Source organism: Talpa europaea (genome assembly GCF_964194135.1).
Source record: "Talpa europaea genome assembly, chromosome: 1".
Taxonomy (NCBI): domain Eukaryota; kingdom Metazoa; phylum Chordata; class Mammalia; order Eulipotyphla; family Talpidae; genus Talpa; species Talpa europaea.
The window spans coordinates 11,353,534-11,417,641 of record NC_140073.1 but is presented as its reverse complement, the minus strand read 5'-3'; the positions used below and the strand labels follow the sequence as shown (position 1 = coordinate 11,417,641).

At 39.0% G+C, this 64,108-nt stretch overlaps 4 protein-coding genes across 4 annotated transcripts; 3 read left to right on the top strand and 1 right to left on the bottom strand.

Annotated features, from left to right (window-relative positions):
* Positions 1–22,495: 22,495 nt before the first annotated feature.
* LOC311170866 (olfactory receptor 4C15-like) lies at positions 22,496–32,153 on the top strand (the record flags this gene model as incomplete). Its single annotated transcript, XM_084233341.1, has 2 exons — positions 22,496–22,668; positions 31,364–32,153. The coding sequence occupies 2 exons, from the start codon at positions 22,496–22,498 to the stop codon at positions 32,151–32,153; spliced, it is 963 nt and encodes a 320-aa protein (XP_084089467.1).
* Positions 32,154–36,967: 4,814 nt separating this feature from the next.
* LOC311171763 (olfactory receptor 4C11-like) lies at positions 36,968–37,927 on the top strand (the record flags this gene model as incomplete). Its single annotated transcript, XM_084234822.1, has 1 exon — positions 36,968–37,927. The coding sequence occupies exon 1, from the start codon at positions 37,013–37,015 to the stop codon at positions 37,925–37,927; it is 915 nt and encodes a 304-aa protein (XP_084090948.1). The 5' UTR covers positions 36,968–37,012.
* Positions 37,928–43,814: 5,887 nt separating this feature from the next.
* LOC311171625 (olfactory receptor 4C11-like) lies at positions 43,815–44,723 on the top strand (the record flags this gene model as incomplete). The annotated part of the gene is made up of 1 exon (XM_084234613.1): positions 43,815–44,723. The coding sequence occupies one exon, from the start codon at positions 43,815–43,817 to the stop codon at positions 44,721–44,723; it is 909 nt and encodes a 302-aa protein (XP_084090739.1).
* Positions 44,724–49,083: 4,360 nt separating this feature from the next.
* On the bottom strand, positions 49,084–50,013 carry LOC311171382 (olfactory receptor 4C6-like; the record flags this gene model as incomplete). The annotated part of the gene is made up of 1 exon (XM_084234159.1): positions 49,084–50,013. The coding sequence occupies one exon, from the start codon at positions 50,011–50,013 to the stop codon at positions 49,084–49,086; it is 930 nt and encodes a 309-aa protein (XP_084090285.1).
* Between the last annotated feature and the right edge of the window lie 14,095 nt (positions 50,014–64,108).

The following is a 64,108-nucleotide window of genomic DNA, read 5'->3' as shown; positions in this document are numbered from 1 at the left end:
CTGGAATTTTCATTGACACTGTTTTTGGAGAAGACCTGGGCTACTTGCCTTCATTTAAGTTTCAATTTCCAGACGGCCGCGGTGGGACCGGCGGGCGGGCGTGGGCGGCGAGAGCTGTGGGTCCCGCCCCATCCCCAACCTGCTGCACCTGCACGTCCCTCTGACCGCGCAGGCGCTGCCCGCCCAGCCCGCTGGCGTCTAGGGGTTGCAGCGGCGGCGGTGCTGGTGGGGAACCTGTGCCTCTGGGGCCCGGGGTAGAGCTGTTGTCTGCGCTTGGACCTGGGGAGCGTCTCGGCCCGGGAGAGGCGCCCCGAGGAGCAGCCGCGGTGAGGACATCCCGGGGGGCGGCGGGCTGCGCGGGACTCCCGTCGGAGGGCCCGGTGGGGGGAGGGCTGGGCGTGGGAAACTGGGGGGCCTTTGTGGGTTCATTGTTGGGCCTGGAGGAACAAAGGGGTCCGGGCTCCTGTCTGAGCGTGACCCCAGCATGCCCCGTCTCCCCCGCCCCAAGAGCGCGTCCTGTGCGCTCCTGCGCTGGGGGCTGCCGGGCTCTGCGCGTGTGTGTCGCGGGGCGTTTAGAACAGTTTGGGAACACGGTGAAGTTTTCTGGGGCTGCCATCTCCCAGCCCCCCGCGAATCTTCACTCTTTCTGGGCTCTCCGGCGGTCTCCCCTCCTGCTCTCCTGGTTCCCTCTGCTCTTTCTCTTCGCTGGCGTCCCCTTGGCGCCGCCCTTATTAACCCAGGTGTGCCCACCTGTGCCTGCCCGCACCTTGTGCAGGTGTCGGCCCTCAGGCTGCGTGTAGCTCCACAGGGATCAGCACTAATGCAGAGCGCGGGGTGGGGGGGGGGGCGGGAAAGCCTGCTCGTGTCTCCCCACAGCGCCCCAGGTCGAGCCGGCGGGAGGGCGAAGCCACCGCCCAGAGGCCAGGTCAGAGCTGCTCCTCCCTGTCTCCCCGGGATCTGGGGCCCGTCTCCACCCGCGGCTGACCTTGGAGGCTGATAGAGAATTAGCTGCGGGCGCTCGGCCTCTGCATGTCCGCAGGGCGTGCTTTAAAAAGGCTGGGGTGGAAAGGGCTTTGCCTTCCTCCGGCACCAGCCTGTGTCTGGGGGGGGGGGACTCAGGGGGGCAGAGGCCCCTCCCGTCCGCAATAACCACGTTCTTCCTGTCGGTGACTCTTCCTAGCCCTGAAACCCGACTCAGACTCTTGGTTTCTGAAATAAGATTTGTCAGGCTGCTCCTGGGTTCAAATGCCCACTTTAATTTTAATCTCATAATCTTTGTTGGACTTTAGTTGAGACTTTGTGTCCCATGAAAAGTTTGAAGTCAGGGAGCAACATGCCTCCAACTTCACTCTCGAGTTTCTGCCTCCTCCAGGTCCTCTGTGCTCCCCCCACGTTTCAGGATGGTTGGTTCTGTTTCTGTGGAAAATGCCAGTGGACTTTACTTTGGGAAGTCTGCACCTTTCAATAATATCAATTATTCCAATCACGAGCACAGAATAGCCACTTATTTGTATTTTCAACTTCTTTAAACATTATTTTATAGTTTTTTTTTATTGTGCAGGTGTTTTGTCCTCCTTCAAATGTTTTCTTAGATATTTTGTCATTGTTAAAGAACTCCCTCCTCAGAGAGACCCCATTAGTCAGGCTAACTATATATTAGCTCCCCTCTGTAACCTAATCTGTTTTCCAGACCTTGCTGCATATACATATTAGTCCCTGACCTGTTCTCCTTGGGCCCTTTCTCTCCCCCACTTCCCTCTTCACCTCAGAAACCTCACTGGTTTCTTGGAGTCCAGTCGTTTTCTACAAGTATTTTACTTCGTTTTCTCACCTGCCATGTAAACACCCAACATTTGTCTTTGTCATCCTGACTTGCTGTGCTACAGAGGAGCCCCTCACATTCCTTCCATTTTGTTGTAAGTGGTCATTTTTTGTCTTTCCTTATGGCTGGCCAGTGTTCCATTGTGTGGACAGGCCACATCTTCTGGATGGAGGCCTCTGTGGTGGGCACACAGGTTGCTGCCTTTGCTTGGGGGTGACTTGGTGCTCGGTCTGCGGGGGAGGGGAGCTGGGCATCGTCACTCTCCAGGGCCTTTTCATCTTCCCCCTGAAAGTCCACTAAGCACCAACTCTCCAGCCCTCTCCCCCTGGCAACCACATTCTAGGCTCCGTTTCTGAGTTTGACCACTCTGGACACTCACCTAAGTGGGATTTCTCTACATGTGTCCTTGTTGGCTGGGTGGTTTATTGCACTTATTATAATGACTCTAACTTTCCAGAAGTTGCAGCCTGTATCTGAATTTCCTTGCTTGTTTGAGAGTGGATGTGAATTGTGTAAATGCCACATTTTTTGCTTCTAGAGATTGATAGATTGTGAATGATGCAGCTGTGAGCATGGGGGTACAGATGGCTGTTTGAGTCGCTCCTTTCAATTCTCTAGGGCGTAGCCCCGCACTGGAATGGCTGTTTACATGTTGGTTTTTAAGGGAATGACCATACTGCTTTCCACAGCAGCTGCACCAGTTTACTTTCTTCCTTAAATGGCAAAGTAATATTGAAGTTTCTGGGCCTACCCCGTGTTGTCTATGCCTCACCCACTGTGGACATTGGCACTGTTTCTACCTTTGGCTATTATGAACAGTGTTGCTTATAAATGTGTACAAAATTTAGCTTGCACACCTGTTTTCAATTCTTTGGGGTATATATCTAGGTGTGGAATGCTGAAGCATATGGTGATAGTATTTTTAACATTTTGGGTACATGCCAAATGACTTTAAGCACAGACTGCTTCATTTTATGTTTCTACAAGTGTAACTTACAATATTTTTAAAAATTTCTTTGCTTTAACCATGGTAGTGTGTGTGAAGGGGAATCTATTGTTTTAATTTGTATTTTGATTTGTATTTCCATAATGACTAGTGATGTTGCAAGTCTTTTTAGGGGCTGGTTGATCATTTGTATGTGTGCTTTGGAGAGAGTCTGCTCAAGTCCTGTGCTCATTTTTAAAGTGGGTTTTTTTTTCCTTACTCGCTTCCTTTGTGTATTCTGATCAACAGATTTTTATCAGAACTAGTTAATGGTACTGAAGCCGGTGTGTGTTGTTACCGTGATTATTGCTGCTGTTGCTGCTGTTGTTTTTCACCCTGCTAACCCTTAAACCACCCCAAGGGTCTTGTCCCACGTAGCCATAAAAAGCAATTCTTAGCAAACCTTCAGATAAATAAGTGGAGAGAAGCAAAGCTTTATTTAGAGAGTAAAGAAAAGTTTATTTAGGGGAGAAAGAGCAAAAGCAAAGGCTCAGAGAAAGCAATGCCAGGAAGGGGCAAAAGACCCCTCGTGGGCCTGTGTCCCTTTGTTGCAGTCCAGCCCCGCTGCTCTTGCAAGATCCCAGAAGCGGAAGTAGGAAGGACCACTCTGACCATCCCCATTTCAATAGTGTGCATATAATTTCCTTTCATTCTGTGCCCTTTTGTCTTTCTGAAACACCTCGTCTTACACTACATGTTGTGGCGTTTTCTTCCCATTACTGGAATGAGTGTGGTTGGGAGAGAAGAAAGGAGAGTATTTTCCTGGTAAAACACCGTTGCCCATCCTCTTATTGAGGTGGCCGAAAGCAGGGCAACTGAGGCCCAAAAACTTGCCATAAATAAGACCCATTTTGATGGGGCGCCACAGGAAGGGGGGTGGCATGGGGCCCGGGAAGTCTGGGAAGAAAGGAGCAAAACCAGAGTAGCCCTGCCCTTCTTTTCCTCACCCCCAGATACTGTCCTGGGTGTGTAGATGTAGAGCGCTCCATCGCCTTGGTTGTCATGAATATGTGTGGCTACACAGCCCTGTGGTCTTGCTTCTTAATGATATAAAAAGTGCACGGGGGTCTGTGAGAGGGACTAGGCAGGGGAGGGGTGGGCAGGTATGGGTAAGGTGGGTGAGAACTGAGCCTTTGCCCTGCCCTGTTAGGCGGTCAGAGCAGAGCAGGTAAGCCCCAGGGAAAAGCTGCATTATTGTGCTCTTTTGGAAAATCCTTTGAAAATGGCCAACAATGCAGACACACCCACAGGGAATAGCCTGAGGATCACCCTGATCCCAAAAGAGCTTTTGTAAAACAGAGATCTTACCTGACAGGAAGGGGAAGAAAACATTAAAGACAGGAAGACATTATTGAGGAGTGGAGCTGTGATAGGTTCCTGCCTTGTGTCCTAACTAACCAGGGCCTGTTTCTCTCCCGAGGCTGGGCTGCTAGGCGTCAAGGTGGGTCACTCGCTTTCTATTCAGGACTGTGGCGGTGAGTGCCAGTCATCTCTCCCTCTCGCTTATTTGACTTAATTTTTGTTTTAGCATCTCAGTAGCTTCCCTGACCTCCCTCCACAAGCTGCCTTGTTTCTAACCACTGTAGATTCAACTGCTTTACCGCTTTCGTGGCCTGACACCATCTTACATCCTTATACCAAATGGATTTTCATTTTCAATGCAGTGATCTTACTAATGGAGACATTGAGAGGGATCCGGATGGTGACCCTCTAGGAGCAGGAGCTAAGGCTCCATCTACTCTTCTTTTCAATGATAGTGTCTTAGTTTTCACCATTATCGTGCTCACCCTATTTTCTAAGTGATTTCTGGAACACTGCACGAAAGAATGGAATTATACATGCTAACTGAACCATTTCCTTGTAGGAAAATGCTTACTGGATGGGATGATTAATTTGCTTTCAGCTCATACTGCTTTTTTTGCTTATTGGGAAGCCCTGGACATTCATGCGGCCTTTCCTTTCCTTCATTTCCACTCCCCATGTGTAGCTCCCCAATCCGCCAACCCTTCCCTCCAGTCAGTTATCATTTATGCTTTCTTTTTTGTACCATAATTTATTTTACTGGTTTCCATAATATTTTCAATTTAAAAGAAAATCTGCAAAGCTGAAAAAATGGCCAGTGTCCTTTGGCAATGGTGATACTTCCCCCCCCCCCCCAGCCGGGGCTGCCTCCAGGCTGCACATTAGGACACCACACCTCCTCTCCTCTCTGGGATGCTTCTGCCCCTTTAGCCTCATCCCAGCTGTGTTAGCCACTTTTCCCTGCCGTCCGGTCGGTCTTCTTGTGAAAATCAAAGTCAGCACCTTAGAATACTTCTCCTTGTGTCCCAGAGCAGTGACTCCTTTCTCTGATTTCAGAATTTCTCTGTGGCAAGAAAAATCCTCACCATGAATCAGTGATCTTCACTTTTGAAAATATTCCCTCTGTGATAGAATACCTGCCAGAGGCAAGGCGTCGATGTCTGCGAATCCCCTGGGGGTGGGGGTGTCTCCGTAAGAGTGGGAAGGGGAAGGTGTAGCTTTTAGGTTGACACCAGGTCACTGCAACAGGACCAGGGATGCACAGGCAAGCAGGGGGCGCTAACGCCCCAGCAAAATTTAGAAAACTCAGAAATTAGGAGTGAGGTGCTAGGCATTCCACTAGGGACTTACTATGTAAATGTATTAGTAGAGATTATAGAACATGGGGGAAATATGTGCATTGAAATCTGTGTAATACTGATGTTTATTCATGCTGAGCTTTGGACTAAGATTTATTCATTTTTGCCAGCGATACCGCAGGAAGGATTGTACTTCTGTGTTTTTCAGGCACAGGGTATCAGTTTGCCCCATTACATTTACGTCAGCTCCCTTCACCTGGTTCAGGGCTTCTCTGCCAGTTCCCCCCCACCAAGTTAATGATTTTCTACTTATCATCACCCTTATTAAGGGTGATGGAGAGATTTACCAAGGGATGTACATAATCCATTGTGTTTAATCTGAAAAAAATCTCTTTAGAGTTCTGTTTCTTCTTTGGTTTGAAAAATGAAGGGACTCACCTGTGGAGATGTTGGCTTTTGCAAATGGAAATTATCAGGCCTGTCTTGTATGTTTCCATTACATGATGCACCACAGGCATTTTTAAACACACTTACCCTTTATCCTGTCAGAAAAGAAAAATAATCTATGTCAGCATGTTAAACAAAAACTACCAGAGAAATGAAAACCTCAGCAGCAATCCCTCTCATTTAATTGACAGGACTGTGTTTGTGCCCCTGGTGTGCTTAGGGAAAACAAACATTCACAAATAGAATTATCAGTTTCACAATTAACGTGATTTTATTGATAACAAAATTATGTACTTTATCACTTTTAATGTGTGTGGCCCCGTATCTGCGAGTGTCTGCGTGCATAAGAGGCTAACATCATTGACCTCATTCTGTGTTCTTAACTGTTCCCATATCCTCCTTTACAGGACACGCCGTGAACAGTGTAGAATTTCCAAAAGCATTTGGTTCTAGTCTAAACTCATCACTCAGCCATTCAGAAATGCTAAGATTTTCTCCTTTAGCTGCTCACAGAAAGCGTTTGCCTCTAGTCTCTAGGCTCTCAGAGGGCGAGTAGAGAACATTTAAGTGAATCAAATATTTCTTCCTTTATGTCTTTCTCATTTGATTCATGGGGAAGGAGCTATTTTTTTCTAGATGAAAGAAGCTGTAAATAAGCTTGAAATTATTCTGCTGCAGAATATGGCTCCAGCCTGGAGGAGGATGTGGTGGGGCCACTTCAGAGCACAACCAGAGGACGTTGGTCATTCTCCTATGGGTATTGGGTGAGGACTATTTACGGTTGGATTTAAAACTCTGAAGCCTGACTGGGCTAAATATGGTTAAGTAAATTCACTTAAAATTCTTTGAATCATTTCTGATATTTGCTGGATCCTGGCTGTGTGCTGCCTGAGTTTGGTTGTCTTTTGGCATACCCCACCTTAAACTCTTAGTAGCTAACTCATAGGTGGTTTTTTTTTTTTAAATATCACTGTATTTGAATTTCAGATCAACAGGAACAGATTGTATTTGCATAGTGCTGTGTGATAAAGTGAAATCTGGTAGCATTGTTATTATCTTTTATAAAAACATGTCCTCCCTAAGAGGAAAAGCTTTATGAACTTTCAGATGGAGCCATTTTTCCTTTTGTATGAAAATGCTCCTGTCACTCAGTCCTCTGACACATCATCTATTTTAGGCTAATAGAGACCCTGATGCTGGAGTTGATGAAGCTCACGTTGAAGAAGATGCTCAGGTAAGTGAGACTTAATGCTGGGTGGCCATGACAGCTTTTTTTGTGAATGAAAAAGGAATCCACATTAATAAAAAAAAACTATAATCAATGTTGTTACAGCATCTAAAAATCTTATTTATGGCTTATTACCACATCATGATCCATGTAAGTATAGTTTTCTTATTTTGACCTGGCAACAAAATATTTTATCCTAAAATTATAATGAAAAAATGTATATGAATAGTGAGTATCATCTAGATGTTACCTTTCTCTGGTGCTTCTGACCTTATAGGTTTGCAAGCTTGCCTGTACATAAGCCCACTTTTGAATTACCACGAAAAGTATAAATGAATATTTTAATGCCATGGTCTTTCCTGTTGCCTGTGGAGTCTGCTAAAATGAATCAGGATTTTAACTCAAGGATGAGATGAAAATGAAAGCATGCTGTTTGCCAGGACACTGGATTTACACTGCTGTGTGACAATATGATTTGGAACACAGAAATTTTATTCTATTCTGATCTTTTTTTTCTTTCTGTATAGGCAGTTAACTACTCACAGGAAGGATCTTTCAGTTATAGAAAGTTTCGTTTCATTAGATATCATGACTGCATTCATAATTTTGTCTTGTTCTCCCCATAGGCATATACAACTTCAGAACTCTTGTACTTGGAAAGCTGAACAGAGCCCAGACTTTGAAGTCTAGTCTTTTCATTTTTTTTAAACTAAAAGTATACAAAGTTGTGGATTAAATAGGACAAACTTCTTAATTTAAAAATGAGCAAAAAAAGGCAAAACATGTTTATTTGGATTTGACACCTAGCAGGATCATAGGTTCAGGCTAGAAATCCAAATCCCCTCACTAAAATAAAATGAGGTGACCTTGACATTAACACTCCCAATGCTCCTGCTCTGCCCACACCTGCTTGACTAGGGGGAAGCACTTATTTTCTTTAGTAGTTTTTCTATAACCACAATGGATTTCTGAAGGCTTAAAAAAATTGATTAGTTTTCACCTGCCAGGGACCAGGGAGGTAATTTCAGCAACAATTTTTTGGTTAGCATTGGTTGACTGGCTCTGCTAATAAAATGGGGATATGTCCATTATAGAAAAACTGAAAAGTAGTAACTATAATGAACTAAAAAAATAAATGCTTTTATGAGTTAGAGAGTACTTTCTTCCTAGTGTTTCCCAATATTTTTAACTGAAATATTACTCATGTGTATACGGGCAGGTAGCATTGATGTAGGGTTTGAGAATTACAAAGTGAACTCCCAATAACCAGGTCAAGAAATAGGAAATCACATCACATAATCTATAAGCATGCACCAATATGACTTTCATCTAAATTATTTCCCCTGCTCATTATATCATATAAGTATGTATCACTAAATGTATAATTAAAACAATTTTAATTTTGCTGAGTATTTAAAATTTAATGAAATTTTACATTTATTATCTTGAATCTTTCAACAATATGTAGGTCAGATTAATCCACATTGATAATTATTTTCACTGCTACATAATGCTAATATTTCCCTTCTATGTAAAGGTTATAAAGTATATTTCATTAATATTTTCCTTTTTTTTTAAATTTTTTTTTTATTATTTTATAGAGGCATGTTTATTTATTTTATTTATTTGTTTGGTTTACACATGCACTGGGTACAGCCAGAAGCACGGGAGGGTGAGAGAATTCACCAGAGCCAGAGCGGGGAGCAGAGCAGGCAGAAGGACCGAAGTACACTGCTGAGGGGAGCAGCGGGCGGCAGGAGAGGTCTGCGCGCCATGTGGGATCCTCCTCTGGTGGCCGGGGAGCAGCCGGGGATCGAACTGGCGCCGCAGAGGCCGCGGGCAGCTTCGCAACCCAGCGCTCAACCGCTGCGCCACCGGGGAGGCCCCAATATTTTCCTTTTTTTGTAGTGAAATTATACTAGGATTTTATATTCTACTTTCATAATTTAACATTGTAAAATAAACATTTTCCACATCATTATAAGCTATTCAGAATTATTGTGTCTAATTGCTACAATTAATTTCTATGATTGAATTTTCATAGATCCTCTCACCTCCCCTCCCCCTCCCCTCCCGGCAGAGCTGGGCAGGGGCCTCAGACCACTCATTTCCCAGCGCCATTGCTGTCGCTCCCTCGCGCCACCAGGTGGCGCCCGCCGCCGTTTTCCTGCACTTGGCCCCTAAGGCCCTTTCCGCCCTCAGCCACTTCTCCAAGCATCACCAGCGACCGGGCTCTTCATGACGCTGCACTCGGTCCCTTCACTGGCTCCCCTTACCCGCCGCAGTTCCTTTTCTGTGCGCTCCATCGCGACCACTTCCCTCGCCCACTCTACGGGTTTCCTTGCGCAAGCTCTCCGGTCCACAAGGCGGCGCGCTCCGTTGCGCGCTTCCCCCTTTTGCCCTAGGAGCCCCTCCTTCCTCCGGTCACTTCCAGTCCCACTCGGCTGCACGGGACGCGATTTTCCCACGTTACCACCCCAGTCCACAAGGCGGCGTTCTCTGTAATTTTAACACTTCCTTTGGCCCAGGATCCTCTCCCTCATCGCTAAGGAAAGGCACCCAGTGATGACGTAATGAGTAGGGGACAAAGCAAAATGGCTGCGGACTGAAAGACGCCTACTCATTACGTCATCACTGGGTGCCTTTCCTTAGGGATGAGGAAGGAGGGGCTTCTGGGCCAAAGGAAGTGCTAAAATTACAGAGAGCGCCGCCTTGTGGACTGGGGTGGTAAACGTGGGAAAATCGAGTCCCGCGCAGCCGAGTGGGACAGGAAGTGACCGGAGGAAGGAGGGGCTTCTAGGGCAAAAGGGGGAAGCGCGCAACGGAGCGCGCCGCCTTGTGGACCGGAGGGTTGGTGCAAGGAAACCCGTAGAGCGACAACAGCGTGGATGGGCGAGGGAAGTGGTCGCGAAGGGGCACACAGAACAGGAACTGCGGCGGGAAAGGGGACGCGGAGCTAGTGAAGGGCCCGAGTGCAGCGTCATGAAGAGCCCGGTCGCTGGTTGCTGGTGAAGCTTGGAGAAGTGGCTGAGGGCGAAACGGGCGGAACGGAAAGGGCCTTAGGGGCCAAGTGCAGAAAAATGGTGGCGGGCGCCACCTGGTGGCGCTAGGGAGCGACAGCAACGGTGCTGGGAAATGAGTGGTCTGAGGCCCCCTGGCCAGCTCCGCCTGGTGGCAAAATAAGCCGAAATGCAGGGGGAGGGGAGGGGAGGGGGGAGAGGGGGAGGGGGGAGGGGGGAGAGGGGGAGGGGGGGAGGGGGGAGGGGGAGGGGGAGGGGGTGGGGGGAGGGGGAGGGGGGAGGGGGGAGGGGAGGGGAGAGGAGGGGAGGGGAGGGCAAGCTTGAGGTGTTGGGAGATAGGGGCAGTGCTGGCAGGGCTGTGGGAAGATGTCCTCACATGTCTCTGAGGAAGGCGCTTCTCACAGCCCCTCTACAGGCCCCTGGAGTTTAAAATATTTTTATTTTAAATAGAGTAAATGTATTGTGGGAAAATGACCTAAAGAAATGCTCTGAAATGCAGGCAAAAATCTTTTTGTGTAAAAATGTTCACCAAAATTTTTGGTATTTCCCCAAAATGTTAAAAATACTATCACCATATGCTTCAGCATTCCACACCTATATATATACCCCAAAGAATTGAAAACAGGTGTGCAAGCTAAATTTCGTACACAAATATTTTTAGCAGCACTGCTCATAATAGCCAAAGGTAGAAACAGTGCCAATGTCCACAGTGGGTGAGGGACAGACAACATGGGGTAGGCCCAGAAACTTCAATATTACTTTGCCATTTAAGGAAGAAAGTAAACTGGTGCAGCTGCTGTGGAAAGCAGTATGGTCATTCCCTTAAAAACCAACATGTAAACAGCCATCCCACTGCAGGGCTACGCCCTAGAGAATTAAAGCAGCGACTCAAACAGCCATCTATACCCCCATGCTCACAGCTGCATCATTCACAATCTATCAATCTCTAGAAGCAAAAAATGTGGCATTTACACAATTCAGATTCACTGTCAAACAAGCAAGGAAATTCTGATACAGGCTGCAACTTCTGGAAAGTTAGAGTCATTATAATAAGTGCAATAAGCCACCCAGCCAACAAGGACACATGTAGAGAAATCCCACTTAGGTGAGTGTCCAGAGTGGTCAAACTCAGAAACGGAGCCTAGAATGTGGTTGCCAGGGGGAGAGGGCTGGAGAGTTGGTGCTTAGTGGACTTTCAGGGGGAAGATGAAAAGGCCCTGGAGAGTGACGATGCCCAGCTCCCCTCCCCCGCAGACCGAGCACCAAGTCACCCCCAAGCAAAGGCAGCAACCTGTGTGCCCACCACAGAGGCCTCCATCCAGAAGATGTGGCCTGTCCACACAATGGAACACTGGCCAGCCATAAGGAAAGACAAAAAATGACCACTTACAACAAAATGGAAGGAATGTGAGGGGCTCCTCTGTAGCACAGCAAGTCAGGATGACAAAGACAAATGTTGGGTGTTTACATGGCAGGTGAGAAAACAAAATAAAATACTCGTAGAGAACGACTGGACTCTAAGAAACCAGTGAGGTTTCTGAGGTGAAGAGGGGAGAGAAAGGGCCCAAGGGGAACAGGTCAGGGACTAACAGGTACTATGCAGCAAGGTCCGGAAAACAGATTCAGGTTGCCGAGGGAGGGGAACTAATACAGAGTGATCTAATGGAGTCTCTCTGAGCACGGGGTTATCTGACATTGGCCTGAGTGAGGTGATACGGTGGGCACTTCTAGCAGAGAGACCTCAAGTGCAAAAGGTCTGACGTTGAAAATGTGTCATATTTTTAGCAGTGTTTATATAAAAAGTGGAAAAAAAGAATTAAGGCTAAAATACTGGCCTATTTTTGTATGGTTATATTATAATCCCCTTTGGTTTAATATCACCAATGAGATCAGCTCTAAGTCTGAGGAAATAAACTGTTAAGCACCCGTGCAGGTAAATGGACTACAGAGGTGGCCCCCCCCAAATGCATGAACATGAAAACCTAAGAGATCAAACAGAAAATACCATACAGATTTTAGGCATACACACACATTAAATTCATCAAAGTTGTGAAAATGAGGAACAGTCAGTCTCAGGAACATTTTCGAAAGAGAAAAGTGGATCAGCAGGGAAGATGACACTCTCAGGTTGGGCAGGTGGGTGGGTAAAGCTGAAATGGGCCAGGGGCCTGGATTAAAGTACGAAAACCAAGATGATTTCTCATTGGGGGCTAGATAGTGGATGCCTGGAATATTTTGGTTAAATACAAAACGGAATATTGTCATGAAAACACAAAAGGATGTTCCATGTTAAGTCAAATATGTGGCAAAGTAGGAATCTGATGTAAGAGAGAGCATTTTGTACTGCTATTAACGTTTCCTGTGCATTTGAAATAATGGAAAGTAAATTACTTCTCACAGGCCTCCCTAGAGGAACAGAAGACACTAAAACTCATGGAGCACAAGCCTTATTAAGAGACAGCGTGGCAAGATTCTAGTAGTAGACATTATGTCTTGGGTGTTGCAGATGACCCATGATGTGGTAGAAATATTAAGAGTTTTAAGCACCAAATTTCTACATTAATCCACCAAAAAAAAAAAAAACACAACAAACTCTTAGAAAGGATGAATTCAGACCTCCCTGGGGACCTTGGGGGTTGTCTCAGCACTATAACCGCTTTGGCCTGAGTTTGGTCCCCGGCCAGGGAACTACCTACCCCACATGGCACAGAATTCTCCTGTCTTGCCTGCTGCTCCCTTCAGCAGTGTATTTCAGTAGATCCACCTGTTGCAGAAATAAATAAATTCTAGCCTTTCACCCAGGCAAGGGAAGAACAAGCGGTATTTCAGGAATGGTGAGGTCAGGAGAAGCTTTATTACTCATGCCTGAGGTCTCAGATCTGGGCAGTCCCATAAGGTCTGAGCACCCGTCTAGAGACAAAGGGTTTCTTATATACATAACCATCTTACATTGATAACATTTACAGCAAGCACAACTATTTGCTGTAAATCTCCTAGACAAAGGGGGAAAGATGGACATTTGGGGATGTCCTTTGAGAGAGAAATCAGCTTGGCTGCTGTCTGGCTGGCTGACCTTGTTAAAAAGTAACCTCGTTTAGATAAGCTAAAACTTAGAATGAAAGCTCTCTAAGGCAAGGTTTATGAAGTAAGCAAACTTGTTATTTACAATTGCATTGGATTATTTACTGCACCAGGCCTAAGACCCTTTAGCAGGAATGATTTATTTGCTTAGCAATTCCTTTTCACACCTGTTCTGCTCCCCACTCTGTCTCCACGAATCCTCTCACCCCACTGCACCTCTCGCCTACACTCCCGTTCTTCTACACAAAAAATAAATAGATGAATTCAGTATAGTTACTGAACACAAAATCAATATACAAAACTCAGTTGTGTTCTATACCTTAATAATAACCCATCAGAGTCACCGGGAAAACAATGCCATTTACAATTGCATCAAAAAGAACAAAATACCTGGGAAATAATGGAGAAGAAAATCCTGTACAATAAAAACTATAAAATACTGTTAAATAAATGGCTATTCTGTGCTCATGATTGGAATAATTGATATTATTGAAAGGTGCAGACTTCCCAAAGTAAAGTCCACTGGCATTTTCCACAGAAACAGAACCAACCATCCTGAAACGTGGGGGGAGCACAGAGGACCTGGAGGAGGCAGAAACTCGAGAGTGAAGTTGGAGGCATGTTGCTCCCTGACTTCAAACTTTTCATGGGACACAAAGTCTCAACTAAAGTCCAACAAAGATTATGAGATTAAAATTAAAGTGGGCATTTGAACCCAGGAGCAGCCTGACAAATCTTATTTCAGAAACCAAGAGTCTGAGTCGGGTTTCAGGGCTAGGAAGAGTCACCGACAGGAAGAACGTGGTTATTGCGGAAGGGAGGGGCCTCTGCCCCCCTGAGTCCCCCCCCCAGACACAGGCTGGTGCCGGAGGAAGGCAAAGCCCTTTCCACCCCAGCCTTTTTAAAGCACGCCCTGCGGACATGCAGAGGCCGAGCGCCCGCAGCTAATTCTCTATCAGCCTCCAAGGTCAGCCGCGGGTGGAGACGGGCCCCAGATCCCGGGGAGACAGGGAGGAGCAGCTCTGACCTGGCCTCTGGCGGTGGCTTCTTCGCCTTCCCGCCCGCTCGACCTGGGCGCTGTGGGGAGACGCGAGCAGGCTCCCCCCCCCCCTCTGCATTAGTGATGATCCCTTGGAGCTACACCCAGCCTGAGGGCCGACACCTGCACTGGGTGCGGGCAGGCTCAGGTGGGCACACCTGGGCTAATAAGGGCGGCGCCAGGGGGACGCCAGCGAAGAGAAAGAGCAGAGGGAACCAGGAGAGCAGAAGGGGAGACCGCCGGAGAGCCCAGAAAGAGTGAAGATTCGCGGGGGGCTGGGGGGAGGGCGGAGCTGTCCCAGCCCTGAGCCCCCCGCCTTGTAAAAAGCTTAATAAAAGCCTGAAAAGCCACCGAGGGCTCCAGACTCTCCTTTAGGCGCCTGCCGGGACTAGAGAGACCCAGCTCTGTGCCTTTCTGACACGACAGGAGGGGAGGGGGTGGCAGCCCCAGGAAACTCTACGCCGTGTTCCCAAACTGTATTCTAAACGCCCCGCGACACACCCGCGCAGAGCAGCGCCCGAGGACCCGCGAGCCCGGCAGCCCCGGGCGCAGGAGCGCACAGGACGCGCTCTTGGGGCGGGGGAGACGGGGCATGCTGGGGTCACGCTCAGACAGGAGCCCGGACCCCTTTGTTCCTCCAGGCCCAACAATGAACCCATAAAGGCCCCCCAGTTTCCCACGCCCAGCCCTCCCCGCACCGGGCCCTCCGACAGGAGCCCCGCGCAGCCCGCCGCCCCCCGGGATGTCCTCACCGCGGCTGCTCCTCGGGGCGCCTCTCCCGGGCCGAGAAGCTCCCCAGGTCCAAGCGCAGACAAGGGACCCAGCGTCCTCACGGGTCCAAAAGAGAGGAAGTTCGCCGCCGCACCCCGGGGAGCCGGCGGGCTGGGCGCCGCAGCGCAGGAGTCCGGGCGCGCGCGCGCTCGGGAGGTGGTGCCGGCGCAGCAGGTGCCCAGGTTGGGGGCGCGGGGGCGGGGCGCACCTGAACGCGCTCTCGCGGCCGCGCCCACCCGCTGTCCCGCGGCCGCCTGCCAGTTTGGAAATTCACACTCATTGCATGCGGGCAGATAGCCCGTGTCTGCTCCAAAATAGTGTCAACGAAAATTCTGGAAAGCCACTACAGTGGCAAAGTGGTTCTACTTGGATATAAAAACTTGCTCAGGATTATTAAGCAGTGACCGCAGGTGACTCAACAAACTGGCCCCTGATCTGGGATAATGACAGCAAGGGTGTGCGGATTCTCCGGGCTCTGCGCTTAGCCCAGGCCCCCAGTGTCGCCGCAGCTTTGCAGCCGTTGTTAGGCTCCAACTGTGCGCGCATTACCCATGGTCACCACCAGGCGGCAGGCTCCGCCGTTTCTCTGTCTGGTTCCTCAGGGCCCTTGCAGTCCCCCTGAACCCTCAACCATTTCTCAGCCCTTCATTCACCATAGACCCCCTAAATGCTCACTCTCTTTTTTAGGTATATACCGCAGTTTATTGAACTAAACTAGGTTTTCATTTAGAGTGTTTCTAATTATTTGTTACTATAAAGAAAGTGCTGGTGAACATTTTTACACATATTGATTTTAATCTGTATTTCAAAACATTTCCCTGCAATAGAATGACTACGTCAAGCAGCATAAATATTCTAAATTCACAGTTCTCTGTATAAGGGTGGCACAAATTTATTCTTTTCCCGGGAATGACATATTTCACCTCACCTTTGCCAATGTTCGACTGTAATATTCAAGGGTTTTGCTACAAATTTTGCACTGGAACAAAGCACACAAAAAAGCTTTATTACATGTAAGAAATATTTAACTACTTTAGACCCTCAGAAATAAGCAGCATTAGCTAGGTAGTACTAATAAATGAGAAAAAAAATAGAATATCCCTGAATCTTAAATAGATAAAATAGAAGAGTAAAGAAAAAAAAAAAAAAAAAACAAAAACACCTATAACCGAATGACCGGATGCTCTCCAAACACACATTCTCTTCAATCACACTGTGACATTACATTCCCTGGCCTTCACTGCAGCTGGGTGCATAATAGCATTCTAGACCCCTGAGTGGGATGGAGGAGAAGTATGCTAATAAAACCTCACCTGCTTTCTGCATCCTCATCCTTGGGCTGCATGCATATGACTTTATCGACACAGAGGGGGCCAAAATCACCAAATGAAGAACCTTAGTTCCTAAATGATCCCATACAATGTCACCCCACCAGAGAGACACTGAAAGGAGAGAGGAATGGATTTTACAGGATGAAGCATCTGGAATTCCAGGTTTCACATGTTATAGCAGTTGGGTTCTTTACTATGACCATTACAAATTATTAGTCGAATAATAACTATATTTAGACACCATGTGGAATGTGTTATCTTCTTTTAATCTTTACACCAATTCTATGCCATTCTTACTAATACCATGTTAAAGAACTTGATTTCCCCAACATATAAATTCTTCCCAAGCTGAGATCACTGCTCTCCATAGAGATAATTCTCAGTAACTGTCATTTGCATGTTCTTGAGGTTTTTATGAATCCTAAAACTCTAGTTGGCTCTAAATAATAACTGCAGCTCCGCTGTTACAATCACTTTTCTTAAACTAGGAGAAAGAAAAATGCCATGAACTATGGCTTCTGTAGACTGTTCAGTTTGTTTGCCACACTGTGTTCTGCTCCTTGGTAAATGCATTCATTATCTAATGAGAAAAGTATTATATTTAAAAAAAAACACCTAAATCTATTCCTTCACAGTGTAACAGTGTGATATCCATTGAAATGGAGAACTAAGAGGAGGCCTGGAGGAGGCACATGCAGCAGAGAGACGCATGAAGAATTTGTACTTGTTTCTCATCCTTGGACTTTACCCAGGGACTTGGGGTGGGGGGTGTGGAAAGAGACACTTGAAGGAGACAGAGATGTGGGTGAGGGACCCATGGGGAGGTTGACAATAGAAGACTTTTTCTTGATTTTGATTTTGCTCTTTTCCTTCCAGATTTCCCTGGCCCCTTCTGTTCCTTTTGCTTAGGGTCCCCACCAACAGGTGACTTAGATGTATGGCCTTCGGGCCTCAGTGGCCCTAGTTAGGACCAACCCTGTTTAGTAGGGCATTTACCCACAAGAGGATGGATAAATTTGGGTATTTGATTTGGAAACTATATTCTTTGCTCTTCTCTTTATTGCACACTAATTATATTATAGTTAATTTTCTATTAAAGATCTTGCACTAAGAGTATGTTTTTCTTGATACGGAACCTCTTTAGAGAAGGCAGAACCTCTTTAGAGAAGGCAGGTTTGGGGGTCCTGGGCTGCCCCTCATTCTGTCTGAACAAAAGGTCAAGAAGAAGACAAAACTTGCAAATTGACCATAGATCTGTGGCACAAAGCAAGGGAGGGGGAGAGGGACAGCAATGTAAGGAAAAAAGTCTATTTTCAGTTTTTCATCTTAAGTTAAATCCAAGTAAGTTAGAAATGCAACAAATGCATCTGTCTTAGTTCTCCACTAGTATTTCTTTATGCTTTCTAAACATTATCATTTATCATCACCTTCAAAAGCTCTTTCTGTCCTGGAGTTTTAGATTAAAAGTGGAATTATCTGATAATGTGTAAAGAATAGTAATCTAGGAGAACTATGATTCAAGTGTTGGTTATCATTCATAGAGTTATTGTAAATAATATAGCACTGTATTCCCAGAAAAGCCCTGTCAAATAGCACAGGGAAGGATATTAAGCATAAGAAAGAGGGACTTAACAGGATTTAAGTGGATCCTGGATTAACAGTGGATTTACGGCACTGAACAGAAAAGGGAATCAAGAGTGGCATTTTGATCTGTTCTTTTAATTTGCAGTCACCACATTTATTTAGAAAAAAATATATATCCATATAATTGATAGAAACCTGTATATACATATAAATACATCTGAACTTTATGGCTTGGCATATAATTACAAAACACTACTTACAGTGACCACCACTGTTTAATGTGTCATAGAGTTTTGAATGTTATATATACTTCAAAGTTGAAACAGAGTTCGTATTATTTTCAGAAACTTTGATGTTACTAGGATTAGTCTGTTGCCAAAACAAATGTGAAGGAAATTGTGGGCAATAGGGAGATTTAGGAGGCAAAATTCCCAAGGTCACAGTCGCAAGAGATGGCTCACAGCCCACAGGTCGTGGTTATGAGGGCCACGGAGCCAACTCAGGAGCAGCCCCAACATATGAAAGAGTGTTAAGAAAGGAACGAGCATGGACTCTTCTAGGAGCAGTAGGAGCAGAGGTAGTTGCCTCCTCTAAGAGTACATGAAGTTGAACTTGATGTCAAAGTAAGTACAGAGGATGGGTTGCTGGTTCCATGAAATAGTTTTTTTCTGGAAAGTTTGTGATAATTTAAAATCATTGTTCACGTTAATTCTGCCCCCCCAAATTTATTGGAATGCATAGAGAATATGCAGAATATCCTCAGACCCCACCTCCTACTTCTGAACATTTAGATGATGGAAGTTTTGTGTTATATCTTTTAAACTTTGTTTAAAATTATCAATATTGTTTTAATTACATCAAAATGCATATTGAAAAGTTTTTACATTTTCATATGTTCCTTCTAGATTTTAAAATTATATTGATATTGCACAAATTAGCAATTATTGCAATTTTTCTTGTTTTTCTCATTTAACATATAATAAAAATACTTCACTATGACCTAATATTACTCATTGGAATTTTATTCACAATATCATGAGCTGTTAATTTGTTGTAGGCTGATTTACATAAACATTTATTTACATCAACCTAAAGTCTTATTGAACATTAAACATTTTCTAAAAATTTACTATATAAATGACATAACATAATCATGTATTATAAGATTTACCCAATCTCATTTCAATTTTAAAGTAAAATTTAGGGTTGAGTTTGCAAGTATAAACAATACCAACAGGTTTATGAATTGGACTTGATTGCTAGCATATTCCAGAAAGAATTAGATGAATGAAGCATTTTTATAATTGATATAATGAAAAATATCAATATATATTTTACTCCTATTACACATTCAATTGGTTCACATTTTATGTGTAGACACTGCTATCAAAAAGATATTGCTGACATTAATATTTCACATCTTTCATTGATTTAAAAATTCTATGTACATTCAAAATACTGTCTCATTTGACTTTTGTGGTCAGGTGGCTTGAGGAGGTGCTATGTCTATTTTATGGTAGAGGATCCTGATGCTTAGCATTTTTTTAATGGTACATGTCTATTCAATGGTGAGGCTGGATTGCTAGCTTTGTGATAGCAAAAACTGAAAAATTATCATATTATTTTTAATTGACTTTCAATTTTTAAGAAATTATAGAGTAAAAGAAAAGTTGCCAAGATATTACAAAGTTTTGATATACCCCTCACATAGTTTCTCCCATTGTAATCACAGGACATAATGCAGAGTATAATTTAATTTCAGAGTATTTCAGAAAACTCTGAAATGAATATTGTTATACTGCTTTTATGCAATGCCATATTTTATTCATTTTTCACTGAATTTTTTACTGCTGTCTTTGTTCTTCACAATTCAATCCAGGACAACATATTGCTTTAAAGACTCATTACCTTTTAAATGACTTAAATGCACAATCTTTGTGATCAGAAACAACGAGGACACTGGACTCTGTATTAGTTTTAATACTAATATTAGAGAGCCTTCTTATCTGGGAAAAGAGAAGTTTGTTTATATCTAATGAACATTTTAATTCTAAAATGCTGCAGCTCTTAGAAACTCTCCAGGTAAGGGAAATGCAGAGCCTAACAGTTATGAATCTTGGTTTCCTCTTTACCTTCTCATCCATTTTCTTTCTTTTGTACAATGGACCTGTCTTAGAGAGAAGCCACATGTGTGGGTCTGAGGGCCACCATAGTTTATTTAGGGATTATTAAGACATTTAAACTGTTGCACATTTAAACAATATTATATCTGTTCTGTAACCAAAAACATATTTTGTATTTGTGAGGAAATGAAAGGATTTGTGAGGAAATAAAGATACTTATCACCTCGATCACATAAAAACAGGAGTTAGGAGTGAAAATGCTGTCATTTCTGCTCTGTATTTGGGGCTTCTTCTCCTCATTATTATCATTTGTGTCCTGTTCTGACAGCATCAATGTCATGTGTGTGTTTATGTGTACAGCCTTATCAAGTCTCACAAAGATCTTACCAATAGGCATTCATTTTCTTTTTTATTTCTTTAATATATTTTAAGAAAAGATTTATTTATTTATGCATGCAAGAGCTGGGGTACAGGCCAGAGATGCGGGGGTAGGTGGGTGGTTGAGAGGATTCACCAGAGACAGAGTGGGGACAAGAACAGTCAGACTGACTGAAAACACTGGTGAGGGGAGCAGTGGGCGAGTCAGGAGGGGTCTGCTGCACCATGCCATGTGGATTGCTCCCTGGCCAGCCGGGCATTGAACTTGTGCTACAGAGGCTGAGGGTTGCTTCATAGCGCGGTGCTTAACCTTGCGTCACCAGGGAGGCCCTAGGCATTCATTTTATACCCACTTACAGGGAGGAAACAGCTGGTTATGGATGGCATAGTGCAGACCCCCTTCAGGAATGCCTACCACCCTGAAACATAATAGAAATTGTTATTTCAAAATAAGCTCACAGATAGATATTAGCATACCTAGTATTCATTAGTTATTAACTGCTTTCTATTATTTTTTTTTTTAGTTTATTAACATGTGAGTTATTTTTGTAGTTCAAAGCAGTATCAAGAAGATTGGCTAATTTTTATACTTAGTATTATATTCTCACAGTGTACTGTTTTTAATCACCGATTTAGCAACATCTGATATAAATGTACACATGTAATTTGAATGATACATTTCTATATTATATACAGTCAAGGAAGCAACTGTTTATTGAAGCTCTTTCTACCTATGGAAAATGAAGTCAAAAGTTGGAATAACTATATGGGTGATGCATGGAAAAGTTTTCTGTGGGTAAGTTGACTGAATTTTTAAGTGAGAGAATGAGAACTGTTGGTAAGGGCATTTTCTCATAAGCAGTTTTCACATTTTCTTATTTTACATTCATCACTATCTGGGTTGATGAGCAGCTAGGCTACATATGTCAACATTCATACTTTTCAATAAAGTCAGATAAATTTGAAACTGAAATACATTAAGGGTGATACTTGATTAAACTGGGCCACATATATAAATAATAAGTAACTAACAATGCTTCAAGACTGTATATAGTCAACATACTTTTCTGTCTGTTCTATGTGGTTGTTGCCAGTTTTTCTATATCAGTAGTTGGGCCATTATCTTTGAAATCATTATCATTTTCTATGTCCTTCAGCAAGTGACTGATCATGGACAAGTGACTCAGAAGAATTTAAATTCTGCAGGTGATAAGACAGTAGAAAGACCAGTTTCTGAGTTTCTTGCTAAAAAAGAATAATCTTTGCTCCTTTCTGTCTTGGCCCAGTTGGAAGGAGTTGGTTGTTGGAACCGGTTGTTCTGTGTTAAAATATCATATCCAGCATCTGTTACTTATTTGAACTTATTTAATTTTCTGCAGGAGTATTAATCTCAGAGATCATGACAACACTCTTTACTAGGTGTCATTTTTTTATTAACCTCTGCTCTTATTTAATATGATGGATGTGGAGAAAAACTACTCGGCATCTTCAACTAGCTTTGTGTTAGTATAGAGGTGAGTATTTTTCCATAGGCCATTCTCTTGTAAAAGGAATGATTTCATTCACATTAAAGGCCATGTCATTTCAGATATTTAAAGAAATTTGGGGGGAATAGCCTTCATTTTTTAAGCACCGCTTAACCTGCATGCTGTTTCTTCTATTATTTGTCTATGAAGTAGTATCCTAATGGGGGATGCCATGCAAATTATCCTGTTGCCATCCCATGCTAAGAATCCTTCTCAACAATTTGCGCCATCAAACTGCTAAGTGATCAGAGTTGGCAGTTGAGATAAACTATTTCTCAGCCCACCACATGTGGATACTTCTACCATATTGAAGCTCTGGATTTTTTAAAAAAAATAATGATTTATTTTCACTGCATCTGTTACACTTTCCATTACCACCTTTAACAATTTTCTAGTATGGAGTTCTTCATGATGACCTAAACACAGAAGATATTTTTACTTATTGGAGCCAACTTTGTTATGACTAGGTTAATGTCATATACTAGTCTTACAGGAATTTCCCCTTCAAGTTGTGGGTTCTATAGGCTCAGTGTGGTGTCTTTCATCTTTTGCTGGAAATCATGCACAACCAAAGCTTTGTAACTGAGTTTGTCCTCCTGGGACTTTCACAGAATCCAAATATTCAGAAAATTGTCTTTGTCATATTTCTGTGTGTCTACATTGCAACTATTGGGGGCAACTTGTTCATTGTGGTGACAATTGGCAGTAGCCCTGCACTCCTGGGCTCCCCAATGTACTTCTTCTTGGCTTTCCTCTCCTTCTTGGATGCCTGCTTCACCTCAGCCATTGCCCCAAAGATGATTGTGGACTCTCTCTATGAGAAGAAAACCATCTCCTTTGAAGGCTGCATGACCCAACTCTTTGCTGAACACTTCTTTGCTGGGGTGGAGTTGATTGTCCTCACAGCCATGGCCTATGACCGCTATGTGGCCATCTGCAAACCCCTGCACTATTCCTCTATCATGAACTCGAAGCTCTGTGGGATTCTGATGGGAGTAGCATGGACAGGGGGCTTCCTGCATTCCACGATTCAAATTCTCTTCACTTTCCAGCTGCCCTTCTGTGGCCCCAATGTCATCGATCACTTCATGTGTGACTTGTTCCCATTACTGGAGCTTGCCTGCACTGATACACATGTCTTTGGACTTTTTGTTATTGCCAACAGTGGGTTTATCTGTATCTTAATCTTCTCCTTGTTGGTTGTCTCCTATGGTATCATATTGCTTTCTCTGAGAAACCACAGTTCTGAAGGGCGGAGGAAAGCTCTCTCCACCTGTGGATCTCACATTGCAGTTGTGATTCTGTTCTTTGTCCCCTGCATTTTTGAGTATGCACGTCCTCCTGCTGCTTTCTCTTTTGACAAGATGGTGGCCATCTTTTACACCATCTTAACTCCCTTTCTCAATCCTTTGATTTACACATTTAGGAATAAAGAAGTGAAAAATGCCATGAAGAAACTGTGGAGCAGATTACTGGTGTTTTCTAATGATAAATAATACATTAATGTTTCAAAATAAAGTTACTTTAAAAAGATAAATACTCTTAAGTAAAAACTATAAAAAGTGCTATATGATTGTATAAATAAAACAATAAAAACATTAACATGAGAGTCATGAAAAAATGTTTTACTGTGAGATTATTTATGAACCCTGTTTTGGCAATTCAGTATCCTCATTTGTAAAAAAGTGTTGAATTTCATGCTTCCTTAGAATCCGGTAATTAAAAAAGAATAAAAGAAATTATCTGAGTACTTTCAATTTACTATATACTTTGAAAATCCTTGTGGAGAGAAGGGAAAATAGTTGAAAATTAGGAAGAGGAACTTAAACTATGTTCCCTGCATAGATTTTATCTTCAGGACATTGGTTGATAGTTTTTCAGGTTGTTGCAAAAATTTTCTTTCAGTTGCCTCCTCAAGATGAATGTGATGGGATCTATACTCAGTGTCTTCAATATGTTCCTGAAAACCTCTCTCCCAGTGAGGAGTTATGGGGCTTTGCAGCTCAGAGCCTTCCCTGGCCTCAGCACAGAGCTATACATACCACCTCAAAAGCATCTCTGCTCACAGAGGGGGAACTACCTATACCCTGTCATTGACTTTAGCAGAAGTTTCTATATTGGGCTCACTTTCATTTGAAAAATTTTAGGCAGAGGTGATGTTTCAGAGAGCGTGTTAAAAGTCTGGAATTCCCTCTCTATACACCTTTGCCAGGTCCCACAACTGTGTCCCCTCCCACTGTCTGGTTTGGAGCAAATGATTGTGCTGTGGGTGAGGAAAAAGGATCTTAGTCAATAATGAAATTGTGGGTCAAAGAACACTTTCTCATGTTCTTTTACCTGCGTCCCTCCTCTCTGTCTTTCAGTATCTTCTCCCCCAAAGACTCCTCTTCCTCTGTTGTCTGCTCATAACTCTCCCACTCCTGCTGTGAATTCATTCAATCTCTGCACTTTCCTCCTCTTCACTCTTATTCACTTGTTTAGTTTCTACTTTGACATTTCCCTCACCAGGCAGTTTATAGGATTTGATTATGGTGCTGGGGCATGAAATTAATGTATCTATTAACATCCTTTTCTGATGGCTCAGGATTTGTCATTACTTGTGTGCCATCTACTTCATGGCTGGGATTTGATGTTTTATATGACTGGTGAAGACTCTTAGAGAGAGGACATCTACAGACTCCAAACAATTATAACCTAACTGTTTGGCAATACTTCCTTTAGCAGAGTCCAAACTTTGTACATAGAGAAGAACAATGTAAATGGTTACATCTACCTTGAAAGAAAATGTTCAGTTCAAATATTAAACATAGGTGAGGAATTGTTTAAATGATAATATTAAATAAGGAATAAGGATTACGTTATTTAATAGATATGTATAAAGCTTGTAATATAGAACACAGAAGATAGAAGTGGATGTACATTTAACTGGTGATAAAATATTTTCCATTTTAGTTAAAGAATTAAAGAGTTTAAAGGGTCTTAATGAGATACTTAGCCTTAATATTTGTAATCTGAACAATTTCTAGTGTCTAAAGTAGATCCAAAATTGTCATCTTCTATTACATAGGTAGGAGTTGTTTTAACTTTTCATACTGATAGTATATCTTTCAGCTAGATAGCACAACATTTTTTCTTATCTTTCCCAGTTTCTCTAATTAAATCATATTTTATAGCATTATCATTAAACACATAACTCTGATTTTCTTTTAAATTTCTGAAACAAACTTTATGTTACTATTTTTTTTGTAATACAAACTTCTATTAGTTGGTAAATCATAAGACTATTTATATATTAGAGTGGTAACATCCAAATGCAATCTATTATGCAAAAAATAGCAAAGAAGGAATAAAAATGTGTTTTGCTTTAAAGTATACCAGGCTAAACATCTATTACAAGCAGCGGACTTATCAGTGAGCACTAGTTGAACTTGCTTCCCATTTTATTGAGAAAACTTAAGCCATCACATTAGAACCTCCACAGACTCAAACAACCCCATCTACACTCTGCCAGCATTCTTTTCAGTTACATGCTACCTGCTTTCCTGCCACTATAAGTACATTTTCTGTGCTCCTAAACAAAAGCAACCAACCTCCTTACTGATGCCCTTACCTCATCTTGTGGAAGCTTATATGAGGACATCGTCCTAAAAATCTCTTTACATTTCTTATTTCACCCACATTTCCTTTCTACTATATCTTTTACATTTGCAAAGAAGCAATCTGTTCTCTCTTTCATCTTTAAAATAAAATCTTCCCTTGATCCTATTTCCTTTATCTTCTTTTACTGTTTTATTCCCTCTTCTTTGTAATGAAATTTAAGATATAATACCTGTTTCTGTTTATCTTCTGCCATTCTCTTTTAACCCTTTTCATCACAATTTAATACTTAGTTACTGGAAATGCTCTTTTAAAGGTAATCACTAACACTGTCACTAAATTTTATGATCATCACCAATATCTCATTTTTTAGGCTCATTAAGCTGGGATATTTCTCCCTGTCTTCCTTCATATATTCTCTTTCATGAACAGGATTCCCAAATTATTATCTAACAATTCAGATAATTAGCATTAGCTCTGACATCTTATCAGAGGTTAAGATCTGGAAATCTAAGTTCTTCATGGAAAATCTGCTTGAGTGACTATAATAGATTTATTAAACAGAGCAAATCGAGACCTGTACTCCAGATTCCACCCCCCCCATGTTTGATCCTCTGGTTACTCTTATACCATCCTGGTCCTCTTACTCGCCAGGGGTCCTTGCAGTAGGTCTCCTATGTAGTTACACTGGGAAGATTTTCTCCCTATTATCTGAACAACGAATTCACATTATATGCATAGATAGGAACGAACATTATTTCACAGTATATTACCTTTAAATATAGACAAGCAACTTTTCTGTTCTTGACCCCATACTTATAGTGTTTTCTGCGAAATTATCTAAGTAACTTTTTAGGGTCTGGGATTGGGCAGTGACTTCTGTGGGGTGCTTGAGCTGGATGAGATAGTATGGGTCTTATCACTCACTTTTTCTCCCCTTACAAGAACTTCTCAACATTATCCTTCCACTCAAACAACATGAGAAAAATAGAGACAGGGAACTGGATCTACGATGTCATAATAGATGTAAAGGCTCTGGTTGTAAATATTTTGCTACAGGCCCAATAATAAGGAATGCTGAACAACAGAAAACATTGCCACCAAACTGAGTCATCTGTCTTTGAAAAGTTAGTACAAATTTTGTAATTTAATGAATAATGAAGGTAAAAATTAAATCCATCAGGAAGAATTGACTCAAGAATAAATTCCAGAATGGCAAATTGTTACTTAACTTCTCTCCATTTCATAATTTCTTTTTGTCTCCCTCTGCCTCTGCTTCTGTCTTTTTCTTTTTTGACTTGCAAAATTTTAAAAACTTTGTATTTGTCTTTCTCCTTCCTCCCTTAATTTTCGATCCTACAGTGCATTCCAGCAGATAAACCGGCTTGCCATTCCTTCTTTTCAAAAAAAATGAGAAGAGAAAATTTGCTTTATTCTCCAGAAATTGTTTCTTGATTGTAATTACATGAGATATAAAGATCAGGGACTGAGAGAACAAGAGATTGTTCGATTAATCTTTGTGCATTTACACAAAGAATTTGTCATTCCTTAACAAGCACTATCAGTTAGTTCTCTAGTCTCACACACTACATTTCCTTGTGCCTGTTCCCTGAATTCAGAGCTTCCCTTTTGTAAGTGCATAGACATTGCATCCTAATCCTGCAAGGAGACACTATATTCTACCACAATACACACAGAAGGGAATGAAGAAAAAATGAAAACAACTTCAAATAGAAACCCAGGAGCAGTTAAAGAAAAAATACTCTAAGTAGTGAGGGACATAAAAGTCTTGCAAACACTGGAACAGATTAAACCTGCTAACTTTGTCTTAGAAAATCATACTGTTGGGACATTTCCAAGCCCCAAGGGGAGCTGAGAGGCAATGCTACAGGTTCATAACTGCTCAGGGAATCTTTTTAAGTTCCAGTTGGAAGTCACAGAGAAAAAATTCGTTTCTTCCTTTTTTATTTTTTTCTTCCCTGAGACCATGTTGAAGACTGCACTGGAGAAGCAGTGGGGAACATTCTCTACCGCTTCCACTGGAGATACTCTTCATCTCGCTCTTGAATACAGAAGTAAGACTTGGGGGCCACCTGCACATTTTGCTGAGCCACTAAATGGGCTTTTATCCACAGAGAATCAGAGGTTGTCATCACCAGAATTTTCAAGGAACTGACAAATGGTGAGATCTACACTTCATATTTTGTATTTTCAGGAAGTGTTTAAATTGTGATGAGGACTTCAGACCATGGTGGTGTGCTGGGCTGCCATGTTTAATGTAATGCGTAGGTCTGTCACTTTAACTGTGCACACTTGGACTAGTAATGTAACATTTCTGGTTCTAGATTATTTAATTTAATGGGAATTATAATGTTACCAGGCTAAAATAATTTGGAAATGTAAATAAAATAATGCATAGGGGTCAAAGAAACTGTATTTAAAACATAATAGCATTACATAAGTAGTCACTATTAGAATGCAAAGGGTTTTTTTTGGAGGGAAGACTTGGAATACCTATTACATCAAATCTAATGAACTTAGATCTATTTTCAGTTTTTCGTCTTCAGGTTAAATAAATGTTATTGGTAGAACTAAGATGCATTTGTTACATTTTAACTTATTTGGATTTATTCTTTCTAAATATTCTCATTTGTCATTCATCATCAAAAGCTCTTTCCATCCTGGTATTTTACAATAAAGGTGGAATTTTATGAGGCTGAATAGGAATTGTAATATAGGAGTACTGTGATTCAAGTGTTTACCATTCACAGTGTTATTGTAAATAATATATACTTAATATTCCCAGTAAAAGCCCTATCAAATAGCACAGGGAAGGGTATCAAATGTAAGAAAGAGAGACAAGTAACAGGGAAGAGTCTTTTGATTTTATGAAGTCTATTTAATTTTCTCTAAGTGCATTTTGATATGATAAGCAGCATTAGATTTCTGCCTCAGAATTGATAAATTGAGCAGACTTACCCAAGTAGCAGGGGCTCTGAAATGCTTTAGTGTCAGTTGTGGCCTCTCTCTCTTCAATGAACTAAATCACTATGAAAAGAAAAATAACAGATACTTCATCCATCAGGAAAGACACAGATGGAAATAACAAAAATGTTTTTTTCAAATTCCCAGGATATTGAGAGTATAAAAGAGGAGTTATTTAGATAAATCAGAGCAATATTGTGGGAAGAGAGAAACGTGTGGGCCTGAGGGCCACCATAGTTTAGTCAGGGATTATTAACACATTTAAAAGTGCACGTTTAAACAATATTATATCTGTTCTGTAATCAAAAATATATTTAGTATTTGAAAATAAATGAAAGGATGAGTAAAGATACTTATCACCATGATCACATAAAAACAGGAGTTAGGAGTGAAAATGCTGTCATTTCTGCTCTGTGTCTGGGGCTTCTTCTCCTCATTATTATCATCGTGTCCTGTTCTGACAGCATCAATGTCATGTGTGTGTTCATGTGTATCACCTTATCAAGTCTCACAAAGATCCTACCAATAGGCATTCATTTTATACCCAGTTACAGAAGAGGAAACAGTCTTCAAGGACTTTTTAAAAGAAGTATATTATTTTTTATTTTATTAACCTTTGAATTATTTTTGTTGGTTCTAAGTGATATTAAAAATAGGCTTATTTTTATACTCACAGTAAACCTCACTGTTCTTAAATCACCTGTGTAGCAACATCTGTGATATATGTACATGCATATTTAATTTGAGTGATAAATCTCTGTATTCTGTACAGTTGAGGAAACAATCATTTGTTGAAGCTCTATCTACCCATGGAAGATGAAGTCAAAAGTTGGAGTAATTATTTGCATGATTCATGGAAAAGCTTTCTGCGGGTAAGGTGCTGAATTAAAAAAAATTAAAAAAGATTTATTTATTTATGCATACAAAAATTGGGATACAGGCCACAGGTGCGGGGAGGGGGGATGAGAGGATTCACCAGAGACAGAGCAGGACACAGAACAGGCAGACTGACTGAAATACACTGCTAAAGGGAGTAGTGGGCGAGTCAGGAGAGGTCTGCTGGACCATGTGAGTCACCTTCCTGGCCAGGGATCAAACTCATGCTGCAGTGGTTGTGGAGAGCTTCATGGTGTTGCGACTTAACCACTTGTGAAGGTGGTCGAATTTTTAAGGGAGAGAATGGTAACTATTGGTAAGGACATTTTATCATGAGCAACACTTTCACATTTTACCCTAATCATTATCTTGTGAGATGAGCAGGTAGACTATATATATATATATATCTCAACATTCGTACTTTGCAATAAAGCCAGATAAATTTGAAAGAGATATATATTGGGGTGATACTTGATTAAATTGGCTCACAGGTAAATAGTTAACAAGTAACTAATAAAGCTTCAAGTACCTATGTATATATCTTTTCCTACGTGGTTGTTGCCAATGGCCCATCGGTAGTTGGGCCATTAACTTTGAAATTTATATCATTTGTCCTATGTCTTTCAGCCATTAACCTCATTTACACACAATAAAGGACTCAGAAGTCTTTAAATTCTATAGGTGATGGAGACCGTAGAAAGTCTGCCCCACTCAGAGTTTCTAGCTGAAAAGAAAAATCTTGCTCCTTTCTGTCTTGGCCCAGTTGGAAGGGCTTGGTTGTTGGAACCAGATGCTCTGTGTTAAAATATCAGATTCAACATATGTTGTTTATTTGAGTTTATTGGATTTTCTACAGGCAAAATAGGGATAATAAGTCCTAATATGGACTGTTTCCTGATCACTAAGCTTTGGAAAATTGCATTCGTTGTACTACTTAACTTAAAGGTCAAGATAACCCTCCTCAGTCGATGTTAGATTTTATAAACTTCTGTTTTTATTTAAAATTATGACTGGCGTGCAGACCTCTCCTGCCACCTGCTGCTCCCCTCAGCAGTGTACTTCGGTCCTTCTGCCTGCTCTGTTCCCCGCTCTGGCTCTGGTGAATTCTCTCACCCTCCTGCACTTCTGACTGTACCCAGTGCTTGTATAAATAAATAAATAAATCTTTAAAAAAATAAAATTGTGACTAAGGGTGGAAAACACTCAATGTAGGCAGCTTGTCATATGTTACTATAGAGGTGAGCGATTTTCCATAGCTCCTTCTCTTTTATAAGGAATGATTTTAGTTATTAAAGGCCAAATCACTTCAGACTTTAAAAAATTGGGGGGATAACTTTGATTTTTTAAGCATCTGTTAAACTGTGTGTTATTTCTTCTTTTATTTGTCAATGAGGCAGTATCCTGATCTGGGGCAAGTTATCTTGTCGCCATCCCATGCTAATGGCAGGCATGTCTAATAGATTGCAGTCATCCTTTCCTCAGAACTAGGATGTGGCTTCAGAATCCTTCTCAACAATTCACTCCATCACACTACTACTACTTAATAATCAGAGTTGGCAGCTGAGATACATTTCCATGCTCATATAATTAAAACTTTGGAGATCTTAAGCTATTTAATAATCCACATTCATTCCAATTTTTTTTGATCTTCCACTACCCCCTTTAACAAATTTCTACTTTTGAGTACTCCATGATGACAGAAGTCATAAGATAATTTTTCATATGAATACACCAAGTTGTTGATGCCTATGGTAATAAACTCTTTCTCACAATTGCAGATTCTACATGCTCACTGTGACAGTGTTTAGCATTTCCATGGAAATCATGCGCAACCAAAGCTTTGTGACTGAGTTTGTCCTCCTGGGACTTTCACAGAATCCAAATATTCAGAAAATTGTCTTTTTTGTATTTCTGTGTGTCTACATTATAACTATTGGGGGCAACTTGCTTATTGTGGCAACCATTATCAGCAGCCCGGCACTCCTGGGCTCCCCAATGTACTTCTTCTTGGCTTTCCTCTCCTTCTTGGATGCCTGCTTCTCCTCAGTCATTGCCCCAAAGCTGATTGTGGACTCTCTCTATGAGAAGAAAACCATCTCCTTTGAAGGCTGCATGACCCAGCTCTTTGCTGAACACTTCTTTGCTGGGGTGGAGGTGATTGTCCTCACAGCCATGGCCTATGACCGCTACGTGGCCATCTGCAAACCCCTGCACTATTCCTCTATCATGAACTCGAAGCTCTGTGGGATTCTGATGGGAGTAGCATGGACAGGGGGCTTCCTGCATTCCATGATTCAAATTCTCTTCACGTTCCAGCTGCCCTTCTGTGGCCCCAATGTCATTGATCACTTCATGTGTGACTTGTACCCATTACTGGAGCTTGCCTGCACTGACAGTTATATTTTTGGACTTTTTGTGATTGCCAACAGTGGGTTTATCTGTATCATCATCTTCTCTTTGTTGCTTGTCTCCTATGGTGTCATCTTGCTCACTCTGAGAAACCATAGTTCTGAAGGGCGGAGGAAAGCCCTCTCCACCTGTGGTTCTCACATCGCAGTTGTGATTCTGTTCTTTGTCCCCTGCATTTTTGAGTATGCACGTCCTCCTGCTGCTTTCTCTTTTGACAAGATGGTGGCCATCTTTTACACCATCTTAACTCCCTTTCTCAATCCTTTGATTTACACTTTCAGGAACAGGGATGTGAAAAATGCCATGAGGAAGCTGTGGAACAGATTATTGGTGGTTTCTAATGAAAAGTAAAACATTAATCTATGATTTATCATTAATCATCTAACACTCTGAGTAATAAGTCAAATTTTTAACGTAAATCTTATGTGGATGGACCTTGTAAGATAGGAGGTAATGCAATAAAAATGACATTAACGTGGATTTTATGAAAATTTTCACACTTATATCACTACCAGCTCTGATATGGAACTCAGTATCATTTTATGTAAATGAAAAAATGTTAAATAGGCTTACATAGAAACTAATAATTAAATAATTTTGAGTGAAATTACCTGGTCCATCATTTGCCACTCATTCCATGTTTTATGTAACTTTTGTGGGGGAGGACAAATACATTTAGTGACTAGGAGCAATGATCTTTTTCAAGTGAAAAGCAATTTATTGTTAGGGCATGAATATTTTTGTCTGAAGAAGAAACAATCATGACCTAGGTCTTAGGATGGACTAGAATATTTTCAGAATCTCAGTGTAGGTGTTTCTATATCATCTGGCCATGGTACAGAATTTCATGAGAGAGAAAATATGACTATAAGATAAAACAATTTGCATACTTGTCTATGGAGAAGTTATATTGGGATCTGGTGACTGCTGTATATTTTTGGCTCTTAAGCAATAAATAATATAATTCCTGTTAACATTCAGTGGATTTGCTAAAATTACTAGTTTATTTTTAATTTTTAATTTAAAATTTTTTAAAAGATTCATTTATTTATGCATACAAGAGCTAGGGTACAGGCCAGAGGTGCAGGGGATGTGAGGAGTCACCAGAGACAGAGTGGAGAACAGAACAGGCATATTGACCAAAGTACACTGCTGAGCAGAGCTGCGGGCAAGACAGGAGAGGTCTTCTGCACCACATGGGTTGCTCCCTGGCTAGCTGGGGATCAAATTCGTCCTGCAGAGGCTGCGGATTGCTTCATAGTGTGGTCCTTAACCCATTGAGCCACCAGGGAGGCCCTCCCTTGTCTTTTAAATGGAAGAACTTAATAGGAATAATGTTAAAATAAATAAGGGTGATTACCAGTTGCCTTTATAAAGAAAAACTTGGAAATGAAAGAGGTTTGGAGACATGTTAAATTCACATAGCTGAGAAGTGGTGAGGACAAGACTCATGTCTACCTGGCACATTTTATCTCTCTGACCTTTTAACTGACCTCAAAGACATTTATGACTCTAGAAGAGATGGGAGCAAGGTCTGTGCAGAAGGGAACAGAATTTTCTCACCTGAAAATCACTGTTGAGTTGAAAAGTAACTAATTGACCCCAAGGTTTGCCTTCGCCCTTAGAATTGTCTGAACAAAACTACTGTTTGAAATTCCTTTGGGACTAAGTTGGAAGAAGTTGTTTCCTTGGGGCTCTTGAAGCTAAAAAGCCTGCCTTAGACATTAGTAAACTTTTGTGAGATAAACCATAAATATCCAGTGCAGTAAAACACTTATTAACTCACATTTTTTCAAAAGAGAAACTATGGGAAGAGAGCTGATTTCACAAGCATTTCTCTCTCAGAGTCAGAAAGTTTCCTTCAAGAATCCAGTTCAGAAACTTCCCTTATTTTTCAAGACTTGTTCCCTGTTCTAATAGACCTTGTTTTGTGCTTCTGGGGAGGAACTGTGGTATGTCTACATGCAGGGTCCTCTTCCTCCATCAACTCTCTGCTCCTCCAAACCTCTCTTGATAGAAAGCAGTGATAAATCTCAATGTAGTGGAGTTTGCATGTTTTATTCAGGCTTTGTATGATTCACCACCTGAGAAAATTATAGTGGAAGATATGAAAATATAACTTGCTGGAAGTCAACTATTTGTTCACAGAAATAAGGTAAGGGTTTCAGTCTGTATGAAGCATTTTCTTCACACCACCTCCTCAAGACTGATCTGATAGAATTTATACTGTGTGTCTTCTGAAAAAGTGATGAAGGATTATGGTGAGTCAGTGTAAGCCTGGCCAGCCTCAGCACAGAGCTCACAGAGAGGTGATTAACTACACCATGACAATGAGGACAGCTTGACTTCAATTTTTTATCTGGGGTGGGGGTCTCTTTGTTTGATGAGTTTTAGGACTGGGCTGCATTTTCCAAACACCTGGGTTTTCAAGAACCTTGACATGTTTGCTTATGAACCAGACCCTCACCCATCTCTGGCTTAGGGCAGGTAGGTACAGTAGGGCAGGGAGAAAGCAGATGGACTCTATGATGCTCTGGGGTTAAGGAGCCCTCCCTTACATCTTTTACTCAGCTCTCTTCTCTGTTTTTATGATTGTATATCCTGACTCTTCTTTGGTTCTGCTCACCATCATGCGCTTCTCTTCTGCTCAGACTTTATTCAGTCTCTGCCTTAATCTACTCTCCACTGTTAATCCACTTAGAGGTATCTTTGATTTTTGCCTCACTATGTAGTTTGTATAACTGGTTTCAGTGGTCAAGCCAGGAAATGACATCCTTCTCTACTGACATCTACTGACATCCCTCTCTGATGGTTCAGACTTTCTCATTTCCAGGATGTAATGTACATGGTGGGTGAGATTTGATATTTTATAAAACACAGGAAGTGGATGCTGAAGAGAGAGGCTAACTGTTAGCACCCAATTCTCATTCTAGTCTGTTTAGCAAACTTTCTGTTATCTCAGGTCAAACTTTGAACATAGAAAAGAGTAGTACAATGACTACACATATCTTTCAAGAAAATGTGCAGATCAGATGAAAAACAAAAGTGAAAACTTGTGAAATGATAAAGTTTTGGAAAAAGAATAATAGATAATGCAGGCTTGCCTTATTCAATGAATAATATATACATGTTTGTGTTTATATAGGAATTAATGTAAATAGCATCATGGGGGATTGAGGCACAGGAGAGGAAAGGAAGACTTTTGGTAAAAAATGTAATTTGAATTGATTAAAATTTCAACCAACAAAAGTGAAGATTGAGGGTTAAGGAAAGTAGCATACTCTACTGCTGTAATGTCCTCGCCACCCCTACTCTCCACTCCTCAAATCAGAAGGGGAAGATAGTACAGGAGTGTTTAGGAAATAATGACTGAATTCAATGATAAAATGCGGAGATGATAAAACTATTGATGTTACCTAATGTCTGTCTTGTTAAATGCTTATTTTCTTTCATTGGGCTCAAGCCTTCTCTGCTTATTTAAAATAAAAGAAATAGAATCACTTAATCAGCTAATAGAAATAGCTCGGCTTTTATGCTTGTCCATTACATACCAGCAAATTTGCCTCATAACTTTTCGATTTAATGAGAGTGTAGCTTTTTATGGACATAGATCTGTGTTGGACTCTCACTTGCGAAATGTTCCTTCCCTTTAGTCTTTAACCTCTACAGAACCTAATGTATTGAAACAGGTGATAATGAATTCATTTTCTTTTCTATAGTTCTCAGAAAGAATTGAAAATTCAGAGCTTGTACTTATGACTTCTCTAGTCTATCACATTGAACTAGTAGTATTTTAGTTGTACTCTAAAGACACTTAAAAGTTTTACTTAAATGTGTAAGTTTATAAAAGGTAAGTGGACAAGTTGAATTACTAATTTTTAACTATTCTATGTAGGATAACCCAGCATAGGCTTATTGAATATTGAAAATACTCATTTTTTTGACAGTAATTCCATGGAAATTTATTTTGATAAAATCATTAAAAATAAAGAGATGTTTAGAAATGAGACAAGGATTTTTAATATTTCTATTAGGGTAAGATTTGAAATTATTTTCAAATATATAATTATTTTTATAATATAGAAATATATTTTTACATATAAATATATAAGAATCAGTGGTTAAATTTCTGTCATGAAATTTGGATATATTTACAGTTAATGATTAGATAATGTGTTGTGAAAACTCTTTACATGGGGAAAGGTTTTTATCAGTCAAAAATGAAAATAAGAAGTAACAATGATAACACAGGATGATTGAAATATATTTGTAATGAATATAGTGGAACAATAGAAATAATTTTAGGTTGAAAATTTGAAATATATTTAAAAATTTATATTTTGGAGAGATAAAAATAGGAAGAATAGAAAATGTGTAGAAAATAGTGGTGGTGAATAATGTATAAGTGAAGACGTTATTTAGATTAAGGAATATTAATTCAGATTCATAGAATGTGAAACCTAATGCCACACATCTGACATGAGTAATGGGTTATTTTGAATATGTCATAATTTTCCTCAATCGTGCCAGCCTCAGAGATTTACTCAAATGTCTCATGTCTCCTAAGTGATAATAAAAGTAAAAATTATGGCCACCATAAACATAAAATTGGAAATTACTTTTTAAAAGCATAATCAAACCAAAATACTGAAAGAGCTTAAACTCATATCGAAATCAAGAAATGTTTCTTAACAGACAATCTCCAAAATCTCCAATTTTTAAAATTAGTTAGGGGTATTATTTATTAGTCATTGAGCTGCATATATACTTACATATCATGCATTTACAAATCATGTGCATATTAATATACTCAATAATATATCTATTAGAACCTGTAATTTTTATATGGAGAAAAAGCCTTTGGAAATTAAAGTGAGTTGGTCAAGATTATATAGCATGGCCATTAGTTCTCAGACCTTCAGAGAGGATATATTCACTCCATAGCTTTTTTCCCCCCAGAACTTTGTCAGACAAAGGAAGATCTTGAATCAATACCCATAGTTAAAACATGGATATCAGCATTTAAAAAAATATTTCCATGGTGATTGCAATGCACTGGAAATTTTGAGAACCATTGAGTGACATGAGGAATTAGTACAATATTGCAAGTGAGAGTCCAAGTCCACTGCTATTGCCTAATCACCATTTTTCCAATTTTCTTTGCAGATGAACCATTTCTCTACTGTGTGTATTCTACATTCACACTAACTATGGAGCAGAATAGCAGTGTGAATGAGTTTATTTTGCTTGGTTTAACACAGGATGCTCTAAAGGGTAAAATAGTGTTCGTGGTTTTCTTGTGTCTATACCTGGCAACTTTGTTGGCAAATTTACTTATCATGATGACCATAAAATATAGCAGGACACTCGGGGGCCCCATGTATTTCTTCCTGCGTTACTTATCTTTTGCTGATGCCTGTTTGTCTACATCCACGACTCCCAGATTGATTATAGATGCCATGTCTGAGAAGAAAGTCATCTCCTACAATGAATGCATGACCCAGATCTTTGCAGTTCACTTTTTTGGATGCATGGAGACCTTGGTGCTCATACTCATGTCCTTTGATCGCTATGTGGCTATTTGTAAGCCCCTTCGATATACAACAATCATGAGTCAGCAAGTTTGTGATGTGCTGGTGATTTTGGCCTGGGTGGGGTCTTGTATCCATTCTTCAACGCAAATATTTTTGATTTTGAAATTACCGTTCTGTGGACCCAATGTTATTGATCATTATTTCTGTGACTTGCAACCCTTGCTGAAACTTGCTTGCATGGACACTTTTGTCATCAACCTACTCATAGTGTCTAACAGTGGGGTCATATGCATGGTGAGTTTCATAATCTTGCTTATCTCCTATGTTTTCATCCTACATTCCCTAAGTAAACAGAGTGCAGAGGGAAGAAGGAAAGCTCTCTCCACCTGCACCTCCCACATTATTGTTGTCACCTTGTTCTTTGTTCCTTGTATATTCATATACACTCGCCCTCCAACCACATTTCCAGGGGACAAGATGGTGGCAGTGTTTTATACTATTGGGACACCCTTGCTCAATCCTATGATTTATACTCTGAGGAATGCAGAAGTTAAAAATGCCATGAGAAAGTTGTGGAGCAACAAACTCTGACTTTAGGTGGCAAAGATCAGAAGACTTGGATAGCTATACAATCTAATCCTCACCCAGTAATATGTTTGGTGAAATAGGCACAGAGAAAAGACCATAATATTTTGAGCCAAAATAACAAAGATATCAGAAAATCAAATATAGTAATTTTTTGTGATAGGAAAAGCCTGTATTTCACCTTTGCTCTCTGCATTGCAACTTGTGAAGTAGATCCTTGAAAGCTATACCTTTCTGTCTCTCTTTATTACATTATTATGGCTTGTGCTACTCTTCTACCTGTTTCTGATCCAAGTTAACCCCTACTTTTGTCTGATTCATTTTACTGATAATTTTGTTTCAGCACTACTAAATCTGGATTTTACTTTCTCTGGCTCAAGTGACTAGCCCAAAGTAACAACAAGAAACATAAGAGGGGAGCTTACATATCAGTTAATTAAGTCCTTCTGATGATTGTTTCCCCTTTGCAACACCCTTGACAACTGGAAGTTCCTTTGCCCCTTGAACATGTGTGAGAAAGACACTTATGACCTATTCAAATAAAAACAATCCTAGTCATAACAAATATATGCATTGTATTGATCCACAATTTCTCTCTACATACTTTAATGTATTTTTTGCTTTCCTTATTGTTAGTTTACATTATTTGGTGTTATAAGAATATCTATTTTGTAATTTATATCTGAGGACACTTTCCTAATGTTCGATGACTTTATATTTGACATAAATGTCCATGTAGGCAAGTTTCAACAAATGTTTGATGAATGTACTTCTTAGAGGGAAGAGATAAGGAGGAGGAGGAACAGAAGCAAAGGCAGAGTGAGGGGAGAGAGGAGCAGGAGCCAGTGGGGCCTTTCTATGGATCTTGGGGGAAGAAGAGAAAAACTCTGAGTATTAGAGGACCCGTGGCTCCTCTAATGCAGTTTTTCCTGCGTGGGAGCTTGGGTCTACATTCTCTACAGTGCCCACTTCAACTTTTGCTATCTCTGCACTGGCTGAGCACAGTGTTTTGAGTTCAGGTGGCAATTCCTTTCAGGATAGATGCCTTTCTTTCCAGTGTTTGTCTTACTGGTATGGCAGGAAGCAGCACCCTTAAAGTATTTTCCCTATGAAGCTCCACTAGAATATGAATGTTTTTCAACAGTGTCGTATCGGTTTCTACAGTTGCCCAGAACAGGGAAAGAGGTACTGGGTTTGGAATCTGAAGCAAGTGTGCAGTGTCTGGAACAACCCACAAAGGAAGTATAACTAATTCAATATGGTGTACCCACATCCATTATGACTGGTACCCTCATCAAAGGGTGTAATGTGGACACAGAGACAGACACAAACACAAGGGACATGCCCCATGATATACAGGCAGAGAATATTGTGATACACCTATGAGCCATGAAACTCCTAAGATTGACAGCAAAATACCAGAAGCTAGAGAAGTGTCCTGAAAGAAAGTGTCCATTGTAGCCTTAGAAGGATGCTTATAACAAAACCTTAAAATAAAAAAAAATAGAAAAGAAGGCAAAGAAATAGATTATAAATATGGAAAGGACAAAAGTCAGAATCTGCTTTTTTTCCTCCAAATTATGTTTATTGAGGTAAAGTAGATTTATACCTTTGCATCTGCTTTAGGTGTTATAGGTTCAAACTTCTATAAATGTCTACTTTCATACCCTGCCCATCCCCACAATCCTATACCATGTTCTATTGGGCCCCTTCCAATGTCCACTCACACCCCACCACCATCTCTCTCTGGTTGCCTCAGTTTTACAATCAGATGTTAAGAGTTTAGTTTTGGCTTGGTTTTGACTGACCCTTTTCTATATTCCTTGTATAAGTGAGACCCTCCAGTATTTGTTTTTCTCTTTTTGGCAGTGGGATACTACTTAGCAATAAAAAAGATGCGACAACATAGAAGGGACAGGAAAGAATAATGCTAAGTGAAAATCTGTTTTGTGAAAAGGAGAATGAAATTGATAGACTCCTTCCATAAGTAGCATTTACATGGATGTTTACATCTGTCAAATATTATCTACTGTATGTTCAAAATGGTATACTATTGTATGTAAATTATACATTAAAAAGTTAATTTTCAAATAAAAATATGTAGAAAAATTTTTCCACTTTTCTATCACTCTTCTTCCTTGCCTAGTCACCTACTGACTTCAAAATAATTCAGAAATTATAAAAAATTTTCATTATAATTATTGACATATTTATTGGTATCATGAGGATTTATATTACATATTATATTTCAAAGTAACATTTTCTATAACAGGAAACTAAGAATAGTTAAGAAGCTTGCCTGATGTTATAGAAACATAAACAATGAAGCTAGAGTTCAGTTCTATCACATCTAATTAACATTTACTGGGATTCAGTTATGTCTGCCATTAGAAAACATCTGATTTAAAAGAAAGAGCTTTGGTAATTTAAATAGTCTATATACATCAATGTGATTTTGAAAACCTGCTTTTCCCTTCGATCTACATGCATGGGAGGACTCTTTGGTAACTAAATTGGGAGGTGCCCCTTAGGAGTGATGAGGTAGGAAGGAGGGGTCTGAGGACAGGATCTGCCCATCCACAATCTTTTCTGGGATTAATTGTCCCCAGTGTTCATTGTGCTCATGGATTAAGTGACCTAAGTGGTTCATTGAGCAAAGGAAAGGTAGAAAAGGAGGAGTCCTCGCTCTCTGGAGGCTGGGCATTTGCTGGCTTTTATAAAATTCCTGTATCTATGATGAAAGAAGAAGAAATGTTTAATTCATGACCTCTGCCAAGGAGTGTTTGGGCATAATAGAGTTTTCTCTTAGAGATGCTTCTGTCACAGAATAGTGGGGATATTTCCTTTTTATTCTGGAGAGTTTTACAAGTAGAAGTAAATAATTTTCTTCAGGCATTACAAGTCTACAAAAAGGCTTCCTAGTTGGGGCTGGCTCTCATGGAGTGAGACGTCTCTAGACGTTGCAACAGAAAAAACCAAGTGGATCTACCCAAAATGCACTTTACATGTTGCAAAGTCACAGCCCATGATTCAGATTTAGAGTAAATCAATTGGAAGTGGGAAAATGCTGAGCTCTCCATTATAGAGTATCTTTTTTTTTATGAGAATAAAGGTAAGTTTTAAACCCAACTGATTTATATCCTTCCTTCCTCCTTTTTGGGACGGGGCTTGGGGGCAGTGGCTATCATGCAGTCCTGTCTCCTGAGTAACCTGAAGTTGCAGGAACTCAATTCCTAGAGTGATGAGAAGACCTTGATGTTTCAGGATTCTTCTGCTCTCCCTGCTTGGTCTGTCACTCTCCAATGCCCAATTCTTACTGAAGAAGGGGCCAGTGAAGGAAGGGAGGTATAGTGTAGTATACTTGCAGATTTCTTACTTATTAAGTTCAAGGTCAGGAAAAGGTATGGATGCACACTGACAATATGCAGCCACGATGCTTTGATGCTGGTGATACTATGAATCTATGATGCCATGGCATTGATCGGTTTGATTTAATGATACTAATGTTGATTGTTAAGGATCCACTGCCACCCATCCCTGTGTACAGCCAAGATCGTTGGGGGCTAGAGTAAGGGATAGCATGAGGAGTGGAGGAGAGATAAGTAAACTCTGTAGCAAAAGCCAAGGATATATAAATTTTTATCTCTAATATCATTATTTGCTTCTCCGTGCATTGTGGGTTTTTTCTGTTTCATCCTGTGGTTTGTCTTCCTTCTCTGGCTCTTTCCCATAAAGGTTTTTTTTCCTTACATCATTTGCTAATCATGCCTCCTCCTCCTCACAATTATTTTTAAAATATACATACATAGTGCTGATGCCTTTGTTCCATCCTGAAGTTTGTACCCATTTGATAGTCAGTATGTAGGTTGAACACTTCAGTTGTTTTTTTTTTTCCTTATGTGCTTATAGTTTCTTAAATTTCTAATGGCTCCATCTGCATGGCTGGAGACTGATGCTTAGCCCAGCAGTGCGAATTTGGAGTCCTACACAAAGACTCATGGCTAAACTCTGCCTTTGATTTAATCCGAAGGGTACAAAATAGAACAATATAAACTTGCCTTACAGGATATTGTAATTTCAAATGAATAAAAGATGTTAAAGCAAAAATGATAGGAGGCTGTAATTAAGGATTGCATGATTAAAGAAACATGCATACATTTTAACAATGGAAGGCCATCAGGAAAATAGTATTTGATAGGGAAAACCCTGATGGCATTTGAACTGACTTCTCTGGGTACAGGGGATAATGGAGAGTAGGGGGTTATATTAAGGGAAGTTCATTTAGCTGCTAGGAGAACTGGAAAGTTCAGAGAATGATGACCTGTGTGTGTTTATGAGGGATGCTTGGCTGGAACAGGCACGAACAGAAGCACTGGGAGGAAAAAGTGGAAAGAAAATGATGGCACAGATTTGGAAGGCTTGAAAACCATGGTGAGTATCTCAGTCATTTCATTTGAAAACCTAGCAGCTATTTCATTATATGATTCATCATATTTTTTAAATGCTGACAAAAAGATTTAGAGGTAGAAGAGGGATTCAAGGAGGTGAAAGAGGGTGAGGTTGGAAGAGTGAGGAGAAAAGGGATATCTGATATGATAGCATGAATTTTTTTCCTTAGAAACATAGACTAGGTTTATGAGGAATCTCTTATGTAATTCTGAATTGGGTATTTTTAATAATGACATTTATAAATATTTGACCTGATTTTGTTGTATGTATGAGCAAATAAGTCTCATAATGAACATTCATATAGCTATTTCACTCAAAGTGTTAGTTTTCTTCTGCCAAGCTGCATGAGGCATTTTAGTGAGAGTTTAATGGGTATTAAATACTGTAGGAAAGACATTTTTACATTCAGTGTTTTGAGAATATAAAAACAATTCCTTTTGGGGGGGCTGTGAAAACAGTCTATTATATTATAATGATAGATACATGGCATTATTCCTTTATCTATCTTAACCCATAGAATGTTCACTATGAGGAGTGAACCTTATATAAACCATGGATTTATGTATCAATGTAAATTTCAATTACGTACCTTGCTCCTGGGGGATATTGATAATGGGGAGGATTATATATAAGGGCTAGGTAAATCTCTGTCCCTTTCTCTTAACTTTTCTATGAACTCAAAACTATTCTAAAACATAAAACATGAAATATACAACAATAAAAACAACAATAACAGTAATAAAATGATTCTGTTAAAGCTGAGAGATTTGTTTTAAGTTTACTATCAGGATTGTTTTGTTATTTATAATTTTTAGTGAAATTGATGTCTTGAACAAAAATGGCATTGACAAAAGGTTGTCAACAAAAAGCACATTGTATATTTCATCCATAATCTTGAAAGACAGGGATAATAGACACAAAAATGAATAATTTGAACTGAGAAAATTTTCTCTATGAGGGATTCTTCAACAATATTAACACTTAAATTTTTTTGGAATTTGGTTGCTCAGATATCAAAGCACACAGGGTGCATAATATATAAACTACGTGTGTGTATAAATGGATGTATAAAATCATTTTAAAATTCTTACCAAAACTCAAAATAAGGTAGGGCCAGTATTTTCATTCCATTTTTCACATGAAAGCTAAATTTCAAAATAGTTAAGTCACTGGCCCAAGTAAAGCACACATTTTTCAATTCTCAATCTTGGAAGGATTCAAAATTGTTAAAGGGAAATTAATTTTTATTCTCTGTGCAAAAGATTTTGTTCAATCTGAAGATGTACAAGGGTTCATAGTGGATTAAAGATAGTAGGAGGTAACCAGATGGTGTAGAATCAAGGGAATCAGAGTTCAGTCTACTGTCACTTCTTTTCTTCTCTCTACAGATTAAAGCTTTTTCATCTTCAGTAAACTTCAGGTGCCTTCAGTAACTAGTAAGACCATGAATAACAGTGTGACTGAATTCATCCTGTTTGGGTTGACACAGGATACAAGAAAACAAAAAGCAATATTTGGGGTCTTCTTGATTCTTTACCTTGCAACTCTGATGGGGAACTTTCTCATTGTGGTGACTATTAAAACAAGCAAGACACTTGGGAGTCCCATGTACTTCCTCCTGTTCTATCTGTCCTTTGCTGATGCCTGCTTTTCTACTACCACAGCTCCCAGATTGATTGTTGACTCCCTTTCTCAGAAGAAGACAATTTCCTATAATGAATGCATGACTCAGGTCTTTGCAGCCCACTTCTTTGGGTGTATGGAGATCTTTGTGCTCATCCTCATGGCTTTTGACCGCTATGTCGCCATTTGTAAGCCCCTGCGGTACCCAATCATCATGAGACGTCAAGTATGTGTGGTGTTGGTGGCTCTGGCTTGGGTAGGATCTTGCATCCACTCTTCAGCACAGATTTTCTTGGCATCGAAATTGCCCTTCTGTGGTCCCAATGTGATTGACCACTATTTCTGTGACTTGCAACCCTTGTTGAAACTTGCCTGCATGGACACCTATGTGATAAATTTGCTAGTTGTTTCTAATAGTGGGGTCATATGCATGGTGAGTTTCGTCATCCTTCTTGCCTCATATGTTGTCATCTTGTACTCCCTGAGAAACCACAGTGCAGAAGGAAGACGGAAAGCCCTTTCCACATGCACTTCTCATTTTATTGTGGTTGTCATATTTTTTGGTCCATGTATATTCATATACACAAGGCCACCAACCACATTTCCAATAGATAAGTTGGTGGCTGTGTTTTATACCATTGGGACACCTTTACTCAACCCTCTGATCTATACACTGAGGAATGCAGAAGTGAAGAATGCCATGAGAAAGTTATGGTGTAACAAAGTATGATTTAGTTTGATAAATAATATATGGGAATTCAAATGCATATTTCCTTAACAGCTTTACTTTTTCTTGTGGACAATAAAGATAAAATATTAAGAAATCTATAGATATAAGAAATATTTAGAGATAAAATAAAGATAAAGATGTCTCTCTCACACACACACTCTCCATAATATTCTTAATATATATGCTTAGTATCCTTATTCTTGGACAATATTGGAACATGATTATTTAAAATTTATAATCATTTTGAACAATATTTGATGACCCTTACTTAAATTCTATCAACATCTGAACATAATAACATGATAATTTAGCTTCCTGTACAATTTTTTCTTCAGAAAGAGATACACAGAGATCTTAGATACATCCTAAGACCAGGATGATGGTGTGTGCATCTGTGCATGCCAATTCTTCTTCTACTTCTGATGAATGTGATCATAAGAGCCAATCCAAATATCTGAAAATCAAAGTTGCTACCTTGCTAACCTGAGGGTTAGAGGTGATGCTTCTAGAAAATGCCACTCTGGAAACTGTGCCTGAATCTGCCTCACTGGGCAGATCTACGCTGAAGGACCTCCAACCTCTTACAAACACCTGGGAATTTCTACAAAAACCTAGTCTCTCGAAAATCTCTCAAAATTCTGTAAATTCTCTGAATGGTGAGAATGAGTGGAGTCTTATAATTGCATGTGTTAAGCAACATCAGTCAGCCAATTGCCAATCAGGATCTCACATTACACTTTACGAAGGTCAAGGAAGAGGCAGTAAAAGTTGATCTCACTCATAGCAGGAATCTAGAAAACTTAAATAAGGGACCAGGAAAATTAATAACTATAAGAAAGTGAAAATCAAAATCAACAAAAAACTATGAACCAGAGACACTCTATGGGGGGTAGGGCGCGGGGGGGGGGAGGGATTGGGGTCAAAATAAGGGGGTTGCAATGGTATGGGGAATATAAAAATAAAATTTATTAAAAAATAAAACTAAGTTATTTCAATAAAACTATTAACAAACAATACAGAAAAAAAGTTTGACAACAAGAATACACAGGAGGGAGGTAAAGGAAAGAAGGGAAGATAGAGAGCTTTGCATCATGAAGGATGAGATAAGTTAAAAGGAAATTGGTAATCTTATCCAAGTGGGAGAGGTGGAGATTTATTTTCATTATATTTCAAGAATCACCTTTGGGCATATAAACAGTTTCAGGAAAAAAAAAATCAGTTTTTTGATGATGGTCAAGTTGGCAATCAAGTTGGTTCCCTGATGGTCATACTTCTTTGAGTATCAGGAAAAGAGCAATTAAAATTTATTTTGGTTCCTAATGATATCTTGAAACTCAAAATTCAGATTTCTTGGAGAACCCAGGATTGGAAAATCAACTCTATTGCTTCATTTTCTATGCACTTAAATGAGTATTTTCATTTTGAAGATAATCTTACCTATATATATGATACACATTGACCACCACCACCTCACAAAATCAAGTTCTGTTATGCTATTACAGTACCCAAGTTTATAATTCCTATCAAACTGGCACCAAGAAGTGTTAATTTGAATGATTTAGACTAATGAGAAAGAAAATAATGAACTTTACAAGTATGTGGGGCATTTCCATCAACTGAAGACAAAAATGTTATCATATCACACCAAAGATTCCCAATAATTTTTGGATAGAAAATGATGGCTGAATAAATATTTAACTCCCAAATAGACAGTTGTCAGACCCTCATGACCGTATCACAGGTGGCAGTCTTCTCTCAGGCCTCCTCCCAGTGGACGTTCCCAATATCCCTAATTTTATGTCTTACAGTTTGGTTTTTAAGGAATTTGAATATGGTCTTAATAGCCAACATTTAAGTGCAATTGTTTCTTAAGTAACCAGGACATAATCAAACAACTTTCATTCTTATCTCTTGCTCCTTTAAAGTTGATACAGTAGAAGAAAATTTTTACTTGGACATAAATGAAAATTCAGAAGCTTCAGAAATTTTTTATCTCATTATTTGTAAGGAGTATGTAGAGTGAGTGATAAAAATAATTTCCTTTGGAATATTTCTGAGATGTGCACCATTGAGAATCAACATGTATATACATAACATTAAGTTCACTGCTAATATATTTTGCTGTGTTTTAATAATAATCCAGACTAAAATTAATCAAATCCCATTGGGTATACAGCAAATTATCTTTTTTAAAAGTATAATTTTATTAACAGGAAAATCTGTTAAGTCAGTAAGCTACAGGTTAGAGGCAGAGTATATAAAAATTACCAGATCTTTACTGCTAAAATCTATTTAATGAGAAATAGGGATACCTTATTTCATGAGTGTTAATTTTAGTCATCTTCAAAATGGGTGTGAACAAATAGCATCCTATAATCTAAAAAGTAGCAAGACATAGTCACCAAAAATCCCCATAAGTACAATATATAGCATAGAACTAAAGCTGGCAAGCATTACAATATTTCTTTTATGAAACTTTATCAAGTTATTTAATATCACAAATGTAAAATCATGGACCACATTCCAAGTACCTCCCCAATATTTACATTATGTGATTGTAATAAAATAAAGATCACCCTAAGGCTTTTCTGAAAACCTGACCCATCACACTACTATGAATTTTTCTTCTGTAATGCTATGTAATGCTAAAATGCTAATATTTCTACCCTGAAATGTTTTAAAATGGTATCATGAAGTTCTGCAACAACTGAAAATTAATACAAATAATAACTATGAAAGCTTTCCATACCATGTCCCCTAACTCCTTTGTAGTTAAATTCAATCTGTGTTCATAAATAATTTTTTACTTCATCAGTATTATTTAGCTTATTGTTAAATATATTTTATCATTCCTCCTAAGGTTTTGCAACAGAATTCAAAGTAAGCTTAAATGTTACGTGCTAATAAAATCCTTGTCTTATATGAAATTACATAATGGGACAATCGGATCAATAGAGGAGGGGAAGAATTTTTGAATAGATTCTTGGTGGGATACTCTGAGATAATTATACAATCTCTCAATGTAGGACCAGACTTTAGAGGAACAAAGCCACCTAAGGAGGATGAAGGCTTGTTTTCAGATAGAATGAGGCAAAAGCAGAGATGATGATAGTTATAACTGGTATAACTCTAAGAGCAGATGAAAAGATCCAACATGGGTAATGCATAGAAGGAGAGGAGGTGAGCACCTCAAGATGTGATTGGAGAATTAGAGGCAGCAGAACAATTAATCAGGATATTTTGGGACAAGTCAAGGAGATTCTAAAAGCTTCTAAAAGAGAAGTTGATGATGGATATTAAGCAATAGAATATAATGATCTCTAAATCATAAATTGCTGCAGGAGGCCTTGATGCCCCAGCCAGATAAGACACTGGCAAGCAGCGAAGCCCAAAGGGCCTCACACCGTGGGGCCGAAGCTAAAGGGCCTCACACCGTGGGGCTGAAGATTCCTTGTGCCTCACACCGTGAGGTTGAAGATCTAACATTCCTTCACTTTTTGTTCTTGGTCATAAATAAGAGAAAAATTTCCCAAAAAAGTACATTAGGCACTATATTATATGCATCAGTATACTGCAAATAAACGGCATGGAAAATTAGAAACTAATTATTAAACGATTTGGCCTACTTGACAATGGAAGACAACTTATTTAGCATGCCTGACAAGCATTACAATACAATAATCATAGTAGGTCCTTCTATTTTGTTTTCTCTTGCAGTTTCTTGGGAAAGTTTTTAATATGAAGCTATTTGAGTTAAGGAATTTTTAGGTAGAAAAAGTTCTGATAGCTGAACTGCAGCTGGTCTCCGGCTGAAGGCCATGTGAATAGAATAGTCCTTTGATGCTTAGGCTTTAGCTGATAGGGATGCACTGGCGGTTATTCACTGTTTTAAATGATTGTCTAAATGAAAAAATAAGTAGCTTTAATGTTAGGTCTGGTTTATTATCTATTAACCTTGAAAGCTGCCGTCTAGCTGAGACCTGTAGGGGCCAGTAGTCTATGGGAAACATAATATACTAATTGTTTTTGCTTTACACATGATAATGTATTTTCTTATTGTTATTACTAATAATGAATAAATAAAGACCTGCTGAGTCTCTCGGCAGAAGATACTAGCACCTCACCAAGTGTCAGTGTCTCCTCATTCCCTTCCCCTCAGTCCTTTCGTTTTCGCTGACGCCGTCTCATCCTTTCAGGAACCCCTGACACGACGTTTTGCCAGAGGCTGGTCCCCGGCAATAAATCAAGGTCATATTTTGAAGAGCTCTCTGGTTGCTAGTGGAGAATGGATAGTTTTATTACACACACACTCACACACACTTCTGTTGATGGGAAGCCCATGATATTCTTAGCATGACAGTCACTTGCCAACTGAAGTCCCTTGTTTCAGCCACAATTTCCTCATGGCGTTTTTCACCTCTGTGTTCCTCAAGGTGTAGATCAATGGGTTTAGCATGGGTGTGATGATGGAATCAGACACAGCCATTGCCTTGTCTATTGGGTAAGTGGCCACAGGTCTCATGTACAAGAAAATACAGGGCACGAAGAACAAGATGACTACTGTGCAGTGGGAACTACATGTGGAGAGGGCTTTGCGCCTCCCTTCAGAACTACGAGACTTCAAGGAGCAGAGAATGACTGTGTAGGAGGTCATGAGGATAAGAAAGATAGCCATACACATCACCCCACTGTTGAGGATGACTAAGAGGCCCAGGACATGGGTGTCCATACAGGCCAGTTTCAACAATTGAAACAGATCACAGATAAAGTGATCTATGACATTGGGACCACAGAAGGGTACTTGAAACATGAAGACCAGCTGGATCACTGCGTGGATAAAGCCCCCCAACCATGCTCCTCCCAGCAGCAAACAGCACACATGAGGGCTCATGATAGTCATGTAGTGCAGGGGCTTGCAGATGGCCACATAGCGGTCATAGGCCATGACAATGAGAAGGATGATCCCCACACCACCAAAGAAATGCTCTGCAAAGAGCTGGGCCATGCAGCCTGTGAAGGAGATGGTGGTGATACCAGAGAGGCAGTCCACAATCATCTTGGGGGCAATGACAGAAGTGTAGGTGGCATCTATAAGAGACAAGGCAGTGAGGAAAAAATACATCGGTGACCTCAGATTTGGACTTGTGACCATGGTGACGGCAATGAATAGGTTTCCCACAACTGTTAACACATACATGACGAGAAATACAACAGGTAATATTTTCCTCAGCTGTGGATTCGTTGTAATGCCCAGAAGAATGAATTCAGTCACATTGTTTTGCTTTCCCATTTATCAGGTGTTGATATAAGTTCTAGCTGAGAGATGCAAAATCTAAAAAAGCAACATATGGTTTAAAATTAGTGATTATTTGGCTTGTACATTTCCAGGACTTCAAGGAATTTATTATTATTTTTAAAAAATATTTTTTAAGATTTATAGAGATATAATTTATTGAGATATAACATGGTTTTATGTCAATTATAAGCTTAAATCATGCAATGTGATGAATTGCTATGTAGGTCTACATGTGGCTGATGACCACAACAGCATTAGTTAACACTTTCATCACTTCACATAATTAGCATTGTTCTTTTGTATGTGGTAAGAACATTTAAGATCAACTTAACTTTTTGGCAACTTTCAAATATGCAGTACAGCATTGTACATCTCCAATTTCTCTGTTCTGCCCTCCCCTAGCAATCATTGTTCTACTATGAGTTTCTATGACCGACTTTTTTTTTTTAAAAGCTTCCACATAAAAGTGATATACAGTATTTGGAGAATGACCATTTTAAACACATTGGGATACATTAAATTTTTTTTTTTTTGCAAAAAGACTACCAATGCACTCTTATTCCACTGGTATATCCTACTCTTGTTCACAACTTTCCCTTTCATGCCTTTAAAAAATCTTTGCTAATATTATAGGCAAAGTACCTCTCTGTAACTTGAATTTCTATGAAAAGCAAAGATTAAAATTTTAAAATGTTAATATTTTACTTTATGGTGGGCATTTGTTTATGACACTGTTTATGATTTAGAAGAATATTTATACATTCCCCAGATGTATGGGTACAAAAGAGGGAGGGGGCACAGAAATCTATAGTGAAGGACTATGGATACCTGGATGGTGGGGGGTGCAATGGTGACATAAATCTGGGGAGAGTGTTTGTTTTTAGTCTTTTATTTATTTCCTAAGCATTAGACTCTAAGAACATATAAAGTGAAGAGTTTATAATATGGATACTTCCTTAATGTTAGGTTCTCCCTAAATCCTCCCCCAACTTAGTATTCTTATTATTAGTCAGTATTTTTGGCATCTACTTTATTCTAGACTAGTCTAACCCTGTTTTACAGAGAGGTAACTGACCTCCTTGATTTTATGAGACTTAAGCAAAGTTGCACAGGTAGCGGGTGGTAAACCCAGAATGTGGGCCATATTTTCTGATTCCATAGTCAATGTAAACCTAAACATTAATATTTTTCTCTAATAGCAACCATTACTAAGCACATGAGAGTTATTATGCTATTTTGTTTTCAAAACAAACTGAGATGGGTTATTCTTCCTGTGCTCTCTTTCAAACATTATAACATTTCCTTTGTAATTTTGTGTTTTACTTCCAAATACTAAATTATCCAAACAATCTAAATTTCCCAATGAAATGATCCTTGATGAATTAGTGTTAATTGATAAAGAACACAAGCCATGATGGCTCAGCAAAGACTCATTACAACTGTCTCAAATCTGAATCAGTCCAAGTCCTTTCATATTGTCTGTCTTCACCTTGACCACCCTGAATATTCATCCTACTAACTCTTAATCCCCACCCACCCCTTGTATTATTATTTCCTGTCTCACTTTCCTAGGGAGATGTTTGAGGTTTGCTGCTTCTTTTATATTTCTCAGAATTCCTAATAAGTTAGTAAGGACGTGAGGACATTGATACAATCAGAGACATTTTGTGGATGAAGGAAGCTGCCATGATGTGTAGGGCACTGGTAATGGTGTGTCAGTCTTCCTGAACACTTGAGAGATCTGTTATCAGATATGTTAGCTTTCCCCGCCCTGCCAATCAAGCCCAATAATACCATATACTGACTGTAGTCTTTGTAGATTTGCAACAGACAAAATCAAGTACTAAATAGTAGCTGGAGCTTAGAGTGCAGTACTGAATCCTACACAAGCTCCTTTGTACTCTGAAGTAGGTCAGTGAGGAGTTATTTAAAAAAGCTGTTCAAGTGAGGAGACAGACAGTGATAATTAAGGCTATTATTTTCTTTGCCTATCCACTTACTTCACTGTCCCTAATTATTTAAGCAGAAAACAAACAGTAAAAAAACCTGACAGATGTGGTCCATTTTCTATAGGAGTAGGACTAGTAAATTAAAAATGACAATAGAAATCATTGTGAATTGAAAAAAATGAAAAAAAAAAGATTGATGCCTTAAAGCTAGCCTGTGGCTAAGAGAGAAAAGCCTAGGGGATTTCCCAGGGGAGGGGACAACTGGGACAAAGACCCTGAGGTGAGGGTAAGGAGTACAGTGCAATGCAGAGAGTAAGGGCCCTGGGGCAGGTATGCCTACTCTGGTTTTGACTTCTGGAAACCTTTTAGCTGTGCAATTAACTCTTGATAAATTATGTATTTGCATTAAGAAATATTGGATTTGTGTATAATGAATTCAGTTTAATAATTGAATACTATTGAATAACTATACAATAGTACTGCTATAGTGGCATTGCATAAATACTGCACATTCTATTTTAGTGGTAACTTGTCACTGATAGCATTCCATTCCAGTATGTGAAAATTTATCTTATTTCAACTTTTGGATATTTCAACAATGCTACAGTGAAAATCTTTGTGATTGCATATATATATATATGCTTCTGCTAGATGAATGTTTATAATAGAATGACAGAATCAAAGGGTATGAGTATTTTAGATTTAAATTTAAATAGGTATTGGCAAACTCTCCTTTCCAACAATTATTGCTATCAAAAATGTATTAGAGAGCTCTGTCATTCTATAACTTTTTATCTTTCTTGTTTATACTCATTTATTACTTTTTAATTGTGCTATTGTTCTTTTATCTTTATTATCTTATAGGCAAGCACGGCCTTTCAGAAAAAAAATTGACAAATATTTAAGCTAGTCTTATAGATAAAAGACAGTGACAATTATCTTTCTGTTGATTCATTACTATATCTAATGCAAATTAACAACTATAATAATAATAATGAGCATTTTTAATCATAGTGAGAATAATGAGTTAGTCACTTCCTTGAGGTTACATGAGTTAGGTATAGCTTGGATTTGATTCTCAGAATTCTCAATTCTGATAGCACACACACACACACACACACATATAAATTTCTCCACTAATTTAGCATGTTATTAACCAAGTGTTACAAATTTTTAGAAAAAATAATGCTTCAGGTTTTTTCCCCTTAATCAGAAATTAAATATCAATAGTAGCAAAGGAAGTAGAGGCAGAATCTTAGGGCCTATGAATAAAGATAAGTAAAATAATGGAAAAAGAGTAGGAAACACAAATATATACTCCCAGGGAGAGAGAAAGGGGAAGGTAGTGGAGGGATTGGGGGAGAGAGAGAGAGAGAGAGAGAGAGAGAGAGAGAGAGAGAGAGAGAGAGAGAGAGAGAGGATTTTAAACATTTTGTTTTATTTACTAATTCTTGTTTTTAATATAGATATTAATTCATTTAATATTTAAAAATTTGCTTAAAAGAATACAAAAGTTGGTCAAGAAAATAACATGATATAATTCAAATTGTAACTCATGTTCATATTCCATGTTTCCTTATCTGGAGGATATTGTTTGCAGATAAAGGAAACAGGTTTTGAGTATAAATTATTGGCATGCTTTAAGAGTAGTAGGTATACATGTACTTACTCAATGCAATTCATTACATTGTTTTATTTTGAAAGTAATTTTATGCTATAATCCTAAGCAATAACAAAACCTCTATATTAAATACTTACCAAATAATAAAGATGTTTCTTAGAGCTTAGTTTTTACAGTTTCTCAAAAGTAGAAAGTTATAAAACTAGGAATTCTAAGGTTATCTCAGGCCAACCCTATGATTTTCACACTCAAGATTCATTCATGTGAAGTGACTTCTTCAAAGAATCTAAGAACCAGGTAAAATTATTCCAACTTGGCAGTTATCACTTTGGTGGCATGCTTTCTGGAATATAAATGAAGGAAAAGTCATTCAATGCTTTACACCTTGCTCACATTTGTGGAACTAGGATTTTTATTGCTTTCAAAGAGTGATTCAAGACAGAACCCTTGAGTACTTATGATCTAATGAAGAAATAACATTTCTGGTTTACCAAGGGAGTTGCCTTCTTTCCAATTAAGGACAATTTCTAAAAATATGGTACAGTGTTTGCCAAATCACACAGGTCCCTTTTTGAATCCTGGTTGACTGTATTCTTAGATCCACGTGGAAACAGCCTTCATTATACCTCTGAGAAGATACATCATGAGTAGAATTTTCTTGGGCTGATGGAATAGGGCTCAGGTGTCCATGTGAGCAGCAGTGATGTGGCACAGACTTGCATGATTCTAGTTGTATCCCTGGAGACTGATTCTCCACTGATGGAGGTGCTAATCCCCAATCCAGTGAATTTCCATCTACCTAGTTTAATAATTCCCAGCAGTAAGAATATCACTGTGTCCAGATAAACATGCTGTTCAACAAGCAGAAATCTAGATTATAGAATTAACCAGTTAATCATTTGTTTCTGTACTGTAATTTGCACATAAAGAAAGGCCACACTCTTACAGTAACTAGAATATCTGAACTAGAAGAAACCTGAGCCAAATCTCATCTCTAGATTCCGTTTCTTATTCCATTTCCCTCCTTGAGTTTGTGAAACTTAATAAGTTTGCACAGTAGAAGTGCACAAGTTAGGGAGTGAATTTCAGTGATCTAGGTTAGCATGAAACGTGACTCAAACTAGATGGCTTTGGTAAGGATTGTAAGATACACTGAGTCCTGTATATATTTGAAGGTAGAACCAGCCCAATTCTAGGTAAGATTGGATGGGGTATTGTGGCGGCTCCTGCTCCTCCAGAGAGCAAAGTTACCATTGCCACAATTTATCGTTAAAATAAGAGTGGCTGTACTGTGAAAGTACATAAGTCCCTCTTCCCCTGTGTGCTGGACTGGACAGTCAATGACGGGTAAGATCAGAAAAGTCTTCTGACGACCTAAGACAGGCGCAGTCCCCAAGGGGATTTATAATGGTTCCCACCTTCTACCTATGGAAAATAACTGATGGAAAACAAGTCTGGGAAATGTTGAGACACAACCAAGGCATGTTGTTAATCATTAATAGTGTAGGTCTTGTACTGAAGAAATTCAATTATGGTGAAAGAAACTGGTTCTATTACTTCTAGCAAATGTGTAACCAAGTAGAACTATAGAAATAATAAGTAGTACTAGAAAGAATGAAAATATGATGTTAAAGATATGACAGAAATGTATAATCATAATAATAATCATGATGTTGAAGAAAGCCTCCACTGGGGGTGTTACGATGAGTTCTTGATTCTCTGATAAATAATAAACAATATGTTATGTTATTCATGTTTCACTGCATTTACGATAAACCACATTCTGTGAAAAACATATTGAGGTAATGACTTTAGAAATGTATAAAAAGAGAAGGTTGATTCCAATAAAGTGCACTCAGATTTTCACTCTCGCTTGAGTGTGTCTGTGTGTCATTTCTTTTGTCCCTCGCCCTAATTCCTTCGACCACCTTTGGCTCGTTCTCACTCAACTCCTGAGATTGTCTCAATCTTCCGCCGCCGCTGGGCTGGTCCGCGGCAGGGTATGAGGAGAAAAGTGAAGAGTGACTTAAGGTTTTGACCTGAGAATACAATAAGATAGAACTGGCATCCTCTGAGAAGTCTTATGTGAGAGAGGAGACGGTGGTTGTTTGCTGTTGTTGTTTTGAGGGTGGTGGTGAATGGCAGTGGGATTAGTTTATTTTTCACTTTCTGAATTTACATGTTTATCAGCTAACTAGGTAGAGTTTTTTTAAACAGGTAGTAAAATATATGAGGGTAGAATAAGGATGCTGAGATGCTGATATGAGTTTATGAGAATTCCACACACAGTTCATATTTAAAACTATGGGATTGGATGTGTTTACTGAGGCACTATGTCCTGAGAGGGAGAAGAAAGAAAACCAAGAACTGAGTCTTAGAATCCTACAAACTTAAGAGATCCATTGAAAAAGGCTGAATCATCAAAGATAAGTGAGGAGTGACCCAAAACAGAAAGAAAATCACAAAACCAATTGAAAACCCAGTAACTTGGAAATTGAATAAATAAAGATTATCAAGGAAGTAGAAAGATAATAATTCTAATCTCATTAATAGAACCAGTGAAATGATGACTGAGAAATAGCCCTTGTACTTAGCAATGTTGAGGCCATTTGCAATATTGACAGGAAGATTTTGTCAATCATCTTGGTTTAAGATAGACTGAGAAGAAACAAATTACACAAAGAAAGTATGAAAACCCTGCCAAAATATTTTACTATAAAGGGGAAGAAATTAATGGAGAGAGTAACTGGCAAGGAAGTGTGATTAAGGGAAGGAAATTGTTTTTCTTCTGTATTTTACAAATTATTTATTTATTTGCTGAGCTCATGTTGGTTTACATCCTTGTTTATGTTTTAGAGTAATTGGATTTCCACCTTCAGGTGTTGTTATTACACCACACTCACCATCAAAGCACTTGTAGTCCATCCCATAATTCACTGTGCTCCCTCCCCAACTTTGTCCTCATGCCTCCCAACTCCAGCCGCAATTCTATAATCAACTTTCTAGTATTTTTTGTTAGCTTGGCTTCGTCAGATCCTTTGTTTGGTTTCCTTATATTCCTCATATAAGAGACACCTTGTGGTATTTGTTTTTTTCCTTCTGATTTATTTTGCTTAGCACAGTCTCCTCCAGTTCCATTCTAGTTGCTAAGTGATACCTACCCAAAGACTGAAAACAAAGTTTGCACAAATTTGAAGGGCAACATGCACTCCTCTGTTCATTGTAGCACTGTTAACCACAGTCCCACCATGAAAATAGCCAGCCTATGTGCCCAAATACTGATGAGTGGATCAGGAAGATGTGGTCTGTAGACATGGTAGAATACTGCTGAGTTATTGAGAAAGATAAACTCTTGACAAGTAAGGGAAATTTTTGAGATGGGGAGCTGATCTACCAGATCCCTTACGACTAGGTCAAACTTGACCAAGCTGTGACTTGAACTTCTGTTTTACTTGAGCACCACATTGTGGAAAAGTCAAGTAAGGGTCAATGAATCAACTGGTAGAAGCTACAAAAATGAAATTAATTAGGTCATCCTAATCTGAGCACAAGGAGATGGTGTAGCATGTTCCTCTACCTGTTTAGAGGAAATTGTCCTAGGAATTAGTCTTTATGGAGGCTTTTATCTAGCATAATCTTATCTTATTTATTATTTATTTCCCACCAAATTAAGCCAGAAAGTTCATGATGTCATTTCAAAATATAAGCAGGAGAAAAATCCCCTAAATGTTGAACAGTATGTGGTAATTAATATTAAAAATAATTCAGACACAACAAATAATAGAAAAAGCTAGTAAAGTTAGCTAAGTTTTTTGATCTGGTGTCATCTAGGAAGTCTGCTGATTTTGTCACCTTTGGCAACTGACATGGGAAGGGACGGGACCAAATAAGTGTTGAACAACATCACTTCCATTCCAAAAAGCCATAACTGAGAGGTTAGAATTTACTGAAACCATTACCAAAACAACCAAGAAGAAACTAACGATGACTTCAAACTCAAGCCAAATCTTATATTTGTAGAACTTAATTGGGGAGTTTTGATCCCATGTTCCCAGAGGCCTAAGACCCCACATAGTGTACCCCAGAGACCTGATTCCAGCAATTACCCAACATGTCAGAAATGATACCTGTGTACCATTTAGCTCATCAGATTTTCAAATGTTGAAGTATAAGCTGATAAGTGATTATGGATGAATATCAAGGCCAAAGCTGAACTATAGAGCATTTTAATTTAAAAATATTCTGCAAGATACTCACATTTGAGAAACAATTATCTACATATTAAAAAGAGATCCTTAAATGTCATATATATATATATAAACAGCAGACACTTCAAAGTGACACACAAGTTTTAGAAGAGATGTGTTGTTCCCATCTCTCAATGACAGAAAAGTGGAGAAATAATGATCTCAGCAAGATGTTCTGTATAAAGGCAGAGAGTTGGCATGAACTCATGGACGGAGAGAAAGGAAAGGGACCTCAGTCTCACTTTAACTGGACAGGACACTGGAGACAGAAACAAGTGTAGGGAGGCTGACATAATGTCTTCAGAGAATCTCTTACTATGTTGGGGGAATTGGGGCCTGTTAGTAAGAGCCATTTTCAGTAGCTTAACAGTAGGATTTATCTCTGAAACTTCTTGCCAAGAAACCATTGGCTGTTAGAAGAAATTACCACTGGGGACTTCATAAACTACAGTGTCGGTTAGTTTGGAAGTGGTTTTGGCACCAAGTATTCTGAACAATTAAAGCATTGCATCAGCCTTAGAGACCAAGAGACCAGGTTGGAAGGAGATATTGACCACAGTTTGCCATATACCTCAGGGAGTGAACATTTTCCTTCCTTGCTTCATAAACCAGACACAATACCTGGAGTTCCAAGACATATGTAAGTACGACTGGTAAAAAGAACATAACATCATCATTGTTTCAATAGAGTTCATGACCTCAAGAAATTACACCCTAGAGGAACACTAAGCATAGACCTACAAAATTCTTTATTTCAGCTAATAATCTGTATTGGATTTTTAAAATTAAAGACAATTGATAAAAACAATTTTAGGTTCAGAGCAAAGTTAAGAGGAAAGTTTAGAGATTTTCCATGTGCCCCTTTGTCCTCAAACAGACACAGTTTCATTCAATATCAATATCCCCTAGCAGAATGGTGAATTTAATACAACTGATTACCTTACATTGAAACATCACAATCATTCAAGTCCATTGCTTACCTTAGGGTTCTCTCTTTGTGTTGGGCATTATAAGGGCTTGGGCACATGTATAATGAATGACACATAATCATCATTAAATATCATCATCAATCCCAAAGAACACCTGCACCCCTATGTTTATAGCAGTACTATTTACAATAGCTAAGCTTTGGAAACAACTCAAATGCCCAAAAACAGATGACTGGATCAAGAAGATGTGGTACATATACACCATGGAATATTACTCAGCATTCAAAAAAGATAAACACATGCAATTTGCAGCCACATGGATGGCGCTGGAAGGGATCATGCTCAGCGAAATAAGCCAGAAAGAAAAAGAAAAATACCGGATGGTCTCACTCATAGCAGGAATCTAGAAAACTTAAATAAGGGACCAGGAAAATGAATAACTATAAGAAAGAGAAAATCAAAATCAACAAAAAACTAGGAGCCAGAGATACTCTATGGGGGGTAGAGGGCGGGAGGGGAGGGAGGGGAGGGATTGGGGTCGAAATAAGGGGGTTGCAATTGTGCAATTGTATGGGGAATATAAAAATAAAATTTATTATTAAAAAAAAAAGCTGATGCAAACTATTACATTACCAATTTACGCTGCCCCCTAGTAATGCCACAGAGGTCTCCAATTTGAACATGTAACTTAACAAAAAAAAAAATAAGTATCATAGAAAGAGTCTTAACTGTCCTAAAAATCCCCTGTGCTTCACCTATTCATCCCTCCACCCCCCGCAACGCATATCACCTCTTTATTTTGAGTTTTTAAAGTATGAAACAAGATGAAGGTAAATCTGTCTTGGATTAGGTCATCTTTTTGAATTTTTCACTTTTAAGTAATTTATTGTAAGATAAAGTAAATACAAACAGAGTCTGGCATTAGAAGGTGCCAGGAGCACGAAGGACTCAAGGTCACCAGAGGTCACCTATTTATAGAGATTTTTAATGCATTAATAGTTTTGAGCCCACACTATATTTTAGGGAAAAAAGAAATTCACAGTATCATATAATATTCTAGGATTATTCATGATCATGTCTTCCTGAATCTCTATAAGTCATCTTCAATTAATTTTAGAGTGTAGGAGTAGATGGAAATATTTTTATGAAGATGCTACTTATGGAAAGAAGCAAAATCATAGTTTTCAAATCTAACTTTCTAGATCACGTCTTAATATTTCATAAATAAGGAAAAGTCCTTTTTACTCAGAGAAACTCCCTTCTTCACAGACCAGTCTATTTTAGTATTCGACAAATTTTACTCCAAATCTAACACAGATAAGTAGCTAAGTACTGACACTTTTAAATTGACATTAACAGAATATAAATGTAAGGTGTTTCACAGATTACAAATGTATGCATTTTCTTAATTAAAACAAACAACAATAGTACATTATTTTATTTAATACTTTGCTTACTATGTGGAGGTTATTAGATATGTTTACCCATATTCCAGGTGTTTGTTTTTTCAACACATGATTAGATTGCATTTCCTGGAGATTTGCATCTCATTGTGGAGATTTGAGATATCATGTTCTAAAGCTGAAGTTTGTTACATCCAGCAATTTATCAATTACACTCCTAGGAGACATACTCACAAATGCTCATAATTACTGTTCATAGCAGTCAAATATTCATGGCAAGGATAATGGATAAATATAATTTGGAACAGTTACACCAGGGAATATGGTTTAGCTGTGAAAATTAAACTATAGTCAACAACTAATAAAAGTCTTAACAACAATGCTAAATAAAATAAAAAAACAATTCCTAAATATTGAAATAAAAATAGTATGCTAAGTTTAAAATTCAAAACCAGGAAAAACTAAAAAGCATACAGGTTTTATAAAGTTATTTTATTTTCCAAAAGATAAACATACACTTAAAAAATCAAAATATTGGTTACCTTTAGGCTGAAGCAGGGGCAGGATGAGGAAGGGGTTAAATCAACCTAATCATTGGTAATATTTCAGTTCTAAGGATGGAGGTTAATTTACAAGTATTCATTATATTATTTAAATAAATATAAAAAACAACAGTATAAAACAAGCAAAATGAAACATGTGACATGGTTTGAAAATAAGTGAGTTCTGTTGAAATTTTATTCTATAAGCTGGCTTCATTTCCTGGTTGGTTCTGTTTCCTCTTTTTGTGATTAGCTCCAGTTTGGTTCAGGCTGTGTCCACACAGAAATATTATAGGCAATTCTAAGTCTGTTAGAAAAAAAAAAAGTAATGACTTTAACTGTCCATATAAAAACATTGAGTTTGCATCTCATCTGCTATTGCATTTCTGATCCCATCATGGCAACTTGGGGGAAATGTTTTCTGAGCAACCACAAGGGAGTCATACTCCCACTTTAGTTAGGCAAAAACAACCAAATCAGTACCTACAAAGGCAGTTAATTTTTTTTTATTAAGGTAATACTGGTTTACATCATGGTTTATATTTTAGAGGTATAGGGCTCCCCCTCTTGTGCCCACCCCAGGTGTTTGTATCTTTGTGGCCCCACCACCAAAGCAACCATAGTCCACCACCATAGTCCACTCTTCTCCCTTCACACTTTGTTCTTACTTCTAAGACAGTTCTGCAACTCATCATTACATCGTAAGAGGCAAACAGGATGTATCTGCAAGTGTGTAGATATGCTTGCAACAGAAGAACAAATGTTCATCTAAGGTAGAATCAATCCACCTTCTCAAGGATTCCATATCACAACATGAGGAATATCACCATCTCTTATGAGAACAGCCTAACATATTAAATGTCTTATTTGTTGTTTTCTCCCAGCACTGTTGTGTCCCAAGATGTGATAATTTACCATTACATAGGTAATTTTCTAGGAAAGATAGTTATAAATTGTCACTCAAATTCATTTTCAGTTTGGATTGACTTGTTTTATCCATACACTCACTTACTAAGGAATTGATGATGTGTTGTTTATAATTACTTTACTAGACAATAAGATAGTTATAATCTATACCCTCAATAAGTATTTACCATTTACAGGATGTGTTAAGAGTCTAGAAATAAAATAAGGATGATTTCCTTGTTTCTGGTCCTAATGAAAGTTTTCCTACTTTTACCTTCTCAGCAATTGATCATTCAAGCAGAATATGGATGCACCTGAGTTTCAGCCACTAGTGCTCATTGGCTTTCTTATCCAGAAAATTCACTCCACTCACTTCATTTTTTTAAAAAGATTTATTCATTTATACAAGAACTGGGGTACAGGCCAGATGTGTGGGAGAGTGAGAACATTCACCAGAAACAGAGCAGGGAACAGAACAGGCAACTGACAAAATACACTGCTGAGGGGAGCAGCGAGTGAGATAGGAGAGGTCTGCTGCGCCATATGGGATTCTCCCCGGCTGGTTGGTATTGAACCCGTGCTACAGAGGCTGCTGACAGCTTCACAGTGTGGCGCTCAACTGCCAGCGCTACCAGGGAGGCTCTCCACTCATTTCTTCCTGAAAGTTTGCTTCTTTGAGTGCCATCTCTCTGTCCTTTCATAATTTTGCCTATGATTATTTGAACATGCTTCTTGGGAATCTTCAGAGATTCTTTTAAATGTTGATATAGTCCTATATTTTGTCATTAGCTCATTTTCCCAAACGATGTCTTTTTAAATGCGCTATCCAATCTCATGATTTAAACAATCAGCCACAAGTCATGGCCCCCAACAATTTTACAGCCCTAACATGAAATTCATACTTAAAAAAAAAAAGTTTCCCACTGAACAGTCTCCCTGTATGTTCTATGGCTACCTGAATTTCAACCTCTTTTCATTGCATTTGTGTTCATTCCAAACTCTAAGCTGAGACACTACTGTTAGCTTTTAGAAATTTACTTCATCATTGTCATTTTCTATTTACTTCTTGGTTTTCAATTTAGCCTAATGTCAGGAAAATGTGTGGAAAGAGGACAAATCATGAATACAGAGTCAGAACACAGATCTCCAGACTGAACTTACTAGATGTGTGATAGGGGCTCACTGCTTAACTCTGCAAGTTCTTTTTTTTTATATATGAAATGTCATTATTAATATCTACATCATGGATTATTTGTGTAAATGAAGAGCTATTATTTATGCAGTGTGATAAGCAAAGAACAGTGTATAAAAGGTAATCAATACATTTTGGAGAAGTAAAATTATTTCAATAAAGTGTATTCCTAAATAAGTATCTTTTTACTCATGTACATCAGGAATGTGCATTAGGAATAAATTTGAAATAATAAGAGTGTCTATTCATTGCTGAGTATCAATATTCATCCTTAGGTCAGCACAAATAATAGAACCTCTGCCTCCAGAATACCATAGTGCCTCTTCTGGATTGTGCTTGCAAATAAATGACTAAGAGCTAGGGAAGTTTGTCTCCTAATGTAAGGAGGGGCAGCATAACACCAGATGAGAGCATAGTGATTTCGTGATGATCTTCCTTTTACCAAAGACATTGCATCTTTTTATTCTCCAGGTCACCCTCTCTGTCATCCATTTGTATTTTTCCCTTTTACCTGGTATCTGGTCAGTGGGAGACCTCATATCACCAAACACTGTTTCCCTTTGATTACTGAGTATCAAGAGAGTTAACTTGTTATTTTATATAGGTTAAATGGACAAAACAAAAGTTAAATTTATTATAACATCTGGGATGTTTCTGATTAGCACAGGAAAGTAAACTTTAGGGAATACTACTCCCAGATGCTGATATCTTACGTCACTAAGTTTTAATATTCCCTCTAGAATGAGGAAAGGGGATTTTTTCCCTAGTATTCTATGGGATGGCTGCTTTGATAAAGGGAGCGTCAGGCTTGACACTCATTTAGAGTGCTTTAACAGGTAAGTGACAAATCATTTACATCTTTGTACTGAGAGGCATCATTATGGAATAATCCAACCTAATTTCTATATCCATGTCTTGTGCCCTATTGCTTCCACTTCCTCTCAGAAAGGAACAGAAAAAATGAACAATTTTTAAAGTTACTGCAAATATCCTAAGTAAGTAGAATTAAAAATGACATTTAAAACAAAACAATATACATTTCCATAAAAAATAGAGATGATTTTTTTATGGGCTTGGAGTGGGTATGATTTTACATTTATGTTCTCAGCCTTTAAGGGCATTGAAATGTATCCACAAGCACGGGTCTCATTTATCGAATATGAATAAAATGAAATTCAGATGGGGTCATATCTCAACTTTAAATTCATTGTATTGTCAAAATGAATCAGAATGATGTAAAAGTTACAATGGTTTGTAATTGAAGAGGGTCTCAAAAAGTAAAACATTGTCAAGCTGATTT